The following is a 72089-nucleotide window of genomic DNA, read 5'->3' on the forward strand; positions in this document are numbered from 1 at the left end:
TCATATTGCTCTGGTCAAAAAACAGCTGAGCTGTGATTGGTTGCTATAGACTGTAATCTGTGATTGGTTGCTATAGACTGTGATCTGTGATTGGTTGCTATAGACTGTGATCCGTGATTGGTTGCTTTAGACTGTGATCTGTGATTGGTTGCTATAGACTGTGATCTGTGATTGGTTGCTATAGACTGTGATCTGTGATTGGTTGCTATAGACTGTGATCTGTGATTGGTTGCTATAGACTGTGATCTGTGTTTGGTTGCTATAGACTGTGATCTATGATTGGTTGCTATAGACTGTGATCTGTGATTGGTTGCTATAGACTGTGATCTGTGATTGGTTGCTATAGACTGTGATCTGTGATTGGTTGCTATAGACTGTGATTGGTTGCTATAGACTGTGATCTGTGATTGGTTGCTATAGACTGGGATCTGTGATTGGCTGCTATAGACTGGGATCTGTGATTGGTTGCTATAGACTGTGATCTGTGATTGGTTGCTATAGATTGTGATCTGTGATTGGTTGGTATAGACTGTGATCTGTGATTGGTTGCTATAGACTGTGATTGGTTGCTATAGACTGTGAGCTGTGATTGGTTGCTATAGACTGTGATCTGTGATTGGTTGCTATAGACTGTGATCTGTGATTGGTTGCTATAGACTGTGATTGGTTGCTATACACTGTGATCTGTGATTGGTTGCTATATACTGTGATTGGTTGCTATATACTGGGATCTGTGATTTGTTGCTATAGACTGTGATTGGTTGCTATAGACTGTGATCTGTGATTGGTTGCTACAGACTGTGATCTGTGATTGGTTACTATAGACTGTGATTGGTTGCTATAGACTGTGATCTGTGATTGGTTGCTATAGACTGTGATTGGTTGCTATAGACTGTGATCTGTGATTGGTTGCTATAGAGTGTGATCTGTGATTGGTTGCTATAGACTGTGATCTGTGATTGGTTGCTATAGACTGATCTGTGATTGATTGCTATAGACTGTGATTGGTTGCTATAGTCTGTGATTGGTTGCTATAGACTGTGATTGGTTGCTATAGACTGTGATCTGTGATTGGTTGCTATAGACTGTGATTGGTTGCTATAGACTGTGATTGGTTGCTATAGACTGTGATTGGTTGCTATAGACTGTGATCTGTGATTGGTTGCTATAGACTGTGATTGGTTGCTATAGACTGTGATTGGTTGCTATAGACTGTGATCTGTGATTGGTTGCTATAGACTGTGATTGGTTGCTATAGACTGTGATTGGTTGCTATGGACTGTGAGCTGTGATTGGTTGCTATAGACTGTGATTGGTTGCTATAAACTGTGATCTGTGATTGGTTGCTATAGACTGTGATCTGTGATTGGTTGCTATAGACCGTGATCTGTGATTGGTTGCTATAGACTGTGATTGCTTGCTATAGACTGTGATTGGTTGCTATACACTGTGATCTGTGATTGGTTGCTATAGACTGTGATCTGTGATTGGTTGCTATAGACTGTGATCTGTGATTGGTTGCTATAGACTGTGATCTGTGATTGGTTGCTATAGACCATGATCTGTGATTGGTTGCTATAGACTGTGATTGCTTGCTATAGACTGTGATTGGTTGCTATACACTGTGATCTGTGATTGGTTGCTATAGACTGAGCCGTTATTTTATTATCTTATCAGATCCTGTGACCCCCAACTCTGTTGTTGACAGGTAAGGGGACACCCTGGGTTTGTTAGCACTGCAACCAGCATTGAAGGAGTTAACTATTAACTCCATTTCTTCCAGAGACAACGCACAGCGATATCACCGAGGGTATTGCCCTGTAACAATCTCAGCTCTGCTTCATCTCATCATCTCTGAGCAGTCATGTGTTTGTGTTCCCTGATGTCTGGGGATTTGTGGCCCTCAGGGACCCATAGTGCTCACAGCCATATACACAGGGGACTCCATGTTCACAAGTCCATTGCTGAAGTGATCTACCGGAGGACTAAAGCCAATATGTCACCTGAACGTAGCAGAACCGCAGTCATAACCGCTCAGTCCACATCAGGATGTTCACACCGCAGAAATTTTGCAGAAATTCATGAATTCTTCCGCCGTATTAATTTGGACCGATTTCTGTATCTTTCAATCATTTGCGGAATCACAGAAAACCATTTTAGCCATTTCCAACTACAACCTATAGACCAGTGGTCTCCAACCTGCGGACCTCCAGATGTTGCAAAACTACAACTCCCAGCATGCCCGGACAGCCAACGGCTGTCCGGGCATGCTGGGAGTTGTAGTTTTGCAACATCTGGAGGTCTGCAGGTTGAAGACCACTGCTATAGACAAATGGTGTCCAGTTGCAAACTTACTGTTTGTCACGTTGCAAAACTGAACAGATGCTGCACCAAATACAGTAACATATGTATACAGCATCAAAACTGCAGTAAACTACATACTCGGGGCTGCAGTGATCCTGCAATGGAAAGCAAAAAACTAAACAACAACACAAAAAACACAACAACGGAGATAAAACTCTTTTAAGGGGTACTCTGGGGGAAAACTTTTTATTTAATTTATTTTTTTATTTTTTTATGAACTGATGCCAGAAAGGTAAACAGATTTGTAAATTACTTCTATTAAAAAAATCTTTACCCTTCCAGTACTTTTTAGCAGCTGTTTGCTACAGAGAAAATTATTTTCTTTTTGAATTTCTTTTTTGTCTTGTCCACAGTGCTCTCTGCTGACACCTGATGCCCATATCAGGAACTGTCCAGAGCAGCATAGGTTTGCTATGGGGATTTTCTCCTGCTCTGGACAGTTCCTGATACGGGCATTAAGTGTCAGCAGAGAGCACTGTGGACAAGACAAAAAAGAAATTCAAAAAGAAAATAATTTTCTCTGTAGCATACAGCTGCTAAAAAGTACTGGAAGGGTACACATTTTTTTATAGAAGTAATTTACAAATCTGTTGAACTTTCTGGCATGAGTTAATTTAAAAGTGTTTCATGATGGGGGTAGTAGTACAAACACTAATGTAGCCTCCCCAGTCACCGGCAGACTCCCGCAACCAGATAATTACTACTCCCATCATGGAAACAAGTCTGTTCCATGATGGGAGTAGTAGTAGTCCCTCAGCACTGCAGGAGTCAGTTCCATGATGGGAGTAGTAGTAGTCCCTCAGCACTGCAGGAGTCTGTTCCATGATGGGAGTAGTAGTAGTCCCTCAGCACTGCAGGTGTCTGTTCCATGATGGGAGTAGTAGTAGTCCCTCAGCACTGCAGGAGTCTGTTCCATGATGGGAGTAGTAGTAGTCCCTCAGCACTGCAGGAGTCTGTTCCATGATGGGAGTAGTAGTAGTCCCTCAGCACTGCAGGAGTCTGTTCCATGATGGGAGTAGTAGTAGTCCCTCAGCACTGCAGGAGTCTGTTCCACGATGGGAGTAGTAGTAGTCCCTCAGCACTGCAGGAGTCTGTTCCATGATGGGAGAAGTAGTAGTCCATCAGCACTGCAGGAGTCTGTTCCATGATGGGAGTAGTAGTAGTCCCTCAGCACTGCAGGAGTCAGTTCCATGATGGGAGTAGTAGTAGTCCCTCAGCACTGCAGGAGTCTGTTCCATGATGGGAGTAGTAGTATTCCCTCAGCACTGCAGGAGTCTGTTCCATGATGGGAGTAGTAGTAGTCCCTCAGCACTGCAGGAGTCTGTTCCATGATGGGAGAAGTAGTAGTCCATCAGCACTGCAGGAGTCTGTTCCACGATGGGAGTAGTAGTAGTCCCTCAGCACTGCAGGAGTCTGTTCCATGATGGGAGTAGTAGTAGTCCCTCAGCACTGCAGGAGTCAGTTCCATGATGGGAGTAGTAGTAGTCCCTCAGCACTGCAGGAGTCAGTTCCATGATGGGAGTAGTAGTAGTCCCTCAGCACTGCAGGAGTCGCTGATGTCACCTCTTCTGAGCTCAGAAGTAATAACGGATATTATAAACCAGACGGACGACATAAAGGCTCATCCATCACCCATAGACTTCAATGTTAAAAATAACGGCCGTTCATTTACCCGTTTCTTGTGACGGAAAAAAAATTAGTGCATGTTCCGTTATTTCTTCTGTCACAACTAACGTCCGTTATTCATGACCGGCTATAACGGGTCATAACGGGTAATCAAAAAATCCCATAGACTTTAATGGGATTTTGTAGCGGACGTTTATCATCCGTTTTTAAAGCTTTTCTAACAGATGTTTATAACGGATCTTTTAATGGGTGAATTTTATAGCGTGAAAGGGGCCTCAGTTGGATAAGAATTTTGCAGGATATTGAACGATACTGGACGACAGACTTGTGGTAACCGACATTCATGACAATACTGCAATGTAAACTTCAACAATGGCAAAATGGGAATAACATATAGCTGGAAAAAATGAAAACATAGTTGAACAAATAACAAAAAATAATAAAAATAAAGAAAAAAGCAGTAGGTGGATTAAACATTTTGGGAACATAGTCGAGTATGACGCCTCATGTTTGGGGAAAACGTTTTTGATTAAATAGGAGGCTGATCTAAATATGCCTTATATATTGCTGGACTTATCCTAAGGACATTTTAGGTGTCCTCCTTGATGGTGTACATTTGCAATAAAATCCAGACTTACGCAGTTGATAAATCGATGTACACTGCATAATCAGCTCTATCGTACACCGTGATTTAGAATTCCACATGTAAAATTCTATAAAAATGTATGCAAAAAAACCTATGCAAATAACGCAATTGCACAAAAAAAGATTGAGCAATATAGACAATGAAAACGGTTTATATATAATGATAAATGTCCCCATTGAATTATATATATATATATATATATATATATATATATATATATATATATACTAGCTGAGTACCCGGCGTTGCCCGGTTTTCCTTCCTAATCCTTGTTGTGGAGGAAAATCAACAGAGGAGGAAGGTTTTGACTTCATATCCCGTCCTCATATATTGTTGTCATATCCCAACCCAATATCCCGACCTCATATCCCGTCCTCATATCTCGACCTCCTCTTCCGACTTCCTATCCCGTCCTCCTATGTTGACCTCATATCCCGACCTCCTATCCCGTCCTCCTATCGCGTCCTCCTATCCCGACCTCCTATCCCGTCCTCCTATCGCGACCTCCTATCCCAACCTCCTATCCCGTCCTCCTGTCCCGTCCTCCTATCCCATCCTCCAATCACGACCTCCTATCCCGTCCTCCTATCCTGACCTCCTATCTTGACCTCCTATCCCGTCCTCCTATCCCATCCTCCTATGTTGACCTCATATCCTGACCTCATATCCTGACCTCATATCCTGACCTCATATCCCGTCCTCCTATCCCATCCTCCTATCACGACCTCCTATCCCGTCCTCCTATCCCGTCCTCCTATCCCGTCCTCCTATCCCGTCCTCCTATCCTGTCCTCCTATCCCGTCCTCCTATCCTGTCCTCCTATCTCGACCTCCTATAGATAGGTTTTTATGTGTGTGTGTCTATAGATGTGTGTTATTGCAGTGTTAGTCATGATATGGCGGTATTGATGTGTTCTGGTATGGAGGTGTTATTTAGGCATTGTATGGTGGTATTGTTCACAAACAAATAGGGGAACACAGTCTAAAGCCATATTTACAGATCAGTCAAAAATTATTATTTTAGACCAAATGCCAGACCCCCAAGGGCTGGGGGGGGGGGGGGGAGTTAGGGTTTGGGCGGCAAAATGAGGTTTTGACTAGGGGTGCAAAAATCCTTGCACCAGCTCTGCTCGCCAAGTTGTTATGTTATTGAACAATTTTGGCAGGGCCAACTCTGTCTGAAGGTAAATAGGTAGAAAGGGACCTGCAACAAACAAATAGTTAAAGAATAAAAGAACAAGACAGGCAGGAACACGTTTTAACATTAAACACTTACAAGTAGGGCAGTCGCCATGACACCTTCTGTACGGAGCACAGGCAACTCAGTCTGAGGGAAAACCAAAGTAAACTTACAATTTGGCAGCTCACGGCCATTAGTGAGGTGAAATAAAATGTGTGCAATATTTATTAACCGCTTAAGGACCGAGCGTTTTTCCGCTTTTGCACTTTCGTTTTTTCCTCCTCATCATAACCCTTACATTTTTGCACCTAAAAATCCATACGATGACTTATTTTTTGCGCCACCATTTCTACTTTTTAATGACATCAGTCAGTTTACCCCAAAATCGACGACGAAATGGGGAAAAAAAATAATTGTGCGACAAAATGGAAGAAAAAAAAACCCATTTTGTACATTTTGGGGGCTTCCGTTTCTACACAGTACATTTTTTGGTAAAAATTACACCTTATCTTTATTCTGTAGGTTCATACGATTAAAATGATCCCCTACTTATATAGGTTTGATTTTGTATTACTTCTGAAAAAAATCCTAATCACATGCAGGAAAATTTGTATGTTAAAAATTGTCCATGTACGGGGCGGTATGGGGCTCATTTTTTGCGCTGTGATCTGAAGTTTTTATCGGTACCATTTTAGTTTTGAACTGACTTTTTGATTGCTTTTTAATTAATTTTTTTAATGGTATAAAAAAAAGTGACCAAAAATTTGCTATTTTGTACTATTTTGGACTGGATTTGAATTAGAATGTTTTTGCGTGTACGCCATTGACCATGCGGTTTAATTAATTATATATTTTTATAGTTCAGACATTTATGCACGCGGCGATACCACATATGTTTATTTTTATTTACATAGTTTTTTTTTTGTTTTTTTAATGGGAAAAGGGGGATGATTCTTACTTTTATTAGGGAAGGGGTTAAATCATCTTTATTAACTTTTTTTTTCACTTTTTTTTGCAATGTTATAGCTCCCATAGGAGACTATAACATGCAGTAAATTGATTCAATACGGTGATCAATGCAATTGCAATGCATTGATCAGTGTTATAGGCGGTTATAGGTGGATTTCAGGCTAGGAGCAATCAATCGCCAATCGGACAGGCAGGAAGCAGATAAGGGACCCTGCTGATCCGTCCTAGCTGATCGGGAAAACGCGATTTTTACCGCGAGGGTCCTGATCAGCCCGACTGAGCTGCCGGGAAGCTTTCCCTTTCACTTTAGACGCGGCAATCAACTTTGATCGCCGCGTCTAATGATTTAATGCCGGAAATCTGCCTGAATGGCGATGTCCGGCATTAGCCACGGGTCCTGGCTGCTGATGTGCGGGTATGATGCGAGCTCAGCTCCTGAGCTCGCTTCATAACCTTCCCGTGCCACATCGCTGTTTAGAAATGACATTTTGCAGCAAGGGGTTAATGCCTGTGTGCCTTTTTGATCAATTCGGTGCAAGACAGCAAATAAGAGCGCAAAAAAATAAAAAATAAAACAGAAAAGGACTTTACACAGAAAAATTATGATAAATCTCCCCCATTGGCTATAAATTCATACAGAATTTTAATGCAAAATTCAGTGCAGAAATTCTGCTGTGTGAACCCGGCCTATAGGGGGAGACTGTGTCCTGTTTATGTTTCTGTAAGGGGTTTATTTTGTTCACAAAACTGCAAATCAAAATTATGGATCAGGATGTGAATAATAAATAAATGAATAATCAGATATAATCACAATAAACACAAGGGCTTCAAAATTGTTTATTATCAACAACAAAACTATAAAACTAGAAATGTCTACAAAAATTACCGTATATACTCGAGTATAAGCCGAGTTTTTCAGCACAGTTTTTCGTGCTGAAAACTCCCCCCTCGGCTTATACTCGAGTGAACTCTCCGCCTGTCAATCCCTTCATCAGTGGTCTTTAACCTGCGGACCTCCAGATGTTGCAAAACTATAACCCAAAAGCTGTCCGGGCATGCTGGGAGTTGTCATTTTGAAACCTCTGGAGGTCCGCAGGTTGAAGACCACTGCGGCCTTCGTCATCATCCATACCCCCCCTTTAGTTTTCTACTCACCTCCCCTCGGTGGGAAGGAAGGGTGAGCTGGTCCGGCCGTATGCTGCAGGAACCGTCCGGTGGGGAGGGTTAGTCGTTCCGGTGTCTGGATGATGATGAAGGCCGCAGTGGTCTTCAACCTGCGGACCTCCAGAGGTTTCAAAACTACAACTCCCAGCATGCCCGGACAGCCGATGGTTGTCCGGGCATGCTGGGAGTTGTAGTTTTGCAACATCTGGAGGTCCGCAGGCTGAAGACTACTGATGAAGGGATTGACATCCAGTGGTGATGAAGGGGGGGGGTGATGACGGGGGTCTGGATGATGACGGGGGTCTGCATGATGACATGGGGGATGATGTACTTCCCACCCTAGGCTTATAGTCGAGTCAATAACTTAATTTTTTTTTTTCTGGGTTTTTGGGGTGAAATTAGGGGCCTCGGCTTATATTTGGGTCAGATTATACTCGAGTATATACAGTGTATATATAATATATATATATATATATATATATATATATATATATATATATAATGTATCAGATGGATCAATCGATTATTTCCATAAAGAAAGAGATTTTATAAAATGGCTTCTTTGAACTTTGGTTATTGAAGTTCAAAGCGGCAGAAGTCTATGCAGCGCGTCCTTTTCATCCATAGACTCAGAATTCATCTCCATAATTATACAGGTTTATTAGGACGAGGCTCTAAGTCAAGGGGCAACCTGTGTCCATGATAACAAGTAGAAATAAGGAAAAAAAGAGAAAATCTGGGGATCTGGTCTTATCTGTAAAGAGAGAGACAAAATATTAGAGCAACTTTTAGAGATAATTCTATACTGTATTATGTGTCATGTGACTTATGATGTTATCAATCTGGGGTACTTAGCAGTTCTCCTCAGGGTACATGGGAAAATAATCTGTAATGGCGGTGTAATGAAGAAAACTGTGTCCCTGTAGCTGAATGTGACTTGTGCAATGATTGGCTGAGGCGTGCACACCCTCCCCATACCTTGGCTACGGGGACACAGCTCTCTTCTTCACAGCAGGAAACAGATTTCTCCATCCCGATCCCTCTCACTCCATAACCTTTCACCCACCCGCCCGCACATCTAACACCCGCCCATACATCGAACACCCACCCGCAGAGCACTTTTCTAGCTGCGCTCCACAGTCTGTCTAAGTGGCAGGGAGTTGTGTGAAGAATTTGTTTCCCCGTCCCAGTGAGAGAGCGAGCAGGTAGCAGGGATGTAGAGTGGGGGAAAGAGAAAATTGTGTCCCGCTGTAAAGAAGAGAACTGTGTCCCTGTAGCCGAGGGTGTGTGATGGGTGTTCGCGCCTCAGCCAATCATTGCAAGAGTCACATTCAGCTACAGGGGCACCGTTTTCTTCATTACAGTGACCAAAGCCACTGGTCACTGCTAAAGTGGCACCAGCCCATGCTGCCTAAACTTAAAGGGGTTCTCCGGTGCTTACACGTCTTATCCCCTATCCAAAGGATAGGGGATAAGATGCCTGATCGCGGGAGTCCCGCCGCTGGGGACCCCTGGGATCATGCACATGGCACCCCGTTTGTAATCAGTCCCCGGAACGTGTTCGCTCCGGGTCTGATTACCAACGACCACAATGCCGGCGGCGTGTGATGTCACGCCTCCGCCCCCGTGTGATGTCACGCTCCGCCCCTCAATGCAAGCCTACGGGAAGGGGCGTGACAGCAATCACGCCCCCTCCCATAGGCTTGGCAGAGGGTGCTACAGCCAAGTAAGCAGTGGCTGCTGGGAATAGCTGACATTGCTGCCCTGTGGAGCAGAGCAAAAGGACAGCAAAAACAAAGGAGAAGCACTTGGATGCTGTATAAGGTAATTACCATATCAGTTACTGCTAAAGGCCATAGCAGGGCAAAATGACGGACTACAACTATATGGGGCAGTATTGGAGCCTAAAACTATATGGGGGCAGTATTAGAGCCTAAAACTATATGGGGGCCTACAACTATATGAGGACAGTGTGGCTGCCTAAAACTATATGGGGAGGGGCAGTGTGGGGGCCTGTAACTATATGGGGGGGAATATGGGTGCCTACATCTATACGGGGGCAGTGTGGGGGCCTATAACTATATGGGAGCACAGAGGGGGGCTAACTACTATATGGAGGCATAAAGTGGGTACTATTACTGTGTGGGGCAATATGCATGGGAAGATTGTAAAGAGATGGGTATTGTGCTGGAGATAGAAGCATAAAATGTTTGCCTGGCAGGTTCTAGGGAGACGAGTCTTCGCCAGGAGGAATCTTAGTGGCGATCAAAGCTGAAAAAATAAAGAAAAGGATGAGAAGGAGGAGGAGGAGGAGGAGGATAGTGTTTTTAACAATGTATTTCAAAATCTGCAATTACATATTTTGCAGAGTTAACGCAGCCAAATTGACGACTACAGATTTATTGATTTTGACTTCCCCATTTCCCCATTTAAGTCAAAACAGAAATCCACATCAGATCGCCTATAATAATTGACAAGCTGCTAATCTAAAATCCACAACGCAGGTCAATTTCACTTCATATTCCCCACAGATTTTTTCACTTTTGCACAGACCCGTAAAAATAACCTTTTCAGCTGTCGAGGAAATGAAGATATATTAGTAAATTACGTTATTTTATTACCTTCCTGGGGTCTTTTAGGCTTTTATTCTAATACATATTGGCCCTCATTTACTATTCTAAACCTGACCTCTTTTGTCGGGTTTTTTTGTCGCATCTTTGTCTGCGCCATGTCGCAGACATCGTGCGCCAGTCTGCGACACGATGCAACATTTTTTCCCGACGGACCCGATGTGGATTCTCCCAAACCCGAAAAAGGGGCGTTACCCGACATTTCTGAGCTTTGCCACGTATTTATTAAGGTTTCCAACCCGAATTTGTTGAATTGTTGTGGATTTTCTCCCGACAGCTCAGAGGAGTTGGAAACCAAAACCAACAAAACCAACGTGCGACAAACAGGATGCGACATAATAATAAATACCAGGGGAAAAAAAGAATCGGGTAAGAAAGCAAGATAGACTTACAACCCGATTTTCCTAGTAAATGAGGGCCAATGTCTGCTCTGTTGTCTTTGAGTTTTCTGCTCATAGACATCTTATCCACTATCCAAAGGAGATAAGATGTCTGATCCCGGGGGGTCCCGCAATCAGAGCCCCTGCGATCTCCATGCAGCACCCGGGTATCTTTGACGGCTGCTGCTCCAGTCTCGGAAACCGTATGAAAGTCACTAGGGGGCGTGGTGTCTCCAGTGCCGAAAACCCAGTGGTTTCTGAGACTGAAGCAGCAGGCGACGCAGAATTCCGGGTGCTGCACGGAGATCGCGGGGGTTCTAGCGGCGGGGTCTCACGATCAGACATCTTATTCCCTATCATTTGGCAACAGGATAAGATGTCTATAAGTGGAATAACCCTTTAATTAACATAAATCCCTGTTTGGTCAGGACACTCTAGCTGTGAATTCACTCAACTCTATCTCCTTTCCATTACACCTTCTTGATTAGACCCCTCCCACGAAGTGGGAGGGAGATAGAGTTGGCTGAATTTCTGGCTAGAGTGTTCACAGGAACAAAAATTCTGTTACAGGATGAACAACAGAATGAAAGTTGGACTAATAAATATGACAGCATCAGAAGCAATAGGAAATGATGACAGACCACAAAACGGTACCAAAATAACTTTATTCCCCAATATATGTTCATTTATTAGACAATAGGAAAATAGGTTTTTATCACAGGACAATCCCTGTAGAGTCCTTTTAAACCTCATGAGCAGATACTGAAGAATCTCAAGAGGAACATCACCACAGATACTGCAGAACATCATGAGGCACACCACCACAGATACTGCAGAACATCAGGAGGCACACCACCACAGATACTGCAGAACATCAGGAGGCACACCACCACAGATACTGCAGAACATCAGGAGGCACACCACCACAGATACTGCAGAACATCATGAGGCACACCACCACAGATACTGCAGAACATCATGAGGCACACCACCACAGATACTGCAGAACCTCATGAGGCACACCACCACAGATACTGCAGAACATCATGAGGCACACCTCAACATATACTGCAGAACATCATGAGGCACACCACCACAGATACGGCAGAACCTCATGAGGCACACCACCACAGATACTGCAGAACATCAGGAGGCACACCACCACAGATACTGCAGAACATCATGAGGCACACCACCACAGATACTGCAGAACCTCATAAGGCACACCACCACAGATACTGCAGAACATCAGGAGGCACACCACCACAGATACTGCAGAACATCAGGAGGCACACCACCACAGATACTGCAGAACATCATGAGGCACACCACCACAGATACTGCAGAACCTCATAAGGCACACCACCACAGATACTGCAGAACATCAGGAGGCACACCTCAACATATACTGCAGAACATCATGAGGCACACCACCACAGATACGGCAGAACCTCATGAGGCACACCACCACAGATACTGCAGAACATCATGAGGCACACCTCAACATATACTGCAGAACATCATGAGGCACACCACCACAGATACGGCAGAACCTCGTGAGGCACACCACCACAGATACTGCAGAACATCAGGAGGCACACCACCACAGATACTGCAGAACATCAGGAGGCACACCACCACAGATACTAAAGAACATCATGAGGCACACCACCACAGATACTGCAGAACATCATGAGGCACACCATCACAGATACTGCAGAACATCATGAGGCACACCACCACAGATACTGCAGAACCTCATGAGGCACACCACCACAGATACTGCAGAACATCATGAGGCACACCTCAACATATACTGCAGAACATCATGAGGCACACCACCACAGATACGGCAGAACCTCATGAGGCACACCACCACAGATACTGCAGAACCTCATGAGGCACACCACCACAGATACTGCAGAACATCATGAGGCACACCTCAACATATACTGCAGAACATCATGAGGCACACCACCACAGATACGGCAGAACCTCATGAGGCACACCACCACAGATACTGCAGAACATCAGGAGGCACACCACCACAGATGCTGCAGAACATCATGAGGCACACCGCAACATATACTGCAGAACATCATGAGGCACACCACCACAGATACTGCAGAACATCATGAGGCACACCACCACAGATACTGCAGAACATCATGAGACACACCACCACAGATACTGCAGAACATCATGAGGCACACCACCACAGATACTGCAGAACATCAGGAGGCACACCACCACAGATACTGCAGAACATCAGGAGGCACACCACCACAGATACTGCAGAACATCAGGAGGCACACCACCACAGATACTGCAGAACATCATGAGGCACACCACCACAGATACTGCAGAACATCAGGAGGCACACCACCACAGATACTGCAGAACCTCATAAGGCACACCATCACAGATACTGCAGAACATTATGAGGCACACCACCACAGATACTGCAGAACATCATGAGGCACACCACCACAGATACTGCAAACATCATGAGGCACACCACCACAGATACTGCAGAACATCATGAGGCACACACTGCAGATACTGCAGAACATCATGAGGTACACCACCACAGATACTGCAGAACATCATGAGGCACACCACTGCAGATACTACAGAACATCAGGAGGCACACCACCACAGATACTGCAGAACATCAGGAGGCACACCATCACAGATACTGCAGAACATCATGAGGCACACCATCACAGATACTGCAGAACCTCATAAGGTACACTACCACAGATACTGCAGAACATCAGGAGGCACACCACCACAGATACTGCAGAACATCATGAGGCACACCACCACAGATACTGAAGAACCTCATAAGGCACACCACTGCAGATAATGCAGAACATCATGAGGCACACCACCACAGATACTGCAGAACATCAGGAGGCACACCATCACAGATACTGCAGAACATCAGGAGGCACACCATCACAGATAATGCAGAACATCATGAGGCACACCATCACAGATACTGCAGAACCTCATAAGGTACACTACCACAGATACTGCAGAACATCATGAGGCACACCACCACAGATACTGCAGAACATCATGAGGCACACACTGCAGATACTGCAGAACATCATGAGGCACACCACCACAGATACTGCAGAACATCATGAGGCACACCACCACAGATACTGCAGAACATCATGAGGCACACCATCACAGATACTGCAGAACATCATGAGGCACACCACCACAGATACTGCAGAACATCATGAGGCACACCACCACAGATACTGCAGAACATCATGAGGCACACCACCACAGATACTGCAGAACATCATGAGGCACACCACCACAGATACTGCAGAACATCATGAGGCACACACTGCAGATACTGCAGAACATCATGAGGCACACCACCACAGATACTGCAGAACATCATGAGGCACACTACCACAGATACTGCAGAACATCATGAGGCACACCACCACAGATACTGCAGAACATCATGAGGCACACTATCACAGATACTGCAGAACATCATGAGGCACACCACCACAGATACTGCAGAACATCAGGAGGCACACCTCAACATATACTGCAGAACATCATGAGGCACACCACCACAGATACTGCAGAACATCATGAGGCACACACTGCAGATACTGCAGAACATCATGAGGCACACCACCACAGATACTGCAGAACATCATGAGGCACACACTGCAGATACTGCAGAACATCATGAGGCACACCACCACAGATACTGCAGAACATCATGAGGCACACCACCACAGATACTGCAGAACATGATGAGGCACACCACCACAGATACTGCAGAACATCATGAGGCACACCTCAACATATACTGCAGAACATCATAATGCACACCACCACAGATACTGCAGAACCTCATAAGGTACACTACCACAGATACTGCAGAACATCATGAGGCACACCACCACAGATACTGCAGAACCTCATAAGGTACACCACAACATATACTGAAATACCTCAGGAGGCACATGACCACAGATGCTGCAGAACCTCATAAGGTACACCACAACATATACAAAAAAACCTCAAGAGGCACACCACCACAGATACTGCAGAACATCAGGAGGCACACCACCACAGATACTGCAGAACCTCATGAGGCACACCAACACAGATACTGCAGAACCTCATAAGGCACACCAACACAGATACTGCAGAACCTCATGAGGCACACCACCACAGATACTGCAGAACCTCATGAGGCAACCCACCACAGATACTGCAGAACCTCATGAGGCACACCACCACAGATACTGCAGAACCCCATGAGACACACCACTGCAGATACTGCAGAACCTCATGAGGCACACCACCACAGATACTGCAGAACATCATGAGGCACACCACTGCAGATACTGCAGAACATCATGAGGCACACCACTGCAGATACTGCAGAACCACATGAGGCACACCACTGCAGATACTGCAGAACATCATGAGGCACACCACTGCAGATACTGCAGAACCTCATGAGGCACACCACTGCAGATACTGCAGAACCCCATGAGACACACCACTGCAGATACTGCAGAACATCATGAGGCACACCACTGCAGATACTGCAGAACCTCATGAGGCACACCACTGCAGATACTGCAGAACCCCATGAAACACACCACCACAGATACTGCAGAACCTCATGAGGCACACCACTGCAGATACTGCAGAACCCCATGAGACACACCACCACAGATACTGCAGAACCTCTTAAAGGCACACCACCACACATGCTGCAGAACATCATGAGGCACACCACCACAGATACTGCAGAACCTCATGAGACACACCACTGCAGATACTGCAGAACATCATGAGGCACACCACTGCAGATACTGCAGAACCCCATGAGACACACCACTGCAGATACTGCAGAACATCATGAGGCACACCATCACAGATACTTCAGAACCTCCTATAGCTACACTCCCGCAAGCAACCATGGTACTTCCAGCTGTTGCAAAACTACAACTCCCAGCATGCGGGCATGCTAGGAGTTGTAGTTTTGCAACACCTGATGACACCCTGGCTGGGGAACACTGAATGTGGTGTGTAGTATCCTAAGGTGAAGTTGTGTCAGACCAAAGGAGATGTCACAGTCTGCAGAATTCATTTGTATCGTTTGTATCTTTTGTATTGTTTGTATTGTTTGTATCGTTTGTATCGTTTGTATAGTTTGTATCGTTTGTATTGTTTGTATTGTTTGTATCGTTTGTATCGTTTGCATTGTTTGTATCGTTTGTATAGTTTGTATTGTTTGTATAGTTTGTATTGTTTGTGTTGTTTGTATTGTTTGTATTGTTTGTATTGTTTGTATCGTTTGTATCGTTTGTATTGTTTGTATTGTGTTGTCGCTCTCTACATTGGATACATAAGGATCTTCCTACCAGTTATAACATCAGTCATGGCGTCTGTACAGAGGATTCTGGTACACGGTCAGGTAACATGGCACCAGATGTGACGGGCACAAGACGGGCGACACTTCAGCTCCTTCAGCTCAATTATTTATTTATTTTCCTTGTTACAAAATAAAAGTTTTGGGAAATTGAATTCTGCGGTAATGATGGCGGAGCCGGAACATTGCGCGGTGGATATTATCCAATCTATTAGTATAATTTCATACAAAGTAGTTTGGGGGCCGAGTAATCACAGCGATCCGAGCGCCGCTCCCGCCGAATAATCCCGCAGAATAATATTCCGCTCGACTCCTTATTGAGATCCTGCGATGAATCATTTTCACTAATAAATGCAAATTCAGACAAACTAATTTCTGAGCCTAAATAATATTAACCCACAAAACAATCAAATTAAACAAGAGATTAAAAAGACATTGGAATTAATTGAGAAGAGAGGGAGGGAAAAAAGGTAAAGTACAGCGAAAATAACATCGTGTTCGTGTCCTACCTCCGAGCTGGCGAATTACAGAACCACATCGGGGGAATTATTTTCACTATGCAATTTAAAGGGGTATTCCAGCTCCTAAAAACTTACCCTCTATCCACAGTGGCTTATTCAAGGGTATCTGACCTCTGGGGTCCCCATTGATCTCCAGAAAGTGGCGGAGAGACTCGCAAACCCTTTAGCACATATGTATATAAACATTTTTTTTCTTAATTTTTTTTCATTTCGGCACTTTTGTTTTTTCCTCTCCACTTCTAAAAATAATAACACTTTCAATTTTGCACCTACAGACAGACCCATATGGGGGGCTTGATTTTGTGCCACCAATTTTACTTTATAATGACGTCAGCCATTTCGCCACAAAATCTAATATATATATATATATATATATATATATATATATATATATATATATATATATATATATATATTTATTTATTATTATTATTATTATATTTTTTTTTTTGGGGGGGGGCAAAATAAAAAAAAATATTTAAAAAAAATACTATTTTGTAACTTTTAAGGGCTTCCGATTCTACGCAGTGCACTTTTCGGTAATATGACACCTTATCTTTATTCTGTGGGTCCATACGATTAAAAGTATATCCAGCTTTATTTTGTTTTACTTAGTTATATATTATTATTATTATTATTATTATTATTAATAATAATAATAATAATAATAATAATAATAATAATAATAATAATAATAATTGTATGAAAATTAGCATTTTCCGTATATGAGGCTGTTTGAGGGCTCAGTTTTTGCACCTTGATCTGTAGTTTTTATTGGAACCATTTTTGTTTTGATTTAAAGGGGTATTCCAGGCCAAAACTTTTTATATATATATATATATATATATATATATATATATATATATATATATATATATATATATATATATCAACTGGCTCTGGAAAGTTAAACAGATATGTAAATTACTTCGATTAAAAATCTTAATCCTTGCAATAGTTATTAGCTTCTGAAGTTGAGTTGCTGTTTTCTGTCTAACTGCTCTCTGATGACTCACGTCCCGGGAGCTGTGCAGTTCCTATGGGGATATTCTCCCATCATGCACAGCTCCCGGGACGTGACATCATCATTGAGCAGTTAGACAGAAAACTTCAGAAGCGAATAACTATTGGAAGGATTAAGATTTTTTAATAGAAGTAATTTACAAATCTGTTTAACTTTCCGGAGCCAGTTGATATTTAAAAAAAGTTTTTACCTGGAATACCCCTTTAACTTTTTGATCCCTTTCATACACTTTTTTAGGGTATATGAAGTGACCAAAAATATGTAGTTTTGGACTTTGGTATTTTTTTTTACGTGTAAGCCACTGACCGTGCGGTTTAATTAATGTTATCTTGTTATAGTTCGTACGCAGCAATACCACATATGTTTATGTTTAGTTTTGTTTACTATTTTTTTATTTCATTATGGGAACAGGGGGGTGATTCAAACTTTTATTAGGGAAGGGGTTTAATTAAATGTTTTCAGTAAAGAGAGGCAATAACACCGGCACGTACACCACTAGTAGTGTGCAATAAGGTCCCAGACTTAAAATGTGCAGTTCCACTTCTAGCACCTAACCTGATTATGATGGTGCACGTAGCCAATATACATATAAGAATACAATTGTCCAGAGAAAAGACAGGAGCTGGCACTCACCATTCAGGTGTCTTTATTGTGGATGTCGGTGCGGGCACATGCCTACAGCAGGCAGGGATGTCGGAACTGTCCAGGGCAGGAACAAATCCCTATACCAAACCTCTCCTCCTCCGGACAGTTCCTGACACAGACAGAGGTGTCAGCAGAGAGCATTGTGGTCCGACTGGAAAGAACTACACAACTTCCTGGGGAGCATACAGCAGCTGATAAGTACTGGGAGGATTAAGATTTATAAATACAAGTAATTTACAAATCTGTTTAACTTAATGGCATCTGCTGATTTGAAAAAAAAAAAAAAAAATATATATATATATATATATATATATATATATATTATATATATATATATATATATATATATATATATATATATATATATATATATATATATATATATATATATATATATATATTGTTTTCCGGAGTACCCCTTTAACTTGTGACAGAATTTTGGTGCATTTTTGGCATACAAAGACACATTAATACAATAGCTCCCCTTTGCCGAAGCCCGTTTCTACTGAGACCACACACCCTCTTTTCACGAGTAATGTGCCTAAAACGCAGAAATACTATGGCGCAATTTATATAAAACTCTTTTTGGTGCAAAACGGGGCCTGAATTCTGTCATATTTACAACAGGAAATCTGGTCCGTTGTCTTTGTCTATAACTGTAAACAATCGGAGAACATATTATTCATGATCAATGCAGAGATCCAGGGGATTCCAAGGGGTTCACTTACTTTTTCTTACAACTGCGGTTCAGTCAGTTGATTAGATACTTGATGCAGATTTGATACACAGGACCATTGTGTGACTGCCAATTAAAAGGGTTGTATACTGTATTTCCTGAAAAAAACATGATGGCTCTCTTCTTGAAACAGCGCCACCCCTGTCCACAGGTTGCGTGCGGTATTGCAGCTCAGTCACATTGACTTTAGTTTAACTAAGCAGCAATACTGTCCACAACCAATAGGTAAGGGTGGCGTTGTTTCTAGAAGAATGTAGCCATGTTTTTTTTTACAATCCTCGTAAACCCTTTTAAGCAGTGGACTCCAAACTGTGACCCTCTAGATCTTGCAAAACTACAATTCCCAGCATGCCCCGACAGCCGTTGGCTGTCGGGGCATGCTGGAAGTTGTAGTTTTGCAACATCTAGAGGGCCACAGTTATGAGACCACTGCTTTAAACCACAGATCCCCAAAGCAGCAGATACAAAGTATCTGTTTAAACCGAATAACAACAAAAAATAAACAAAACACGACTACACGACCGAGGCCTTAAATGGAGATCAGGCAATGTCACGCGGGCGGCACGTTCCGGCTGGGATCATAATAAAGGGCATTTATCATTTTGTGCCAAGGGCTCGGGAGAAAATTGAAAATCAATAAGGGTATAGGCCATACATGACTTGAAGGGTTAAAGAGCGAGCATGCGAAACATTGCGGCGTTCTATAAAGTTTGGATCGCCGATATTAATCAAGGTGCCGGCGTTCAAACTTTTGCCGAGCCATCCATCATCTCTTCTGCTCCCGAATGATCTAACCCAGGTGATCTGCAGATGTTCAGCGCTCGATTCACCATAACAACAGATACTCGGGACGGGGTACGGGCACCATATGAATGACTGCCAATGGGCGTATATATTGTTATATACACTGTAGGGCCACTTATTAGCCCCGGGCCTTCTCCTGATTGTAGACATTAGACCCGTGACCTCAAAGCACAGTATGAAATCCGAGAATCAGTGTGAATCCACATTAGATGGTAAAACCAAGTGACGTTTGGTCATCTGGGCTAGATTGGTCCGGGGCAGGGTCACACCACCACTGAAGAGGAGGATCATCCAGCAAAAGGGGATCTGTGGATGGAAACCACTGGATCAGAGGAGGATGCCGCAAATCGTTCTAAGGAACAGGCAGAGAACAGTCAGGACACACAATTCTAGTGGCCGACTAACTTCTCAGAACTCATTGTTTCTTGGTACAGTTGAACTATGACAGTGGGCAACCAGTTCCAATGCCAATAAGAGAAACGGAAACATGAGATACCAAAGGGCACTGAGCAGTGGAGAAACATGGCCTGGTCAGATGGATCCAGATCGCTGTGGAGAAACATGGCCTGGTCAGATGGATCCAGATCTCTGTGGAGAAACATGTCCTGGTCAGATGGATCCAGATCTCTATAGAGAAACATGGCCTGGTCAGATGGATCCAGATCTCTATAGAGAAACATGTCCTGGTCAGATGGATCCAGATCTCTATAGAGAAACATGGCCTAGTCAGATGGATCCAGATCTCTATAGAGAAACATGGCCTGGTCAGATGGATCCAGATCGCTGAGGAGAAACATGGCCTGGTCAGATGGACCCAGATCTCTGTGGAGAAACATGGCCTGGTCAGATGGACCCAGATCTCTGTGGAGAAACAAGGCCTGGTCAGATGGATCCAGATTTCTAAACAAAAACATGGCCTGGTCAGATGGATCCAGATCTCTGTAGAGAAACATGGCCTGGTCAGATGGATCCAGATCTCTGTGGAGAAACATGGCCTGGTCAGATGGATCCAGATCTCTGTGGAGAAACATGGCCTGGTCAGATGGATCCAGATCATTATAGAGAAACATGTCCTGGTCAGATGGATCCAGATCTCTATAGAGAAACATGGCCTGGTCAGATGGATCCAAATCTCTGTGGAGAAACATGACCTGGTCAGATGGATCCAGATCTCTGTGGAGAAACATGTCCTGGTCAGATGGATCCAGATCGCTGAGGAGAAACATGGCCTGGTAAGATGGACCCAGATCTCTGTGGAGAAACATGGCCTGGTCAGATGGATCCAGATTTCTAAACAAAAACATGGCCTGGTCAGATGGATCCAGATCTCTGTAGAGAAACATGGCCTGGTCAGATGGATCCAGATCTCTGTGGAGAAACATGGCCTGGTCAGATGGATCCAGATCTCTATAGGGAGACATGGCCTGGTCAGATGGATCCAGATCTCTATAGAGAAACATGGCCTGGTCAGATGGATCCAGATATCTGTGGAGAAACATGACCTGGTCAGATGGATTCAGATCTCTATAAGGAAACATGGCCTGGTCAGATGGATCCAGATCTCTGTGGAGAAACATGGCCTGGTCAGATGGATCCAGATCTCTATAGAGAAACATGTCCTGGTCAGATGGATCCAGATCTCTATAGAGAAACATGGCCTAGTCAGATGGATCCAGATCTCTATAGAGAAACATGGCCTGGTCAGATGGATCCAGATCGCTGAGGAGAAACATGGCCTGGTCAGATGGACCCAGATCTCTGTGGAGAAACATGGCCTGGTCAGATGGACCCAGATCTCTGTGGAGAAACAAGGCCTGGTCAGATGGATCCAGATTTCTAAACAAAAACATGGCCTGGTCAGATGGATCCAGATCTCTGTAGAGAAACATGGCCTGGTCAGATGGATCCAGATCTCTGTGGAGAAACATGGCCTGGTCAGATGGATCCAGATCTCTGTGGAGAAACATGGCCTGGTCAGATGGATCCAGATCATTATAGAGAAACATGTCCTGGTCAGATGGATCCAGATCTCTATAGAGAAACATGGCCTGGTCAGATGGATCCAAATCTCTGTGGAGAAACATGACCTGGTCAGATGGATCCAGATCTCTGTGGAGAAACATGTCCTGGTCAGATGGATCCAGATCGCTGAGGAGAAACATGGCCTGGTAAGATGGACCCAGATCTCTGTGGAGAAACATGGCCTGGTCAGATGGATCCAGATTTCTAAACAAAAACATGGCCTGGTCAGATGGATCCAGATCTCTGTAGAGAAACATGGCCTGGTCAGATGGATCCAGATCTCTGTGGAGAAACATGGCCTGGTCAGATGGATCCAGATCTCTATAGGGAGACATGGCCTGGTCAGATGGATCCAGATCTCTATAGAGAAACATGGCCTGGTCAGATGGATCCAGATATCTGTGGAGAAACATGACCTGGTCAGATGGATTCAGATCTCTATAAGGAAACATGGCCTGGTCAGATGGATCCAGATCTCTGTGGAGAAACATGGCCTGGTCAGATGGATCCAGATCTCTATAGAGAAACATGGCCTGGTCAGATGGATCCAGAGCTCTATAGAGAAACATGGCCTGGTCAGATGGATCCAGATCTCTGTGGAGAAACATGGCCTGGTCAGATGGATCCAGATCTCTGTAGAGAAACATGGTCTGGTCAGATGGATCCAGATCTCTATAGAGAAACATGGCATGGTCAGATGGATGCAGATCTCTATAGAGAAACATGGCCTGGTCAGATGGATCCAGATCTCTATAAGGAAACATGGCCTGGTCAGATGGATCCAGATCTCTATCAAGAAACATGGCCTGGTCAGATGGATCCAGATCTCTATAAAGAAACATGGCCTGGTCAGATGGATCCAGATCTCTGTGGAGAAACATGACCTGGTCAGATGGATCCAGATCTCTATAAGGAAACAAGGCCTGGTCAGATGGATCCAGATTTCTAAACAAAAACATGGCCTGGTCAGATGGATCCAGATCTCTGTAGAGAAACATGGCCTGGTCAGATGGATCCAGATCTCTGTGGAGAAACATGGCCTGGTCAGATGGATCCAGATCTCTGTGGAGAAACATGGCCTGGTCAGATGGATCCAGATCATTATAGAGAAACATGTCCTGGTCAGATGGATCCAGATCTCTATAGAGAAACATGGCCTGGTCAGATGGATCCAAATCTCTGTGGAGAAACATGACCTGGTCAGATGGATCCAGATCTCTGTGGAGAAACATGTCCTGGTCAGATGGATCCAGATCGCTGAGGAGAAACATGGCCTGGTAAGATGGACCCAGATCTCTGTGGAGAAACATGGCCTGGTCAGATGGATCCAGATTTCTAAACAAAAACATGGCCTGGTCAGATGGATCCAGATCTCTGTAGAGAAACATGGCCTGGTCAGATGGATCCAGATCTCTGTGGAGAAACATGGCCTGGTCAGATGGATCCAGATCTCTATAGGGAGACATGGCCTGGTCAGATGGATCCAGATCTCTATAGAGAAACATGGCCTGGTCAGATGGATCCAGATATCTGTGGAGAAACATGACCTGGTCAGATGGATTCAGATCTCTATAAGGAAACATGGCCTGGTCAGATGGATCCAGATCTCTGTGGAGAAACATGGCCTGGTCAGATGGATCCAGATCTCTATAGAGAAACATGGCCTGGTCAGATGGATCCAGAGCTCTATAGAGAAACATGGCCTGGTCAGATGGATCCAGATCTCTGTGGAGAAACATGGCCTGGTCAGATGGATGCAGATCTCTATAGAGAAACATGGCCTGGTCAGATGGATCCAGATCTCTATAAGGAAACATGGCCTGGTCAGATGGATCCAGATCTCTATCAAGAAACATGGCCTGGTCAGATGGATCCAGATCTCTATAAAGAAACATGGCCTGGTCAGATGGATCCAGATCTCTGTGGAGAAACATGACCTGGTCAGATGGATCCAGATCTCTATAAGGAAACATGGCCTGGTCAGATGGATCCAGATCTGTATAGAGAAACATGTCCTGGTCAGATGGATCCAGATCTCTATAGGGAAACATGGCCTGGTCAGATGGATCCACATCTCTATAGAGAAACATGGCCTGGTCAGATGGATCCAGATCTCTATAGAGAAACATGGCCTGGTCAGATGGATCCAGATCTCTATACAGATACATGGCCTGGTCAGATGGATCCTGATCTCTATAGAGAAACATGGCCTGGTCAGATGGATCCAGATCTCTATAGAGAAACATGGCCTGATCAGATGGATCCAGATTTCTGTTGGGAAACATGGCCTGGTCAGATAGATCCAGATCTCTTTATAGAAACATGACCTGGTCAGATTAATCCAGATCTGTATAGATAAACATGTCCTGGTCCGATGGATCCAGATCTCTATAGAGAAACATGGCCTGGTCAGATGGATCCAGATCTCTATAGAGAAACATGGCCTGGCCAGATGGATCCAGATCTCTGTTGAGAAACATGACCTGGTCAGATGGATCCAGATCTCTATAAGGAAACATGTCCTGGTCAGATGGATCCGGATCTCTATAGAGAAACATGGCCTGGTCAGATGGATCCAGATCTCTGTGGAGAAACATGACCTGGTCAGATGGATCCAGATCTCTATAGAGATACATGGCCTGGTCAGATGGACCCAGATCTCTATATAGAAACATAGCCTGGTCAGATAGATCCAGATCTCTATAGAGAAACATGGACTGGTCAGATGGATCCAAATCTCTATAGAGAAACATGACCTGGTCAGATGGATCCAGATCTCTATAGGGAGACATGGCCTGGTCAGATGGATCCAGATCTCTATAGAGAAACATGGCCTGGTCAGATGGATCCAGATCTCTATACAGATACATGGCCTGGTCAGATGGATCCCGATCTCTATAGAGAAGCATGGCCTGGTCAGATGGATCCAGATCTCTATAGAGAAACATGGCCTGGCCAGATGGATCCAGATATCTGTGGAGAAACATGTCCTGGTCAGATGGATCCAGATCTCTATAGAGAAACATGACCTGGTCAGATGGATCCAGATCTCTATAGAGAAACATGACCTGGTCAGATGGATCCAGATCTCTATAGAGAAACATGACCTGGTCAGATGGATCCAGATCTCTATAGAGAAACATGGCCTGGTAGGATGGATCCAGATCTCTATAGAGAAACATGGCCTGGTCAGATGGAACAAACACAACAAGAACGTGGTCTCAAATGTCAGGAAGTGCTCGAGCCCAAATGCTGGTGTGCATTTATAGGGAATAGCAAGTCCTGCACTTGTGGTCCGTTGCTATGGGCAATCCCCAGCAAAAAATGCATACAATGGAGGATGTCTGCAACCAACCACAAGGACCAACATATATCATCCGTACCCGATGAATGGGTGTGTGGATGTGAACATAGAGAAGTACAGAAACACAACATGACATAAATGCACTGGTGTGGTGGATGTAACAATGACATTAGCTAACCCTCAAAACTGATGTAAAATTGAGACATTAGCCAGTATATCCTTATATGAAGGACATACCTGAGCCCGCATACCACGCCAAGGCCATATAAGGATATACTGGCTAATGTCTCAATTTTACATCAGTTTTGAGGGTTAGCTAATGTCATTGTTACATCCACCACACCAGTGCATTTATGTTATGTTGTGTTTCTGGTCAGATGGATGCAGATCTCTATAGAGAAACATGACCTGGTCAGATGGATCCAGATCTCTATAGAGAAACATGACCTGGTCAGATGGATCCAGATCTCTATAGAGAAACATGACCTGGTCAGATGGATCCAGATCTCTATAGAGAAACATGTTCTGGTCAGATCGATCCAGATCTCTATAGAGAAACATGTCCTGGTCAGATGGATCCAGATCTCTATAGAGAAACATGGCCTGGTCAGATGGATCCAGATCTCTATAGAGAAACATGACCTGGTCAGATGGATCCAGATCTCTATAGAGAAACATGACCTGGTCAGAGGGATCCAGATCTCTAAAGAGAAACATGACCTGGTCAGATGGATCCAGATCTCTATAGAGAAACATGACCTGGTCAGATGGATCCAGATCTCTATAGAGAAACATGGCCTGGTCAGATGGATCCAGATCTCTATAGAGAAACATAACCTGGTCAGATGGATCCAGATCTCTATAGAGAAACATGGCCTGGCCAGATGGATCCAGATCTCTATAGAGAAACATGGCCTGGTCAGAGGGATCCAGATCTCTAAAGAGAAACATGACCTGGTCAGATGGATCCAGATCTCTATAGAGAAACATGACCTGGTCAGAGGGATCCAGATCTCTAAAGAGAAACATGACCTGGTCAGATGGATCCAGATCTCTATAGAGAAACATGACCTGGTCAGATGGATCCAGATCTCTATAGAGAAACATGGCCTGGCCAGATGGATCCAGATCTCTATAGAGAAACATGTTCTGGTCAGATAGATCCAGATCTCTATAGAGAAACATGTCCTGGTCAGATGGATCCAGATCTCTATAGAGAAACATGTCCTAGTCAGATGGATCCAGATCTCTATAGAGAAACATGGCCTGGTCAGAGGGATCCAGATCTCTGTGGCATTGTGCTCCTGTATGGGGTAGCTTACAGAGTATCGTGGTGGTAGATATGTTTTTTTGGCTCACCCTGTCCCCTCAGATACCTGTGGATGGACGTTTGGACAGTAGGGTTTATCTAAACATTGTGACAATAAACGTCATCTCTCCGTATTGGCTGTTTTCCTTAAGGCAGAAGGAGACAGGGTAATACACTGCCCACAAAGGCTGTAAAGTACTGACTTAACCTTACTTCCTCTTCCTCTACCTTTACAGACCCCAGTTCTTCATCCTATAGACATCTCTGAGACAAGGTAGAACGGCTGTGGGGAGCCTGTCAGGACCTCCAAGAACTGCAAGAAGCCATCCTGTCCTCATAGATTTCATCACCATGTATAATCTCAGCGATGGATCGTGAATTATTGATGGACGCTCTAATGAAGGGGGCATCCAGTGTATTTAGTGACTTCATGTGTAATGCTGCAGCAACAACCGATACTCCTCATCTGGTTCGGGAGCTGAGAGAAACTTCCTCAGATTTGGTTATTCGGTTTTAGGAGATTTATCTCAGATTGAAGGATTTCTTGTTGTATTTGTTTCTTGGATTCAGCAGATGTCAGGAAACCTGTTATTCTGTAATCCGTGTAAATACACAGCAGCAATTCTAACTTTACCACCATTGGAAAATATTTGTTCTTTTTTTCATCACGTGTAGATGTTTTGTTTAGCCGGGCTCCAATGTGTACAGGATTAGAGGAAATGTTTCCCCACAGAGCCAAATGTACTAAGGCCAGGAAAAAACTTATCAATGAGAGGTTAAAGGGGCACTCTGCTTTGAAGAATCTCTACCTATTAGAAAGGTCCAAGGAAACTAAGCTGCATAACCAAGTAAAAGAAAAAAAATGTCATGGTAATGCCCTGGCACTCACTGGGGCCAAGCCATCTCCTCTGCTCCACTTCTCCACTGTAGGCCCCAGCTTCCTCCTATGGACTCACTCTTGCTTCTTCTACCATTGTTGCAGTTCCTGATCTGCTCCCTAGGGGCAGCACACAAACACTGGCTGTAGCTTGAAGGATCAGCATGTGCTTCTCTAAAGGTTCCCTCACCAATCCCTGCCAGGCACCACATATATAAGGTTTCTCCTCTCATCTATTATATCTACTAGTGAAGGCCTGCTTCCTGCATGCACACCACATTTTTGCAATACAGTTCCCGTATCAGGTTTTTTAAGAAAAATGGATTCCTAAAAACCTGACTAAACTGTATCAAGACTTATGTACTAATTTCAACCCATATACGGTTTGAAAAATGATGTCCGGTTGCATCCGTTTTTTAAGAAAAAAAAAAGTATAAGTTTTTAACTTTTCACTCCATTTTGAATATAGTTTCACTTGTTTGATTGAAATTCCAAGTTAAAAAAATGTGCAAAGTCAAAAACCACATGGTGCAAACCGGATGGAACCGTAAGCACATAAGGTTCTGTACGATTCCCATTGACTGCCATGTTTAAAAACAAAACAAAACAAAAAAGAAAAACATATATGGTTTAATACAGTTTTTCACCCGGACCAAAATAAGAGGTAGTCTACGGTTTTGGGAACGGGTAAAAAAAACGGACAAAGCCTGTATAAGACACAAAACGGACTAAAGCGGATAATGCGTTTGACATACGGTTTACAATGTTAAGTCAATGCATACGGTTTGCTATACGGTTCCGTGCGGTTTTTAACTTGAACGCATAGCAAAAACATGGTGTGCGTGCACCCTATGCCTTATCTTGTCGTGCCTTGCTGCTTCTCTAGTGCATGACCCGGACATTCAACCACACCCCTGTTCTCATCAATTTGCACCAACTGGCTAGAGATGTCGCGAATTGTTAGCCGGCGAATAGTTCCCGGCGAACTTAGCATATTCGCGTTCGCATCGCCGGGCGAACATATGTGAAGTTCGATTCGCCCCCTATACTTTAACATTGTAGTAAACTTTGACCCTGTGAGTCAGAGTCAGCAGACACATTACAGCCAATCAGCAGCAGTCCCTCCCTTCCAGACCCTCCTACCTCCTGCACGGACGCCATTTTACCCTCATTCAGCATGCTGCAGGCTTAGGAAATGGAGGGTCAGAGAAGCTGCTCCTGCTGTATAGGGAAAGCGATAGCTAGGATGCTGCTAGGTGGTGTATTCAGGGTCCAGTTTACTCCTAAAGCACTAGTGTAACATCTGCTTTAAGGACAGCACCCAAAAAAGCCCTTTTTAGGGCTCAAATATCAGTCCATGTGTATTGCAACAGCTTCAGGCACCCTGGTTGGGAGGGAACTGCTGGTTAAAAGGGGTACTCCGGTGTAAAACTTAAGTTCCTTCAAGCAACTATCTACAGTATTAAAAGGGCTATAAGTTCAGTCCGTGTGTCTTGCAACAGCTGGAGGCACCCTGGTTGCGAGGGAACCACTGGTTAAAAGGGGTACTCCGGTGTATAACTTAATTTCCTTCAAGCAACTAACTACAGTATTAAAAGGGCTATAAGTTCAGTCCGTGTGTCTTGCAACTGCTGGAGGCACCCTGGTTGGGGACCTCTGCTTAAAAGGGGAACTCCGCTGGCAACCTTTTTTGCTCATTGTCACACTAGTGCAAATCACATTTGGTGTGACAGTTGTTCAAATAAAAAAAAAAAAAATACCTTTTATGGCTGTGAAATAAAACCAGTGCTGCCTAAAGGGGGCTCTAACTATGTGCTGCCTAACATGGGGGAATCTATGTGCTTCCTAAAGGAGGGCTCTATGTGCTGCCTAAAGGGGGGCTCTAACTATGTGCTGCCTAACATGGGGGAATCTATGTGCTGCCTAAAGGGGGGATCTTACTATGTGCTGCCTAATATGGGGGAATCTATGTGCTTCCTAAAGGGGGGCTCTATGTGCCGCCTAAAGGGGGGCTCTAACTATGTGCTGCCTAACATGGGGGAATCTATGTGCTGCCTAAAGGGGGGATCTTACTATGTGCTGCCTAATATGGGGTAATCTATGTGCTGCCTAAAGGGGGGATCTTACTATGTGCTGCCTAATATGGGGGAATCTATGTGCTTCCTAAAGGGGGGCTCTATGTGCTGCCTAAAGGGGGGATCTTACTATGTGCTGCCTAATATGGGGGAATCTATGTGCTGCCTAAAGGGGGGATATTACTATGTGCTGCCTAATATGGGGGAACCTATGTGCTGCCTAAAGGGGGATCTAAATATGTGCTGCCTAATATGGGGAAATCTATGTGCTGCCTAAAGGGGGGATATAAATATGTGCTGCCTAAAGGGGGCTCTATGTGCTGCTTAAAGGGAGGCTCTAACTATGTGCTGCCTAATAGGGAGGAATCTATGTGCTGCCTAAAGGGGGGTTCTAACTATGTGATGCCTAAAGGGGGGATCTAACTATGTGATGCCTAAAGGGGGCCCTATGTGCTGCCTAAAGGGAGGCTCTACCTATGTGCTGCCTAAAGGGAGGCTCTAACTATGTGCTGCCTAATAAGGGGGAATCTATGTGCTGCCTAAAGTGGGGATCTAACTATGTGATGCCTAAAGGGGGGGGGGCTCTATGTGCTGCCTAAAGGGGGGCTAAAGCACGTTATTCCAAATCATTTAGGAATGTTAGGTGATTTATGCCCTTTATGGATTAAAACCAGACTCTGCATCATCTATGTAATTTTCTATGGGAGTTTTGCCATGGATCCCCCTCCGGCACGCCACAGTCCAGGTATTAGTCCCCTTGAAACAACTTTTAAATCACTATTGTGGCCAGAAAGAGTACCTGTGGGTCACCGGTTGACAAACATTTGCGGAAGTTCACGTTCACGAACCGAAAATGTTATGTCCGCGACATCACTAAACCTGGCTGCATTTGAGCTTGTCAGCTCTGTTATTCTATCAACTCAACTTTGCTACTTAGTACTCGGTAGTAATGAGCAGCAGGGTCCATATTCGAATTCGCAATACTTCACGAATATATTGACGATTACTCGTCCAATGTTCAAGAAATTTGCATATTCGCTATGTTCATTCACTTTTGTAAATGCGAAAATTAGCATAAAAAATTTGCATAAAAATGTGCATGTGAAAAACAAACAAAACAAAAAAAATGAATAAATAGCACTATATTCTAAATATTTGCGACATGACGAAGTGCCGATATTCGCGAGGAAAATTAGCATTACGAATATTCGTGCTCAACTACAGCTTCAGCTTGCCCCTCATGCCTATATCCCTGGTGCTTGGCATCGGCACATTCTAGCCAGTCAAACCAGCTGGCCTCTAACTGGGACCACTCTTGCAGTAGCGATCGGGTATTTCCCCTACAGAAGCAGAAAACCAATTTCCACATCCTGGAGTTGGATAAAAGGTGAAAAACAGGTGAACACTTACCCCAAGTTTGGTTTGAAGTCAAACTGGTAGGTGGCACAGCGGGTCCACACCCATTGGGACATTATACTATCTCAAAGGGGTACTCCACTGCTCAGCATTTGGAACAAACTGTTCCATGTGCTGGAGCCGGGAGCTCGTGATGTCATAGCCCTGCCCCCTCATAATGTCATGCCCCGCCCCCTCAATGCAAGTCTATGGGAGGGGGCGTGACAGCTGTCACGCCCCCTCCCATAGACTTGCATTGAGGGGGCGGTGTGTGACATCATGAAGGGGTGGGGTTATGAAGTCATGAGCTCCCAGCTCCAGCGTTCGGAACAGTTTGTTCAAAACGCTGAGCAGCGGAGTACCCCTTTAAGCCAAGAGGTAAGATTAGGAAGCATACATCTATATGATACAATTCTTTCAACTTTCACCACAAAACTTCCATTGGGATCCAATTAAATTCAATACACCTGTCTTCACTAAGCTCTTGAGCTCCCCCGGTGGCCACTGCAGGAAAAGATAATCTTAGCATTTATGGTTGTGGGAAGAAAATCAGAGCATTTAGAGCTCTGTGATAGAAAAACAAAGCTCTGACCCCTATAAGGCTATATTTTAAATCTAAACAGCAGAGGATTATGGATCTATTTAGAAGCCAGGAATAAAGTTCTTTTATATTCCAGCACTATTCATAACTCTCCGGTAAAACAACGGCATAAATGTCCATATGGTTTCTCAGCCGACCTCGTACCGCGGAGCCATTCCAATATTATTCTTGCAATATAAGATACTATAATCTGCATCTACGTCTGGAGCCTGGCCCCCTCCATATTCATTTCATGGCACGGTACATCGCGAAGCCTCCTCCCTCCCATTACGTTGCGATACCTTGTCTTCAATAACTCTGATTACTCTTCCCTAATCTTACACCATGCTGAGGGATCTTAAGTTCACTCCATAAAACATATTGGACCTGATTTCCATTGCAAATTTCCCCTTCATCCAGCAGCGGGAGGTTCTCGTTGCGTTTTACAGCGATGACATCTCGTTTCGTTCCCATGTATTCTTTTTGCATTACGATGGATGGTGGAAGACAATAATACACATAAAACACTTAGCCCCGGCCGGGCGATTGTCTTGTAAATTAGTTATTGATTCCTCCGCAAAAGGTCAAACGTAATGAAGTCATTTTACAGTAAACACTGGAAGAGCCATTGGTAATTCTTCATAGGGCGCGTTGGACTGCAAAATAGGTGATCGCTAACAGGCGGACAAAAGGGAAGCGCTCGCACACGGAACGGGCTGGAACCGCCGCAGCCCCCGGACCATCTGTAGGACAATGAATGGGACATCGAACCTGAGGAGTGCAGAGGATAAAGCTCAAATTGCCCAGTTATCAGTTACAATGGTTCTAGAGCAGTGTATCCCAACCAGGGTGCCTCCAGCTATTGCAAAACTACAATTCCCGGCATGCCCGGACAGCCAACCCACTAGTGGGATGACACCCTGTCCCAGGTGCGTCCGACCATCCCTGTCACTAGCTGTTTTTGTGAGCTCAATCTGCAGTGCACAGCGAACGCTTACAAGTAACGGGGATGGTCAGACCCCTGGGGAGCAGAGAGATTCTATCTCATATCTATCTATCTATTTATCTATCTATCTATCTATCTATCTATCTATCTATCTATCTATCTATCTATCTATATATCTCCTATCTATCTATCTGTCTATCTATCTATCTCATATCTATCTATCTATCTCATATCTATCTATCTATCTATCTATCTATCTATCTATCTCATATCTATCTATCTATCTATCTATCTATCTATCTATCTATCTATCTATCTATATCATATCTATCTATCTATCTATCTATCTATCTATCTATCTCATATCTATCTATCATCTATTTATCTATCTATCTCATATCTATCTATCTATCTATCTATCTATCTCATAACTATCTATCTATATATCCATCTATCTATCTATCTATCTCATATCTATCTACCTCATATCTATCTACCTCATATCTATCTACCTTATATCTATCTATCTATCTATCTATCTATCTATATATATCTATCTATAGCACCCAAGTAGTGTGCCTCCAGCTGTTACAAAACTACAACTACCAGCATCCCCTAACCACAGCTTAAGGGGGCGCTCTCATTAAAACTAATTTTTGCTATTGCACTCCTTATGGTAAATGAAAAATATTTCTAATATACTTTGTTTAAAAAAATGAAGTTTTCTATGTTTTATTTGTGCTTAAAAAGCTCAAGAGCACATTTTCCCCCAACTCATACACAGACTTAGGACTGAAGTCCAAACACAGGAAGTGCAGCCTGGAGTGCTGAGGGGGGGGGGGGGTCCAGCCTCATCCAATCATAGCTCCTCTCACACATAACTGCCATTTGCTGTTGGCTGGACACCCCCCCCCCCTCAGCACTCCAGGCTGCACTTCCTGTGTTTGGACTTCGGTCCTAAGTTTGTGTATGAGATGGGGGAAAATGTGCTCTTGAGCTTTTTTAAGCACAAATAAAACATAGAAAACTTCATTTTTTTAAACAAAGTATATTAGAAATATTTTTCATTTACCATAAGGAATGCAATAGCAAAAATTAGTTTTAATGAGAGCGCCCATTTAAATCATACAGGGAGCTGTCAATCACATGTTAAAAACTTTTCCCTTATGTGGCAATTGGTATATTTGATTATAATACTGGAAATAATTTTCCGCGAGGGGGGGTGACACCATTTTCTACCACATCGGGTGACACCAACCCTAGCAACGCCAATGCCACTGCTGTTATCTCTATGGGATCAGTACATATAGTAGTTATATAACTCCCCTCCAGCTTTATCTGTATACTGCTGCTATCTGTAAAGGATCAGTATATATAGTAGTTATACACCTCCCCTCCAGCTCAATCTGTATACTGCTGTTATCTCTATGGGATCAGGATATATAGCAGTTATATCCCTCCCGTACAGCTCTATTGTCACGATGCCGGCTGGCAGGTAGTGGATCCTCTGTGCCAGAGAGGGATTGGCGTGGACCGTGCTAGTGGATCGGTTCTAAGTCACTACTGGTTTTCACCAGAGCCCGCCGCAAAGCGGGATGGTCTTGCTGCGGCGGTAGTGACCAGGTCGTATCCACTAGCAACGGCTCAACCTCTCTGGCTGCTGAAGAAAGGCGCGGTACAAGGGAGTAGACAGAAGCAAGGTCGGACGTAGCAGAAGGTCGGGGCAGGCAGCAAGGATCGTAGTCAGGGGCAACGGCAGGAGGTCTGGAACACAGGCTAGGAACACACAAGGAACGCTTTCACTGGCACTAAGGCAACAAGATCCGGCGAGGGAGTGAAGGGGAAGTGAGGTGATATAGGGAAGTGCACAGGTGTAAACACTAATTGGAACCACTGCGCCAATCAGCGGCGCAGTGGCCCTTTAAATCGCAAAGACCCGGCGCGCGCGCGCCCTAGGGAGCGGGGCCGCGCGCGCCGGGACAGAACTGACGGAGAGCGAGTCAGGTACGGGAGCCGGGGTGCGCATCGCGAGCGGGCGCTACCCGCATCGCGAATCACATCCCGGCTGGAAGCGGAATCGCAGCGCCCCGGGTCAGTGGATCTGACCGGAGCGCTGCAGCGGGGAGAGTGTAGCGAGCGCTCCGGGGAGGAGCGGGGACCCGGAGCGCTCGGCGTAACAGTACCCCCCCCCTTGGGTCTCCCCCTCTTCTTAGAGCCTGAGAACCTGAGGAGCAGACTTTTGTCTAGGATGTTGTCCTCAGGTTCCCAGGATCTCTCTTCAGGACCACAACCCTCCCAGTCCACTAAAAAAAAAGTCTTCCCTCTGACCTTTTTAGAGGCTAAGATTTCTTTGACAGAGAAGATGTCCGAGGAGCCGGAAACAGGAGTGGGAGGAACAGATTTGGGAGAAAAACGGTTGAGGATGAGTGGTTTAAGAAGAGAGACGTGAAAGGCATTAGGGATACGAAGAGAAGGAGGAAGAAGAAGTTTGTAAGAGACAGGATTAATTTGACACAAAACTTTGAAAGGACCAAGATAGCGTGGTCCCAACTTGTAGCTAGGGACACGGAAGCGGACATATTTAGCGGAGAGCCATACCTTGTCTCCAGGGGAAAAAACGGGAGGAGCTCTTCTTTTCTTATCTGCGAACTTCTTCATGCGTGATGAAGCCTGTAAGAGAGAATTTTGGGTCTCTCTCCATATGATGGAAAGGTCACGAGAAATTTCATCCACAGCGGGTAGACCAGAGGGCAAGGGGGTAGGGAGGGGGGGAAGAGGGTGACGGCCGTACACCACGAAAAATGGGGATTTGGAGGAAGATTCAGAGACTCTGAAGTTATACGAGAATTCGGCCCATGGAAGGAGATCTGCCCAGTCATCCTGGCGGGAGGAAACAAAATGTCGCAAATAATCACCCAAGACCTGGTTAATTCTTTCTACTTGTCCATTGGACTGGGGATGATATGCAGAAGAAAAATTTAATTTAATCTTGAGTTGTTTACAGAGAGCCCTCCAGAATTTAGACACGAATTGGACACCTCTATCCGAGACGATCTGCGTAGGCAAGCCGTGAAGACGAAAAATGTGTACAAAAAATTGTTTAGCCAACTGAGGTGCTGAAGGAAGGCCAGGAAGAGGGATGAAATGTGCCATTTTGGAGAATCGATCAACGACCACCCAAATAACAGAGTTGCCATGGGAAGGGGGTAAATCAGTAATAAAATCCATACCAATCAGAGACCAAGGCTGTTCGGGGACAGGCAGGGGATGAAGAAAACCAGCGGGCTTCTGGCGAGGAGTCTTATCCCGGGCACAGATAGTGCAGGCTCGGACAAAGTCCACAACATCCGTCTCCAGAGTTGGCCACCAATAGAAGCGGGAGATGAGTTGCAGAGATTTCTTGATGCCCACATGACCTGCGAGATGGGAGGAGTGACCCCATTTGAGGATTCCGAGGCGTTGGCGTGGAGAAACAAAGGTCTTTCCTGGAGGAGTTTGCCTGATGAAGGCAGGAGAAGTGGAGATCAGGCAGTCAGGTGGAATGATGTGTTGCGGAGAGAGTTCAACTTCTGAGGCATCCGAGGAACGAGAGAGAGCATCGGCCCTAATGTTCTTATCGGCAGGACGAAAGTGAATCTCAAAATTAAACCGGGCAAAGAACAGAGACCACCGGGCCTGGCGAGGATTCAGCCGTTGGGCAGACTGGAGGTAGGAGAGGTTCTTGTGGTCGGTGTAAATAATAACTGGAAATCTTGATCCCTCCAGCAGATGCCTCCATTCCTCAAGTGCTAATTTAATGGCTAGAAGCTCTCGATCCCCGATGGAGTAGTTCCTCTCCGCCGGAGAGAAGGTCCTAGAAAAAAAACCACAAGTGACGGCATGCCCGGAAGAATTTTTCTGTAGAAGAACAGCTCCAGCTCCCACTGAGGAGGCATCAACCTCCAGTAGGAAGGGTTTGGAAGGGTCAGGTCTGGAGAGCACGGGAGCCGAAGAAAAGGCAGACTTGAGTCGTTTAAAGGCGTCTTCCGCTTGAGGAGGCCAAGACTTGGGATCGGCATTTTTTTTGGTTAAAGCCACGATAGGGGCCACAAGGGTAGAAAAATGTGGAATAAATTGTCTGTAATAATTGGCGAAGCCCAAAAAGCGTTGGATAGCACGGAGTCCGGAGGGGCGTGGCCAATCTAAGACGGCAGAGAGTTTGTCTGGATCCATTTGTAGTCCCTGGCCAGAGACCAAATATCCTAGAAAAGGAAGAGATTGGCATTCAAACAGACATTTCTCAATTTTAGCATAGAGTTGATTGTCACGAAGTCTCTGAAGAACCATACGGACATGCTGGCGGTGTTCTTCTAGATTGGCCGAAAAAATTAGGATATCATCTAGATATACAACAACACAGGAGTATAACAGATCACGAAAAATTTCATTAACAAAGTCTTGGAAGACAGCAGGGGCGTTGCAAAGGCCAAAGGGCATGACCAGATACTCAAAGTGTCCATCTCTGGTGTTAAATGCTGTTTTCCACTCATCCCCCTCTCTGATGCGGATGAGGTTATAGGCGCCTCTTAAGTCCAATTTAGTAAAGATGTGGGCACCTTGGAGGCGATCAAAGAGTTCAGAGATGAGGGGTAAGGGGTAGCGGTTCTTAACCGTGATTTTATTAAGACCGCGGTAGTCAATGCAAGGGCGTAGGGAGCCATCTTTTTTGGACACAAAGAAAAATCCGGCTCCGGCAGGAGAGGAGGATTTACGGATAAAGCCCTTTTTTAGATTCTCCTGGACGTATTCAGACATGGCAAGAGTCTCTGGGGCAGAGAGAGGATAAATTCTGCCCCGGGGTGGAGTAGTGCCCGGGAGGAGGTCGATAGGACAATCATAAGGCCTGTGAGGAGGTAGAGTCTCCGCTTGTTTTTTGCAGAAAACATCCGCGAAGTCCATATAGGCCTTAGGGAGACCGGTTACTGGAGGAACCACAGAGTCACGGCAAGGGTTACTGGGAACCGGTTTTAGACAGTCCTTGGAACAAGAGGGCCCCCAACTCTTGATCTCCCCAGTGGACCAATCCAGGGTTGGGGAATGAAGTTGAAGCCAGGGAAGTCCAAGGAGAATTTCCGAGGAGCAATTGGGGAGGACCAAAAGTTCAATCCTCTCGTGATGAGATCCGATGCTCATTAGAAGGGGCTCCGTGCGGAAACGTATGGAACAGTCCAATCTTTCATTGTTTATACAATTGATGTAAAGGGGTCTGGCGAGACTGGTCACTGGGATGTTGAACCTGTTGACAAGAGAGGCCAAAATAAAATTTCCTGCAGATCCAGAGTCCAAGAAGGCCACAGAAGAGAAGGAGAAGGCAGAGGCAGACATCCGCACAGGCACAGTAAGACGTGGAGAAGCAGAGTAGACATCAAGGATTGTCTCACCTTTGTGCGGAGTCAGCGTACGTCTTTCCAGGCGGGGAGGGCGGATAGGACAATCCCTCAGGAAGTGTTCGGTACTAGCACAGTACAGGCAGAGGTTCTCCATGCGGCGTCGTGTCCTCTCTTGAGGTGTCAGGCGAGACCGGTCGACCTGCATAGCCTCCACGGCGGGAGGCACAGGAACAGAATGCAGGGAACCAGAGGAGAGAGGAGCCGAGGAGAAGAAACGCCTCGTGCGAACAGAGTCCATATCTTGGCGGAGCTCCTGACGCCTTTCGGAAAAACGCATGTCAATGCGAGTGGCTAGGTGAATAAGTTCATGAAGATTAGCAGGCATTTCTCGTGCGGCCAGAACATCTTTAATGTTGCTGGATAGGCCTTTTTTGAAGGTCGCGCAGAGGGCCTCATTGTTCCAGGATAATTCTGAAGCAAGAGTACGGAATTGTACGGCATACTCGCCAACGGAAGAATTACCCTGGACCAGGTTCAACAGGGCAGTCTCAGCAGAAGAGGCTCGGGCAGGTTCCTCAAAGACACTTCGGATTTCCGAGAAGAAGGAGTGTACGGAGGCAGTGACGGGGTCATTGCGGTCCCAGAGCGGTGTGGCCCAAGACAGGGCTTTTCCAGACAGAAGGCTGACTACGAAAGCCACCTTAGACCTTTCAGTGGGAAACAGGTCCGACATCATCTCCAGATGCAGAGAACATTGGGAAAGAAAGCCACGGCAAAACTTAGAGTCCCCATCAAATTTATCCGGCAAGGATAGGCGTAGACCAGGAGCGGCCACTCGCTGCAGAGGAGGTGCAGGAGCTGGCGGAGGAGATGACTGCTGAAGCTGTGGTAGTAACTGATGTAGCATAACGGTCAGTTGAGACAGCTGTTGGCCTTGTTGCGCTATCTGTTGTGACTGCTGGGCGATCACCGTGGTGAGGTCAGCGACAACTGGCAGAGGAACTTCAGCGGGATCCATGGCCGGATCTACTGTCACGATGCCGGCTGGCAGGTAGTGGATCCTCTGTGCCAGAGAGGGATTGGCGTGGACCGTGCTAGTGGATCGGTTCTAAGTCACTACTGGTTTTCACCAGAGCCCGCCGCAAAGCGGGATGGTCTTGCTGCGGCGGTAGTGACCAGGTCGTATCCACTAGCAACGGCTCAACCTCTCTGGCTGCTGAAGAAAGGCGCGGTACAAGGGAGTAGACAGAAGCAAGGTCGGACGTAGCAGAAGGTCGGGGCAGGCAGCAAGGATCGTAGTCAGGGGCAACGGCAGGAGGTCTGGAACACAGGCTAGGAACACACAAGGAACGCTTTCACTGGCACTAAGGCAACAAGATCCGGCGAGGGAGTGAAGGGGAAGTGAGGTGATATAGGGAAGTGCACAGGTGTAAACACTAATTGGAACCACTGCGCCAATCAGCGGCGCAGTGGCCCTTTAAATCGCAAAGACCCGGCGCGCGCGCGCCCTAGGGAGCGGGGCCGCGCGCGCCGGGACAGAACTGACGGAGAGCGAGTCAGGTACGGGAGCCGGGGTGCGCATCGCGAGCGGGCGCTACCCGCATCGCGAATCGCATCCCGGCTGGAAGCGGAATCGCAGCGCCCCGGGTCAGTGGATCTGACCGGAGCGCTGCAGCGGGGAGAGTGTAGCGAGCGCTCCGGGGAGGAGCGGGGACCCGGAGCGCTCGGCGTAACATCTATCTGTATACTGCTGCTCCTATCTCTATGGGATCAATACATATAGTAATTACACACCTCCCCTCCAGCTCTATCTGTATACTGCTGTTCTCTCTATGGGATCAGTACATATAGTAGTTACATCCCTCCCCTCCAGCTCTATCTGTATACTGCTGTTATCTCTATGGGATCAGTACATATAGTAGTTATATCCCACCCCTCCAGCTTTATCTGTATACTGCTGCTCCTATATCTATGGGATCAGTATATACAGTAGTTATACACCTCCCCTCCCCTATCTGTATACTGCTGCTATCTTTATAGGATCAGGATATAGAGTAGTTATACACTTCCCCTCCAGCTCTATCTGTATACTGCTGCTTCTATCTCTATGGGATCAATACATATAGTAATACACACCTCCCCTCCAGCTTTTTCTGTATACTGCTGATTTCACAAAAAGAATTGTCAGTCTTTCTGCAGATACTTAAATCTGAATTTCCGGGGGAAATGTTTCCACGGCGGAAATTCTGCCATGTGCACGGTGCTGCAGAATCCCATTGAAAACAACAGAAACAATGGGACTCTGCTGCAACGGAATTTCCAAGCAAATCTTTTCTGCTGGATTTAGCTTCAAAATTCCGCTGTGAACAAATAGCCCTAGGAGCAAATCAGTAAACCTTCTCACCCTCTTCTTCCTCCTTCTTTTTCTTCATCTCCTTTTTCTTTCTTTCTTTCTTTCTTTCTTTCTTTCTTTTTCCTTTCTTTCTTTCTTTTTTTCTTTCAGTTCCTTATTTTATTCCCTTTGATGATTGTCTTACTTTTACGCCTCGTGTTTTCCGTCGCCTTCTTCACATTATTTATCAATTATAAGATACAGGAATCTGGCGCTGATGGGGACGGCGGTGGATATCTGGGGAGATATTTACCGGCGGTGAATTTTATTAAGCAGCCGTCAATGAGACGGTTAAGGTTTCTTGTGCCTGTTTTGTAGCGCTGTCGTCCGGGTCCTTGAGGGGACATTTTGGATATATACAATTGTTAGCAGGAGAGTCATTTGGTGCCGGAGTGTTAGGAAATGTTCCTACGCAATACGCTCTGAAATAAAGTTTGCTTAGGGAGAAATTCTAGCTGTGAAATGGCCTATTAGATACTTGTAAGAATGTTCATTGTGCGGAGCAGGGGGAGGCGGAGGCTTCACTTATGTCATCTTATAAGGGAAATGTTTTCCGTGCCCCTATAAATGTTTGAGGGGCTGAGAATTCCTTGTAGGGTCTTATTATTGTTATATACAGAACAAGTACCGTATATACTCGGGTATAAGCCGACCCGAATATAAGCCGAGGCCCCTAATTTCACCCCAAAAACCCAGGAAAAGTTATTGACTCGACTATAAGCCTAGGGTGGGAAATACATCATCCCCCCCCCATGTCATTATCCAGACCCCGTCATCATCCAGACCTCCGTCATTATCACCCCCGTCATCTTATAAGGGAAATGTTTTCCGTGTCCCTATAAATGTTTGAGGGGCTGAGAGTTCCTTATAGGGTCTTATTATTGTTATATACAGAACAAATGGTAAGGCCTGCGCAGCTGGCCTGTAATTGTGGGAGGAGCGGGATGACCATAAGAACCCACGGCTCTCCCCCTTCAATGACGCCGTGGGTTCTTCAGTTAAGGGTTTGTCACATGGTGTCGGCAGGAGGTGGAGTCACGTTCCCATCGGTCAGCTGACTGCACGAGTCAGCTGACTGGAAGGTCTCTCCAGCCGGCATGGTGGTGGTAAGTGGCCGTGGCTGACCGGGGGTAACGCTGGCTGTTCCCGGACTCCGGAGGTAAGCCGGAGTTCAGGGAAACCCTTGGTCAGCCCGGCCCCAGGTTATTGTATTACATATCGGCATTCGGCTTCTTGCACATGCATATCATTACCGCACTATGTGAACGGCTTGCTGCGCATATATATGATTACCGCACTGTGTGAACAGTCTCCTGCACATGCATATCATTACCGCACTATGTGAACAGCCTCCTGCACATGCATATCATTACTGCACTATGTGAACGGCTTGCTGCACATGTATATCATTACCGCACTATGTGAACAGCCTCCTGCACATGCATATCATTACTGCACTATGTGAACGGCTTGCTGCGCATGTATATGATTACTGCACTATGTGATCAGTCTCCTGCACATGTATATCATTACCGTACTATGTGAACAGCCTCCTGCACATGTATATGATTACTTTATTATGTGAACAGCCTCCTGCACATGCATATCATTACCACACTATGTGTTAGGCTTCTTGCACATGCATATCATTACCGCACTATGTGTTAGGCTTCTTGCACATGCATATCATTACCGCACTATGTGTTAGGCTTCTTGCACATGTATATGATTACTTTATTATGTGAACAGCCTCCTGCACATGCATATCATTACCACACTATGTGTTAGGCTTCTTGCACATGCATATCATTACCGCACTATGTGTTAGGCTTCTTGCACATGTATATGATTACTTTATTATGTGAACAGCCTCCTGCACATGCATATCATTACCACACTATGTGTTAGGCTTCTTGCACATGTATATCATTACCGCACTATGTGTTAGGCTTCTTGCACATGCATATCATTACCGCACTATGTGAACAGTCTCCTGCACATGCATATCATTACCGCACTATGTGTTAGGCTTTTTGCACATGTATATTACTGCACTATGTGAACAGTCTCCTGCACATGCATATCATTACCGCACTATGTGTTAGGCTTTTTTGCACATGTATATTACTGCACTATGTGAACAGTCTCCTGCACATGCATATCATTACCGCACTATGTGTTAGGCTTTTTGCACATGTATATTACTGCACTATGTGAACAGTCTCCTGCACATGCATATCATTACCGCACTATGTGATAGGCTTCTTGCACATGTATATGATTACTGCATTATGTGAACAGTCTCCTGCATATTTTATCATTTCCGCACCACGTGAACAGTCTCCTGCACATGTATATGATTACCGCACTATGTGAACAGTCTCCTGCACATGTATATCATTACCGCACTATGTGATCAGTCTCCTGCACATGCATATCATTACCGCACTATGTGAACAGTCTCCTGCACATGCATATCATTACCGCACTATGTGAACAGTCTCCTGCACATGTATATCATTACCGCACTATGTGATCAGTCTCCTGCACATGCATATCATTACCGCACTATGTGAACAGTCTCCTGCACATGTATATCATTACCGCACTATGTGAACAGTCTCCTGCACATGTATAACATTACCGCACTATGTGAACAGTCTCCTGCACATGTATAACATTACCGCTCTATGTGAACAGCCTCCTGCACATATATATCATTATCACATTTTGTAGTTCTGTGCCGCTGGGAGGATCTATATGTGTCTCCGGTATCGCACACCTTTACACTCAATCGGGCTCACCGCTCCGCCCCACCCTGTGGGCTTATGCTTCACCCCCACAGCTGCCAATCTGGTCAGTCTAGGGCACGCTACACCAACAGCTACGCTCACCTCCAACCTTTGTCTCTTAACTAACTTCCTCACAGTTTTCTTTTCATTTATTTTATATTTATACTTCTGTGTTTCCGGGTGGTGTGCCTCCAGCTGTTGTGGAGCTACGATTCTCACTTATAGGAATCATGCCGTAGGGTTCATGCTGTACACATCCTGGTGCCCATGCACGTTGGTAGGATTCACGCCGGTAACATTTATACGCCACACATGCTTATAGGGTTCATTCGTTCTCTACGCGCTTGTAGTTTTATACCGTACACACGCTTTAGGGTCATACTGTACACCCCCTTTGTAAGGTTTATACTGCACACACGCTTGTATGATTCATACAGTACACACTTGTAGAGTTTATGCCGTTTACTTGCCTACAGGTTTCATACTGTACACTCGCTTGTAGGATTATATTGTACATTCGCCCTTAGGATTCATGCTGTACGCTTGCTTGTAGCATTCATACCGCACTCACGCTTGAGCATATTTGTGGGGTGCATGCTTGTAGCATTTACTCTATACACACGCTTGTACATACTTGTAGCATTATGCTGTGTACATACTTATAAGATTCATGCCGTACACAGTACACACTGGTAGGATATCCTGTACACACGCTTGTTGGATTCTTACTTTACACGCGTTAGGATTATGCAGTACATTCGCGGTAGCTTTTATACGGTACACTCGCTCGCATAATTCATAAAGTTCATGCGGTGCATACCAATGTAGCATCCATACTGTACACTTGCTCGTAGGTTTACGTGGTATACACGCTTGTACTCGCTTGCAGGGTTCATACTACACACGCTCTTGTAGGAGTCATGTTGTACACACTCATAGGAATCATACTATGTACACGCTCATACGAGTCACACTGTACGCACGTTTATAGTATTACATGGCCCCCATGCTCGTGGGATTACTACTGAATATGCACTCATAAGGATTGTGCTGCACACCCGCTCGCAGGACTTGTATCACGCATGTTTGTAGGGTTATATTACTCGGGTGCACGCGGGAATCAGGCTGCGTGTGCACTCGTGGCATGTGTTCTGTACATGCGCTTGCGCTATTTGTGAAGTTCGTACGCCCGCAGTTTTGTGCAGCGCACATGCTCATACAGCACATGGGGTGTGGCCCCGTACGCAGATATGTGGTCATAATAGTTACTACTTGCCGGCATATTCTCTGCCATCGGTCGTGGTTAGCTTCAGGCGTTCGCTGGTGGTCTATACGCGTATATGGTTGGCCCGAGTTTAGGTTCATCAAGTTGGTGGTACAGCCATGCATAGCGGTTCACGACAGTTTCACACGTAGTCGTTCTGCACGCATCCTTATATAGGCAGGGTGATACATAGCAGTTATCGCTGCTGACACATATTCAGAACGACAATTACACGACGCACAGGCGGGGCTTACCCAGTAAACCGTTGCAGACGGGGTATGTTTCATTATCGTTGGTACTGACATGCCTTCTGAACGACACTGACATTACGCATAGGTGGTGTTTACCTGTTAAGCCTGTCATGTTGCAGAAAGGGTACGTCGCATAATTGTTATTACTGACATGCCTTCAGAACAGCAATAACACCACACATAGGTGATGTATACCCATCATGCCTGCCACGCCTGCAGGGGGTATGTTGCACGGTTGTTACTGACACGCCGTCAGAACAGCAATAACGCCACACATAGGTGATGTATACCCATCATGCCTGCCACGCCTGCAGGGGGTACGTTGCACAGTTGTTACTGACACGCCTTCAGAACAGCAATAACGCCACACATAGGTGATAAGATTTGTTTTATTATCCAAGTAATCACCTCATGAACCTGACACGTCTTCAGGTTGTGTTCACTTGTGTTGTCGGTGCACCTCTTTTACGATATAGTCACGTTCTCAAAAAACGGAATTCACGATGTTTTGGGTTGTCATGGTACTCGTATAAACTTTCGCACTTACCACTGGGCACACACTTATCTAGACTCAGTTACGCATACAATTCTCGTCCAACACGTCTTCGGATACTTTCCCTCTGTCCTGGTTTAAAGAGTTGTTTATTGTTGTCCAAGTAATCACCTCATGAACCTGACACGCTTTCAGGTTGTGATTGCTTGCGTTGTCGATGCGCTCCTTTCTCTGTGTAGTCATGTCCCAAAAATGTACTTCATGGTGTTCTAGGTTGATATGGTACTCGTATAACGCTTCGCACTTGTCACCGGGCGCATACTCGTCTAGGCCCGGTTACGCATACGATTCTCGTCCGACACGTCTTCGGATACTTTCCCTCTGTTCTGGTTTAAAGTGTCGTACTTTGTTCTCCAAGTAATCACCTCATGAACCTGACACGTTTTCAGGTTGTGATTGCTTGCGTTGTCGGTGCACTCCTTTCTCTGTGTAGTCTCATTCCTAAAGATGCTCTTCAGGGTGTTCTAGGTTGTTAAGGTACTTGTATAACGTTTCGCACTTGTCACCGGGCACATACTTGTCTAGGTCCAGTCACGTATACAATTCTCATCCGACACGTCTTCGGATACTCTCTCTCTGTCCTGGTGTTAGATGGTCAGCTATGTTATAGATAAATGAGCTTGGCTAGACGGTTAGTTTGGCTGTCCCTACAACATACATTTACTTTCACATGTGCTCACATTGAAGGAGTCCAGAATATTGCAGCAGATGCCTTATCTAGGAACAACCTGTCACATTTCTTTCAGGTGATGCCAGAAGCCGATTCCATAGGGGCGCAAGTTCCCCCATTCCATTCACTAGTCATGAACTGAACCAGCACCTTCGGATAGCCAAACGTTTGGTCAGTGATTCCTTGTCCGCAAATACACAAAAAAATTATGGTACGGCGTGGAACTCATTCTCCAAATTCAGATCCAAGCACGCCGAGGGCGACAAGATTTCAGTTCCCTTCCTATTAGCATATGTCGGGTTTTGCCATACCACACTGCATTTATCCCACAATACTATTAAGAGTTATCTAGCTGGTATCCAACACCATTTATCCTTGACCAATACCCTTAGTTACTCTATACTCTCTTCTCGCTTGGTGAAGTCCGCTCTGAAGGGCATCCTTAAGAAGGAAGTCCCTCACAGCCCAGTCAGACAACCAATCACAGGCAACATGTTCAGGCAGTTGTCCGACTTGTTAGACTCCGCACCATTGGGTATTCGTGATAGCCTCACATTAAAAGCGGCCATGTACCTTGCCTATTATGGGTTTCTCAGACCGGGTGAGTGTACTGCTCGGACCGTTAACGCGCCCTTTCCTAAGGTCAGTCAGCTGTCACATGTCTCTGATCATTTCGAGCTGTCCCTCAGTCAGACCAAGACCTCGTCTCCGGGTCAAACTGTGATTGTCCGGTTTTCCCCACCGTGCACAAATGGTGTCCTGTCACAGTCCTCCGTGAATTGTTGAATGCCTGTGTTAACCTATCAGCTGACGACCCTTTACTCCGTTTCAGATCCAACCCGCTAACTACTTCTCAATTCATAAAACATTTACGCATTTTGGTCAGGTCGCTGGGAGGAGACCCGACTTCATTATCCGGTCACTCCTTCCGTATTGGCGCAGCTACAGCCGCTTCTAAGCACGGGGTCCCAGCCTACGTAATCATGAAATTAGGACGTTGGAAATCTGGATGCTACATGCAGTATATCCCTAACCCTCGCAAAGAAATGGCTAGCGCATTCCAGTCTCTTGTGTTGTAATCTGCAATAAACAAATGTTTGTTTAAATCCGGGTTTTGCCCTCTTTTCCAGGCATATTCTTTACGCTGCAGTTATGGCACACTTCAGACTGCTTGGTTGAGGTTGATAGGTTATTGGTTACAGTTGGTTGTTAGGTTAGTATTAGGGTTTTACGCATATCAGTCATGTAGCAACGACCACAAATGGAAAGGCCTGCGCAGCTGGCCTGTAATTGTGGGAGGAGCGGGATGACCATAAGAACCCACGGCTCTCCCCCTTCAATGACGCCATGGGTTCTTCGCTCCCACCCGCCCCCCCTTCTTTTCATTTCATCACACTTACCACAGGGTATGCCCTCTTTTCCAGGCATATTCTTTACGCCGCAGTTATGGCACACTTCAGACTGCTTAGTTGAGGTTGATAGGTTATTGGTTACAGTTGGTTGTTAGGTTAGTACTAGGGTTTTACGCATATCAGTCATGTAGCAACGACCACAAGTACTGTATATACTCGGGTATAACCCGACCCGAATATAAGCCGAGGCCCCTAATTTCACCCCAAAAACCCAGGAAAAGTTATTGACTCGACTATAAGCCTAGGGTGGGAAATACATCATCCCCCCCCCCCATGTCATCATCCAGACCTCCGTCATTATCACCCCCGTCATCATCCAGACCCCCGTCATCATCACCCCCGTCATCATCCCCCCTTCATCATCACCACCTGTCAATCCCTTCATCAGTGGTCTTCAACCAGCAGACCTCCAGATGTTGCAAAACTACAACTACCAGCATGCCCGGACAGCCATCGGCCATCAGACCATTAGACCACTGCGGCCTTCATCATCATCCAGACCCCCCTTTAGTTTTCTACTCACCTCCCCTCGGTGGGAAGGAAGGGTGAGCTGGTCCGGGCCATCTATGCTGCAGGGACCGTCTGGTGGGGAGGGTTAGTCGTTTCGGGCTGTCCATCTTCACCAGGAGGCTCTTTTCTCCGGGCCGGCCCCGGACTAGTGACGTTGCCTTGATGACGACGCACAGGGACGTTCATGCGCAGGGACGTCTGCTGCGCACGGACGTCCCTGTGCGTCGTCATCAAGGCAACGTCAATAGGCCGGGGCCGGCTCGGAGCAGAGAAGAGGGGCCCCCCGGTGAAGATGGACAGCCCGGAACGACTAACCCTCCCCACCAGACGGTCCCTGCAGCATAGATGGCCTGGACCAGCTCACCCTTCCTTCCCACCGAGGGGAGGTGAGTAGAAAACTAAAGGGGGTCTGGATGATGACGAAGGCCGCAGTGGTCTTCAACCTGCAGACCTCCAGATGTTTCAAAACTACAATTCCCAGCATGCCCGGACAGCCGATGGCTGTCCGGGCATGCTGGGAGTTGTAGTATTGCAACATCTGGAGGTCCGCAGGTAGAAGACCACTGACTGAAGGGATTGACAGGCGGAGAGTTCACTCGAGTATAAGCCGAGGGGGGCATTTTCTGCACGAAAAATTGTACTGAAAAACGCGGCTTATACTCGAGTATATACGGTAAGTTTCCCATGATATTCTGGGATTATAGTCCTCATCCATACATATCTAATGGATCCTCACACCGTATCCCATATGTGTCGGCGCTATCACATAGATCAGCCCTGGGGCTTAGTATACATTGTATCTCCCGCTTTGTATCCCGAGGAGGTGTCACATGCTTATATACATCTGTTCTCTGCAGAGATGGCTGCTGGGAAACATTCATGCCTTGTATATCAATTCATTCCCCGTGGATACATTGTCCTCTAGTTACAATATATCTCTTCCCAACCCAAGTGTTGGCGCCATTACAACTCCCATGGGGTTTATCATCCAACTTTCCCAGACAACTGAATGGAAAATCTGTCTATAGAAATGGTGATATATCCTCTGCTGGTAACCTGGGAGCTTGAATGAACAATTTCACACGAGTTATTTCAGAAGGCTTAGGGGCGACCTAATAACTATGTATAAATATATCAGGGGACCGTACAGAGATCTCTCAATGATCTATTTATACCCAGGACTGTATATATAACAAGGGGACATCCTCTATGTCTACAGGAAAGAAGGTTTCTACACCAGCACAGACGGGGGTTCTTTACTGTAAGAGCAGTGAGACTGTGGAATTCTCTGCCAGAGGAGGTGGTCATGGTGAGTTTAAAGGGGCACTCCGCTGCTCAGCCTTTAGAACAAACTGTTCCGGGAGCTTGTGATGTCATAGCCCCGCCTCCTCATGACATCACGGCCTGCCCCCTCAATGCAAGTCTATGGGAGGGGGCGTGACGGGTGTCACGCCCCCTCCCGTAGACTTGCATTGAGGGGGCGGGGCATGCTGTCATGATGAAGCGGGGCTATGACTTCACGAGCTCCCGGTGCCGACTCCAGCGTTCAGAACAGTTTGTTCCAAACGCCAAGCAGTGGAGTACCCCTTTAACCCCTTCCCGCTATAGGACGTATGCATACGTCCAATCATCTGACACGTTCGCGCAATTGGACGTATGCATACGTCATAGTGATCTCCGGCACTGCCGCGGGCAGTGCAGGAGATCGGCGACAGGAACCAGCTGTCAATCACAGCCGGAGTCCCGCTGAAGCTGCCGGAGCCGCGATCGCGCCGGTCCCGGCAGCATTAACCCCATAGATGCCGTGATCAATCCTGATCACGGCATCTATGGTGTCGACAGGGGGAGCGCTCTCCCCCTGTTCTCCAACGGCGGTGCCGCGATACAATCGCGGGTCGCTGTTGGTTGCTATGGCAGCAAGAGGTCAGATCATGACCTCCTGTATGCCTGCAACGGAAGCCTGTGAGATCCAGCCAGAGGCTGTAGTGTCTGCAGCTCGTTAGGTTATACTGTGCTGCAGTACAAATGTATTCATAGTATAACCTGTAAAAAGTGCAAAAAAAATAAAAATAAATGCCCCTTTCCCAATATAAGCCCTGTATTATCACCAAAAAAGATCAAAAACACAAATCCTATACATAATAGGTATTGCCACATCCGTAATAACGTGTACTACAAAACTATAATGTAAATTATCCCGCACGGTGAACACCGTAAAAAAAAAAAAAAAAAAAAAAAAAAAAAAACATAATTTTTTTTTTAAATTTGCCAATTTTGGTACAAATAGGGGAATAAAAAAACATAAGGTAGCACAGAAATGATACCAATAAAAAGAACAGCTCATCCCACAAAAAATAAGCCCTTACTCAAAGGCATCGGACAAAAATAAAAAAGTTACGGCTGTTGGAAAATTTATGGCAGAAAAATAATTTTGCTTGGAAAAGGAACATTGAATGGTATATAAAATGGGTACTGCCATAATTGTACTGACCCACAGAAAAAATATAATATCACTTTTACTGCACAGTGTACACCATAAAAAAATTGAATAAAAAAATGCCAGAAATTTTCCAGTTTTTCACAAAAAATGCTTCATGTGTCAACAAAAATGCACCAGTTATATAAAGTACAATATGTCACAAAAAAACTATCACAGAATTGCTCTGCTCAGAAAGTGTTCTAAAGTTATGGTAAAAAATGGGTCGGTCCTTAAGGGGTTAATAGGAGGAGGGGTCTGGATGCATTTTTGGAGAATAATAACATTACAGGTTATGGATACTAGATTTATAGGGACAGAACGTTGATCCAGGGATTTATTCTGATGCCATATTTGGAGTCGGGAAGGAATTTTTACCTCTAGTATGAGGATTTTTGCCTCCTCTGGATCCTCTCAGTAGGGACTCATTAGGGTTATAGGTTGAACTTGATGGACTTTGGACTTTTTTCACCTTTATGAACTATGTAAGATTACACCGGTTGGATGTCTCCAGATACTTTCACGTAGGTTGAAAAAGCTGCTGATTCCCCCTAGGGCCTGGGCCTCCAAACTATGGACCTTCAGTTGTTGTAAAACTACAACCACATGATGTTGTGATGTATAAAAGAGTAAAAAACTAGCGTGTATGGTGCTCTGAGGTGCTGGATCTTTATGGGTGGATGGATGTATTATATCACATATAATCGGCGGTGCTCACCTTGGTTTCTTTGCTGGCAGGCAAGTTTGACTGTGTGCTGTGAGCCCAATTCCGTATGGGGGAGGAGGCTTCTGCCGCCGATCCCGATCCAGTGCTGCAGCGGTGCATGCAGTAGAAGAAAGAAGATCTCGGGATTGTCCTGGCACGGAGTCATTAAGTAAAAGACCGGCGTGTGGCTTGTAGTGCTCAACCTAATCATTTATATGGTATATAGATCCTGTGTACAGCTGATATCTACCACCAAATGGTCCTGTATATCACTTATATAGTATACAGATCCTTTATGGTATACTGGTCTGTGTATAGTGGTTTTATTCAGTACAGTATGGCGGTTTTATTCAGTTATTGCGTGGTGGTATATATTTACCCATTGCATACTGGTATTAATGGTCATGGGAAACTATTTTACCTACGTTAAAGTGTTTCTTATATATACATTTTAGTTTATTTTTTATGTAGAGGTGTTGTGGGGTGATTTGAGTGGAATAGGGTCATGGCAGAAGTGTGACCAGAGGCAGAGCATCGTAGGGGGCCCTTGCTATTTTTGGTCCGGGGGCCCGGAGTGTTGTCAGTCCACCCCTGTAGGTACAGCATACAGTAAAGGACAACACGTTTTGAAAGGAGAAGCCCTTTTTTCGTCAGGTCCATCCTTAACCTGATGAAGAATGGACTGCTCCTTTCGAAACGCGTTGTCATTAACTGTATGCAGTACCTGAAATAAAGCCAAGTTATGGATACTAGATTTTTATAGATAGAAGTTGATCCAGGGATTTATTCTGATCGCCATATAGGGGTCGGGAAGGATTTTTTTTCTCTGTCATGGGGCAATTGGCTTCAGCCTCAAGGGGGTTTTCTGCCTTGCTCTGGATCAACACGGTAGGGTTCTAGGTTGAAATCGATGGACTCTTGTCCTTTTTCAACCTTGCAAACTACGTTCAGTTAAAATAATTCTATGGGTCAACATTTAGATGTACATTTACACTCCCAGTCTGATGTAGACCTAAAAAAGTGGTCTGAATGCTTCCTGATGTCAATACTGTGTAAACCTAGAACAGACAGTCTAAATAGAACCCAGAGTCACTGCACAGGCTCAGACTGTTTAATAAATATGGTGAATCTTTGCACTGTCTAAGATTACTCAAAATTTTACCCCAACAATTTTGGTGCAATTTTCGGTGCGCAAAGTCGCATGCCTCCTTCCCCACTAAGCCATTAGCCCTTTGTAGCAAGTCATATAAGACAGTTTTTTTGTGCAAACTGCATTGGAATTAAAGGGGTACTCCGCCCGTAGACATCCCCTATCCAAAGGATAGGAGATAAGATGCCTGATCGCTGGGGTCCCGCCGCTGGGACCTTCCATGATGTCTACTGCGGCACCCAGGACATCCAGTGCATGGAGCGAACTTCGCATTTTGCCAGGTGACTAGCGATGCTGTGCCGGAGGCTCGCAATGTCACATCCACGCCCCCCCCCCCCCCCCTCGTGACGGTGGCCACCCCCTCCCATACACTTGCATTGAAGGGGCGTAGTGTGACGTCACACAGGGCTAGTTGTGATGTCACGAACCTCCGGTGACACAGCTGGCATTCTAAATGAATGCCGGGTGCAGCAAGGAGATCGCGGGGGTCCTCATCGGCGGGACCCCTGCGATCAGACATCTTATGCTTTGGATAGGGGATAAGATCTCTAGGGGTGCAATTGTAAATTAGTCCCAATATGGCTTGCAATATGGCATCTTGAAAAACACAATTCCAGAGTAAACTCGCCCTCATATTGCTATATCAATGGGAAAATAAATAATATATGGCTTTTTTGAAGTATGAAAATGAAATGAAAGTATGAAATGAGATGAAAAAAATACCAAGGTTGGCTACATCCTCAAGGGGTTAAAAGGGCCTGTGATTGCATTTTGATGTATAGCTGGGATTGCATGCATTATGCAGGTATCTATAGGGTGGAACTCGCTCCATATGCATCATTAAACAAAGAGAAACTTTAATAACAATGCAGGTAAGTTCTGGAATAAACTATATTAACTGTTCGGCTCAACCCCGTAATGCGAGAGACCTGAAAAACTCACTGGAGATGGAAAACAATTGATGGATAAAGTTCTCCGGATGGCTGCGGCACAAGGTATGAAAATGCCCATTATCCCCGGCCGGCCCGCCGCTCCCCAGTCATACATTTTTAAATGTCTCACTTTCAATGCATGATATTCCTCTTAGACAAATTGTGGCACATAAATCTATTCAGGAGCATGATTTCTATGGGAGTCTCATGACAGTTGTTATAAATTATTCCAGCCAAATCTGTAAATTCAGGAAACAGGTTAGATACACGACATTCTTATCTTGTAACAAGTAATGGAACAGAAGTTAACACCGAACCATTTACATAATGGCTTTTCCTTTATTGGGAACTTATCGGCCAAAGACATTTAAAGGGGGAAGGACGGGGGGGGTGGGGGGAATGGGGGGGCGGAATGAATGTTGAAAAGATCATATTAATTTTTTACAGCTGTATTTACACAATGGCCGATGATATCATTGGGGATGATGTAAATTTGCCATTTAGTGTCACCTGCTAAATACAGAAAGAAGAGCAGTGCAGTAGGTCTTGGGCTATTCATACCCCCCCCCCCCCTCCCCCAATCCTATTGCCCATACATTTGTGTTTTTCAGCTGTTGCAAAACTACAATTCTCATCTAACCTTGTTGGACCCCAGTTGTCAAGGCATGATGAGAGTTGTAGTCTGTGGAGAGCCACAGTTTGGGGAACACTGTCCAACCATCAGTGCCAAAATGTAGGATTGTGTACAAAATCTGCAGACTGTACAATTTAGCAACCGGTGACTGCCAAAGCAAAGATGATTTCAGTGCCCTCACTGTTGTTATTGAACTCCTGAGTCTCCTCCAAGGTGCAGTTACAGTGACCCCCCGACCTACGATGGCCCCGACATACGATCATTTCAGCATACGATCACTCTCAGAGGCCATCGCATGGTGAAGGCAGCATCAACATACGAGGCTTTTGTATGTCGGGGCCATCGCATAAACGGCTATCCGGCAGCGCAGACTGCTTCAGCTGCCACCGGATAGCCGTTTACGGTGCCCCGTGTGGTCCGCTGACGATCACTTACCTGTCCTCAGGGCTCCGGCGCATCCTCTTCGGGATCCCCTCCATCGCCGACGCTCTCCATCGTCGTCATCATGTTGCTGCACACGCCGTCCCGTCATCCAATAGGAGCAGTGTGCGTAACGACGTGATGGCAGCGATGGAGAGCAAAGATGCAGAGGCCTTGCCGAAGCGTGGGGACACCTCGGGGACGCTGCGATAGCGATGGAGGGCGACATCCAGGGCAGCGGTGACGATCGGTGACGGTCCGTTGCGGCGGGGACACGGGAGTATAACTTCCTATACCAGTGGTCTTCAACCTGCGGACCTCCAGATGTTGCAAATCTACAACTCACAGCATGCCCGGACAGCCGTTGGATGTCCGGGCATGCTGGGTGTTGCAGTTTTGCAACATCTGGAGGTCCGCAGGTTGTAGACCACTGTCCTATACTTTACATTGCACGGATCCCTTAACATACGATGGTTTCAACAAATGATGGTCCACTTGGAACAGATTACCATTGTATGTTGAGGGATCACTGTATTTCTCATTCTCTTCATTTCAGGTGCAACAAGAGTTGAGTTGTTTGGCAGAAGCACACACATAGTTACTTTCTCCTAAACTTCTTCTGCCAATCACAGCACGACACATCACATACTCCTTTTTTGCTATACTATGACATACAGCTACAGCTACAGCCATGACATACAACTATGCTATACTATGACAAAAGTTTGGGCGCCCCAGGTAAAAATTTTTATTAATGTGCATAAAGAAGCCAAGGAAAGATGGAAAAATCTCCAAAAGGCATCAAATCACAGATTAGACATTCTTATAATATGTCACCAAATGTTACATTTTATTTCCATCATTTACACTTTCAAAATAACAGAAAACAAAAAAATGGCGTCTGCAAAAGTTTGGGCACCCTGACAAGTTAATATCTTGTACTGCCCCCTTTGGCAAGTATCACAGCTTGTAAACGCTTTTTGTAGCCAGCCAAGAGTCTTTCAATTCTTGTCTGAGGTATCTTTGCCCATTCTTCCTTACAAAAGTCTTCCAGTTCTTTGAGATTTCTGGGCTGTCTGTCACGCACTGCTCTTTTAAGGTCTATCCATAGATTTTCAATTATGTTGAGGTCAGGAGATTGTGAAGGCCATGACAAAACCTTCAGTTTATGCCTCTTGATGTAATTAACCAAGGGATTTCGAGGTGTGTTTAGGATCATTATCCATTTGTAGAAGCCATCCTCTCTTTAACTTCATATTTTTCACAGATGGCATCAAGTTAGCATCCAAAATTTGCTAAAATTTTATTGAATCCATTTTTCCTTCTACTCGTGAGATGTTCCCTGTGCCACTGGCTGCAATACAACCCCAAAGCATGATTGATCCACCCCCATGCTTAACAGTTGGACAGAGGTTCTTTTCATTAAATTCTGTTCCCCTTCTTCTCCAAACGTACCTTTGCTCATTCCGGACAAAAAGTTCAATTTTAACCTCATCGGTCCACAGAACTTGTTTCCAAAATGCATCAGGCTTGTCTATATGTTCATTTGCAAAGTTCAAACACAGATTTTTGTGGTGAGGACATAGAAGAGGTTTTCATCTGATGACTCTTCCATGAAGACCATATTTGTACAAGTATCTCTTTATAGTGGAATAGTGTACCACAACTCCAGTGTCTGCCAGATCTTTCTGGAGGGATTGTGCAGTCAAACGTGGGTTTTGAATGGTTTTTCTCACAATCATGCGAGCTGTTCTGTCTGATATTTTTCTTGGTCTTCCAGATCTTGCTTTAACTTCCACTGTACCTGATGACTGCCATTACTTAATTACACTCCGAACAGAGGATATTGACATGTGAAAATGTTTTGCTATATTCTTATAGCCTTCTCCAGCTTTGTGAGCATCAACTATTTCAGATTTCTAGATAACTGCTTAGAAGAACCCATGGTGCTGATTGTTGGGGCAAGGTCAGATGAGTCTGGGCATTTAAAACCTTTGAGACTGACATCACCTGGTCTTCCCAGATGAAGACACTGGCAGGTCTCAGCTTTGCAAAGGGGGCAGTGCATGCTATAAATTCTGCAGGGTGCCCCAACTTTTGCAGATGCCATTTTTTTTTCTGTCATTTTAAAAGTGTAAATGATGGAAATAAAATCTAACTTTTGTTGACATATTATAATCTGTAATTTGATTTTTCCATCTTTCCTTGGCTTCTTTATGCACATTAATACAATGTTTTACCTGGGGTGCCCAAACCTTTGATCCCCACTGTAGTTGGTGGTAAAAGGGCATTAAACAGGCCGGCACTGTGCTGAGCTGATAGTTTACATGCATGTGGGGGAAAGTGGTTATGAATGCACTGGGTTTTTGCAAGATGATATGTGAGCAGACATGAAAGAAACAGCAGGACAGCAAGGAAAGAGTTACACTAACCACTGAACAGGCTGCACTGTGCTGAGGGGTGATTTATATAGTACAATACTAAATATGGAAAATGTGGGGAGGAAGGGTTACTGATGCATTGACTTTTACATTAAAGTGGTCTAAGGTAATACAAGGTGCTCAACACCAAGTGCAGTTGTGCACCTATGGATCACAATATGGTTTCACTACCGGGGTAAATGTAAACAATGACATTATCTAACCCTCAAAACTGATGTAAAATTGAGACATTAGCCAGTATATCCATAGATGAAGGACACACTTGAGCCCGCACACCACGCCAATATCTCTCAAATGGTGCATTGACTTTTTAAGATATTATGAGAGGAAAGGAAAGAAGCAGCATAACAGCATGAAGGGTTACACTAAGCACTGAACTGATTCTAAGAATAAAGACTTGATTTACCTTGAATGGACATTGCAGAGCATCTTAACACTCACAGATGCAGGTACACTGTCTTTCTCTTTCCACTCTCCAGAACTGTCACGATTCGGCAGGCTGGAGGTGGATCCTCTGTGCCAGAGAGGGATTGGCGTGGACCGTGCTAGTGGACCGGTTCTAAGCTGCTGCTGGTTTTCACCAGAGCCCGCCGCAAAGCGGGATGGTCTTGCAGCGGCGGTAGCAACCAGGTCGTATCCACTAGCAACGGCTCGACCTCTCTGACTGCTGAAGATAGGCGCGGTACAAGGGAGTAGACAGAAGCAAGGTCGGACGTAGCAGAAGGTCGGGGCAGGCAGCAAGAATCGTAGTCAATATGGCAATAGCAGGAGGTCAAGTACACAGTATGGACAAACACAGTAAACGCTTTCTCTAGGCACTAAGGCAACAAGATCCGGCAGGGGAGTGCAGGGGCAGAGATCAGATATAGTCTGGGAGCAGGTGGAAGCCAATTAAGCTAATTGGGCCAGGCACCAATCATTGGTGCACTGGCCCTTTAAGTCTCAGGAAGCTGGCGCGCGCGCGCCCTAGAGAGCAGAGCCGCGCGCGCCAGCACATGACAGCGGGGGACCGGACGGGTAAGTGACCTGGGATGCGATTCGCGAGCGGGCGCGTCCCGCTGTGCGAATCGCATCCCCGACGGCCAAGACAGTGCAGCGCTCCCGGTCAACGGGACCGACCGGGGCGCTGCGGAGAGAGAGACGCCGTAAGCGCTCCGGGGAGGAGCGGGGACCCGGAGCGCTAGGCGTAACAGTACCCCCCCCCCCCCCCCTTAGGTCTCCCCTTCTCTTTGTCCGGTAACTGCCTCCCCTGGGAAGAGGACACCGGGAAAGAATGGAGGGTTTCCTCAACGGCAGGCAGTACAGCAGGAGTGGGAATGGGGAGGGAGGGCAGAGGGCGAGGCCTGGCACGGGGCAGTGTGACACCAGGACGAGGGCCATGAGGAGGCACCGAGGCTTGCCTGACTGGACTGGGAGGGGGGGAGGGGCACTTCTTATGGCAGGCAGAGTCCATAAAGACCTTAGGGAGACCGGTTACAGGGGGAACCACAGGGTCACGGCAGGGAGTACTGGGAACCCCAGCTCTTGATCTCCCCTGTGGACCAATCCAGGGTAGGAGAATGGTGTTGAAGCCAGGGTAGTCCAAGGAGAATTTCGGAAGTGCAATTGGAGAGGACCAAAAACTCAATTTTTTCGTGATGAGGTCCGATGCACATTAGGAGGGGCTCCGTGCGGTAACGCACGGTGCAATCCAACCTGACTCCGTTGACCGCGGAAATGTAGAGTGGCTTGACGAGACGGGTCACCGGGATGCGGAATTTATTCACCAAGGAATCCCGAATAAAATTCCCAGAGGCACCAGAGTCCAAGCAGGCCACGGCTGAGAGGGAGGAGTTGGCTGAAGGAGAAATCCGCACGGGCACCGTGAGACGTGGAGAAGCCGACTTTGAATCAAGAGACGCCACACCCACGAGAGCTGGGTGCGAGCGTGCGTTTCCCAGACGTGGAGGACGGATAGGGCAATCCACCAAGAAATGTTCGGTACTGGCACAGTACAGACAAAGATTTTCTTCTATACGGCGATTCCTCTCCTCCTGGGTCAGGCGAGACCGATCCACTTGCATGGCCTCCTCGGCGGGAGGCCTAGGCGTAGATTGCAACAGAGACTGTGGGAGAGGTGCCCAGAGTTCTAAGTCTTTTTCCTGGCGGAGCTCTTGATGTCTCTCAGAAAAACGCATGTCAATGCGAGTGGCTAGATGAATGAGTTCATGTAGGTTAGCAGGAATTTCTCGTGCGGCCAGAACATCTTTAATGTTGCTGGATAGGCCTTTTTTAAAGGTCGCGCAGAGGGCCTCATTATTCCAGGATAGTTCAGAAGCAAGAGTACGGAATTGTATGGCGTACTCGCCAACGGAAGAATTACCCTGGACCAGGTTCAGCAGGGCAGTCTCAGCAGAAGAGGCTCGGGCAGGTTCCTCAAAGACACTTCGAATTTCCGAGAAGAAGGAGTGTACAGAGGCAGTGACGGGGTCATCGCGGTCCCAGAGCGGTGTGGCCCATGACAGAGCTTTCCCAGACAGAAGACTGACTACGAATGCCACCTTAGACCTTTCAGTAGGAAACTGGTCCGACATCATCTCCAAGTGCAGGGAACATTGTGAAAGAAAGCCACGGCAAAACTTAGAGTCCCCATCAAATTTGTCCGGCAGGGACAAGCGGAGGCGAGGAGTGGCCACTCGCTGCGGAAGAGGTGCAGGAGCTGGCGGAGGAGATGGTTGCTGCTGTAGCAGAGGCAGAAGTTGCGACTGAAGTTGCTGCACCATGGTGGACACTTCCGACAGCTGGTGAGTTAGATGGGCGATCTGTCGGGATTGCTGGGCGACCACCGTGGTGAGGTCAGAGATAGCTGGCAGGGGAACCTCAGCGGGATCCATGGCCGGATCTACTGTCACGATTCGGCAGGCTGGAGGTGGATCCTCTGTGCCAGAGAGGGATTGGCGTGGACCGTGCTTGTGGACCGGTTCTAAGCTGCTACTGGTTTTCACCAGAGCCCGCCGCAAAGCGGGATGGTCTTGCAGCGGCGGTAGCAACCAGGTCGTATCCACTAGCAACGGCTCAACCTCTCTGACTGCTGAAGATAGGCGCGGTACAAGGGAGTAGACAGAAGCAAGGTCGGACGTAGCAGAAGGTCGGGGCAGGCAGCAAGAATCGTAGTCAATATGGCAATAGCAGGAGGTCAAGTACACAGTATGGACAAACACAGTAAACGCTTTCTCTAGGCACTAAGGCAACAAGATCCGGCAGGGGGGTGCAGGGGCAGAGATCAGATATAGTCTGGGAGCAGGTGGAAGCCAATTAAGCTAATTGGGCCAGGCACCAATCATTGGTGCACTGGCCCTTTAAGTCTCAGGAAGCTGGCGCGCGCGCGCCCTAGAGAGCGGAGCCGCGCGCGCCAGCACATGACAGCGGGGGACCGGGACGGGTAAGTGACCTGGGATGCGATTCGCGAGCGGGCGCGTCCCGCTGTGCGAATCGCATCCCCGACGGCCAAGACAGTGCAGCGCTCCCGGTCAGCGGGACCGACCGGGGCGCTGCGGAGAGAGAGATGCCGTAAGCGCTCCGGGGAGGAGCGGGGACCCGGAGCGCTAGGCGTAACAAGAACATAGCACATGCTAAGCCCCGTCCCCACTTCTTATAAATTCTTCTGCTCTGTCTCTGTTACTAGAGACAGATTTCCGCTAACAACGTGCAGTGGACAGACAGTGGGACACCTAGTGTCAAAGACTTGGTAAATGTATTGATTTACAAAAATGTTAGGAATCCCACAGGCTATTACATGAAGGGACATTGTTTAAAATAGTAGTGCCATTTCATTTTTGCTGACCCCAGACCACATTCCTGTTTCAGTCTAGACCCAAGTTCAAACCCTTAATTTCAGAATCCAGAAAAGACAAGAAAATAAATATTTAAACTCCAGACCAGGCTATGACACTGACCTACCTCTCAGTCAGGATGTTGTACTGACCAATGTACGCTACTTCCTGAAGTTATATGGCATGAGGACACAGTGCTGTAGTGCCTGGGCCTAAAGAGGATACTGACAGTAAGTAAGGTAAGAATTACCAACTGTTATCTATTGAATTGGCTACTCTAAAAAAATTAAAAAAAAAGGTAAGAGGAAAATGCCACTTTAAATGGGTACTCCGCCCCTAGACATCTTATCCCCTATTCAAAGGATAGGGGATAAGATGTTAGATCGCGGGGTCCCGCCACTGGGGACCCCCACAATCTCTGCTGCAGCACCCCAGACATCTGGTGCACAGAGCAAACTTCACTCTATGCGGGATGACTGGTGATGTGGGGTGGAGGCTTGTGACGCAACGGCCACGTCACGCTCACGCCCCTTCAATGCAAGTCTATGGGAGGGGGCGTGACGGCAGTCATGAGCTGGTCATGGCCATGACGTCAAAAGCCGCCGATGCTGCACCCGATGCTATTCAGGAGTGAAGGATTCTTATGAGAATTTTTAGTTATTTCACAGATTAAAGCGTTATCCAGGAAACCTTTTTTTTTTTTTTTATATCAACTGGCTCTAGAAAGTTAAACAGATTTGTAAATTACTTCTATTAAAACATCTTAATATTTTCAATAATTATCAGCTGCTGAAGTTGAGTTATTTACTGTCTGGCAACAGTGCACTCTGCTGACATCTCTGCTTGTCTTGGGAACTGCACAGAGTAGAAGAGGTTTGCTATGGGGATTTTCTTCTAAACTGGGCAGTTCCTGAGACACGTGTCATCAGAGAGCAGAAAAGAACAACTCAACTTCAGCAGCTCATTAATACTGAAAGGATTAGGATTTTTTAATAGAAGTCATTTACAAATCTGTTTCACTTTCTGGAGCCAGTTGATATGAATAACACCACAGTTATTTCTATATAGAATACAGGGGGTACATATTGCTCAATATCTTGTCCATCCACAGGTGATATCTGTATAATCTCATGCAGTAACCAGTAGTGTTAGGCGCGAATATTCCCATTTCAAATTTTTATTGCGAATATCGCAAATTTGCGAATATTCCGAATATATTCGCTATATATTCAAAATGTCAAATATTCACTTTTTTCCGCACATGCGCATATTCCTTCTTTTCACTTGTGGGCCAATTAGAATGATGCAAATACACTTGTTAGAGGTTATCAACAACATCCCGAGCAACCAATAGTAAAGTTGCCCTCCTCCCCTCACTGTTTTCTTCCTCGAATACGCGAATATTCCCATATGCGAATATAACGAATATGCAAAATTCGCGAATATAGGACGAATATTCGTCTATATATTTGTGAAATATCGCAAAATCGAATATGGGCAATGCCGCTCATCACTAATAGATGTCACCATCCACAGCAGACAGCATACAACATAAAGAATGTTGTTAAAAGCCACAAATAGCGCAGTAGAAAAGCTGCAGACCAACTTTAGCAGAACTTAGCATGTTCGCGTTTGCATCGCCGGGCGAACATATGTGAAGTTCGATTCGCCCCCTATACTTTAACATTGCGGTAAACTTTGACCCTGTGAGTCAGAGTCAGCAGACATATTACAGCCAATCAGCATCGGTCCCTCCCTTCCAGACCCACCTACCTCTTGCACGGATGCCATTTTACCCTCATTCAGCATGCTGCAGGCTTAGGAAGTGGAGGGTTAGAGAAGCTGCTCCTGCTGTATAGGGAAAGAGATAGGTAGGTTGCTGCTAGGTGGTGTATTCAGGGTCCAGTCTACTCCTAAAGCACTAGTGTAACATCTGATTTAAGGACAGCACCCAAAAAAGCCCTTTTTAGGGCTCAAATATCAGTCCGTGTGTCTTGCAACAGCTGGGGGCACCCTGGTTGGGAGGGAATCGCTGGTTAAAAGGGGTACTCCGGTGTAAAACTTAAGTTCCTTCAAGCAACTAACTACATTATTAAAAGGGCTATAAATTCAGTTCGTGTGTCTTGCAACTGCTGGAGGCACCCTGGTTGGGGACCTCTGCTTAAAAGGCTAACTCCGCTGGCAACCTTTGTTGCTCATTGTCACACTAGTGCAAATCACATTTGGTGTGACAGTTGTGCAAATAAAAAATTAAAATATACCTTTTTTGGCTGTGAAATAAAACCAGTGCTACCTAAAGGGGGGCTGCCTAATATGGGGGAATCTATGTGCTGCCTAAAGGGGGCTCTATGTGCTGCCTAAAGGGGGCTCTAACTATGTGCTGCCTAACATGGGGGAATCTATGTGCTGCCTATAGGGGGGATCTAACTATGTGATGGCTAAAGGGGGGATCTAACTATATGATGCCTAAAGGGAGGCTCTAACTATGTGCTTCCTAATATGGCGGAATCTATGTGTAGCCTAAAGGGGGGAGCTAACTATGTGCTGCCTAAAGGGGACTAAAGCATGTCATTCCAAACCATTTAGGAATAATAGGTGATTTATGCCCTTTATGGATTAAAACCAGACTCTGCATCAACTATGTAATTTTCCATGGGAGTTTTGCCATGGATCCCCCTCCGGCACGCCACAGTCCAGGTGTTAGCCCCCTTGAAACAACTTTTAAATCACTATTGTGGCCAGAAAGAGTCCCTGTGGGTTTTAAAATTCGCCTGCCCATTGAAGTCAATGGCGGTTCGCCCGGTTCGCAAACATTTGCAGAAGTTTGCCGTTCGCAAACCGAAAATTTTATGTTCGCGACATCACTACTTACTAAACACATGGTGCATTTATGTGATCTGCTTTCATTTGTCTGCAGCTTTGCTTCTGTGTTGTGCTGTATGACATGCAATGTTTGCCAGTTTGTGTTTTGTGTGTATGCTTTCTGTACACACGCTGCATTTATGTGACTTGCCGGCTATTTGAACATAGGCTGCACTACTGTGCTCTGCTATAGTTGGTCCGCAGCTTTTCTACTGCGCTATTTGTGACTTTTAACCACATTCTATACGTTGTGTGCTGTCTGCTGTGGATGGTGACATCTATATCTGTAGACACAACTCAGCGGACGATTTATCTTGTAAACTTCTTTGTCAGATGGAAGGCAATATTACATCTTGAGCTTTATATATCTTTAACACCTGAGTGCCCTATTGGTGCATCCATTCACTGCACGTGTGCTAACCCGGACTTTACTACCTGTTACGCCGAGCGCTCCGAGTCCCCGCTCCTCCCCGGAGCGCTCGCTACACTCTCGCTCCCGCAGCGCCCCGGTCAGATCCACTGACCGGGTGCGCTGCGATTCCGCCTCCAGCCGGGATGCGATTCGCGATGCGGGTGGCGCCCGCTCGCGATGCGCACCCCGGCTCCCGTACCTGACTCGCTCTCCGTCGGTCCTGTCCCGGCGCGCGCGGCCCCGCTCCCTAGGGCGCGCGCGCGCCGGGTCTCTGCGATTTAAAGGGCCACTGTGCCGCTGATTGGCGCAGTGGTTCTAATTAGTGTGTTCACCTGTGCACTCCCTATGTATACCTCACTTCCCCTGCACTCCCTCGCCGGATCTTGTTGCCATTGTGCCAGTGAAAGCGTTCCCTTGTGTGTTCCTAGCCTGTGTTCCAGACCTCCTGCCGTTGCCCCTGACTACGATCCTTGCTGCCTGCCCCGACCTTCTGCTACGTCCGACCTTGCTTCTGTCTACTCCCTTGTACCGCGCCTATCTTCAGCAGTCAGAGAGGTTGAGCCGTTGCTAGTGGATACGACCTGGTCACTACCGCCGCAGCAAGACCATCCCGCTTTGCGGCGGGCTCTGGTGAATACCAGTAGTGACTTAGAACCGGTCCACTAGCACGGTCCACGCCAATCCCTCTCTGGCACAGAGGATCCACCTCCTGCCATCCGGCATCGTGACAGTAGATCCGGCCATGGATCCCGCTGAAGTTCCTCTGCCAGTTGTCGCCGACCTCACCACGGTGGTCGCCCAGCAGTCACAACAGATAGCGCAACAAGGCCACCAGCTGTCTCAACTGACCGTGGTGCTACAGCAGCTACTACCACAGCTTCAGCAATCATCTCCTCCGCCAGCTCCTGCACCTCCTCCGCAGCGAGTGGCCGCCTCTGGCCTACGACTATCCTTGCCGGATAAATTTGATGGGGACTCTAAGTTTTGCCGTGGCTTTCTTTCACAATGTTCCCTGCACTTGGAGATGATGTCGGACCAGTTTCCTACTGAAAGGTCTAAGGTGGCTTTCGTAGTCAGCCTTCTGTCTGGAAAAGCTCTGTCATGGGCCACACCGCTCTGGGACCGCAATGACCCCGTCACTGCCTCTGTACACTCCTTCTTCTCGGAAATTCGAAGTGTCTTTGAGGAACCTGCCCGAGCCTCTTCTGCTGAGACTGCCCTGCTGAACCTGGTCCAGGGTAATTCTTCCGTTGGCGAGTACGCCGTGCAATTCCGTACTCTTGCTTCAGAACTTTCCTGGAATAATGAGGCCCTCTGCGCGACCTTTAAAAAAGGCCTATCCAGCAACATTAAAGATGTTCTGGCCGCACGAGAAATTCCTGCTAACCTACATGAACTCATTCATCTAGCCACTCGCATTGACATGCGTTTTTCCGAAAGGCGTCAGGAGCTCCGCCAGGATATGGACTTTGTTCGCACGAGGCGTTTTTTCTCCCCGGCTCCTCTCTCCTCTGGTCCTCTGCAATCCGTTCCTGTGCCTCCCGCCGTGGAGGCTATGCAAGTTGACCGGTCTCGCCTGACACCTCAAGAGAGGACACGACGCCGCATGGAGAATCTCTGCCTGTACTGTGCCGGTACCGAACACTTCCTGAAGGATTGTCCTATCCGTCCTCCCCGCCTGGAAAGATGTATGCTGACTCCGCACAAAGGTGAAACAGTCCTTGATGTCAACTCTGCTTCTCCACGTCTTACTGTGCCTGTGCGGATATCTGCCTCTACCTTCTCCTTCTCCACTAAGGCCTTCTTGGACTCCGGATCTAAAGGAAACTTTATTTTGGCCTCTCTCATCAACAGGTTCAACATCCCAGTGACCAGTCTCGCCAGACCTCTCTACATCAATTGCGTTAACAATGAAAGATTGGACTGTGCCGTGCGTTACCGCACGGAACCCCTCCTAATGTGCATCGGACCTCACCACGAAAAAATTTAGTTTTTGGTCCTCTCCAATTGCACTTCCGAAATTCTCCTTGGACTACCCTGGCTTCAACACCATTCCCCAACCCTGGATTGGTCCACAGGGGAGATCAAGAGTTGGGGTCCCTCTTGTTTCAAGGACTGCCTTAAACCGGTTACCAGTACTCCTTGCCGTGACCCTGTGGTTCCCCCTGTAACCGGTCTCCCTAAGGCCTATATGGACTTTGCGGATGTTTTTTGCAAAAAACAAGCTGAGACTCTACCTCCTCACAGGCCTTATGACTGTCCTATTGACCTCCTCCCGGGCACTACTCCACCCCGGGGCAGAATTTATCCTCTCTCTGCCCCAGAGACTCTTGCTATGTCTGAGTACATCCAGGAAAATTTAAAAAAGGGCTTTATCCGCAAATCCTCCTCTCCTGCCGGAGCCGGATTTTTCTTTGTGTCCAAAAAAGATGGCTCCCTACGTCCTTGCATTGACTACCGCGGTCTTAATAAAATCACGGTAAAGAACCGCTACCCTCTACCTCTCATCTCTGAACTCTTTGATCGCCTCCAAGGTGCCCACATCTTTACCAAACTGGACTTAAGAGGTGCTTATAATCTCATCCGCATCAGAGAGGGGGATGAATGGAAAACGGCATTTAACACTAGAGATGGACACTTTGAGTATCTGGTCATGCCCTTTGGCCTGTGCAACGCCCCTGCCGTCTTCCAAGACTTTGTTAATGAAATTTTTCGTGATCTCTTATATTCCTGTGTTGTTGTGTATCTGGACGATATCCTGATTTTTTCTGCCAACCTAGAAGAACACCGCCAGCATGTCCGCATGGTTCTTCAGAGACTTCGTGACAATCAACTTTATGCCAAAATGGAGAAATGTCTGTTTGAATGTCAATCTCTTCCTTTCCTAGGATACTTGGTCTCTGGCCAGGGACTACAAATGGATCCAGACAAACTCTCTGCCGTCTTAGATTGGCCACGCCCCTCCGGACTCCATGCTATCCAACGTTTTTTGGGGTTCGCCAATTATTACAGACAATTTATTCCACATTTTTCCACCATTGTGGCTCCTATCGTGGCTTTAACCAAAAAGAATGCCAATCCTAAGTCATGGCCTCCTCAAGCGGAAGACGCCTTTAAACAGCTCAAGTCTGCCTTTTCTTCAGCTCCCGTGCTCTCCAGACCTGACCCATCTAAACCCTTCCTATTGGAGGTTGATGCCTCCTCAGTAGGAGCTGGAGCGGTCCTTCTACAAAAAAATTCTTCCGGGCATGCTGTTACTTGTGGTTTTTTTTCTAAGACCTTCTCTCCGGCGGAGAGGAACTACTCCATTGGGGATCGAGAGCTACTAGCCATTAAATTAGCACTTGAGGAATGGAGGCATCTGCTGGAGGGATCAAGATTTCCAGTTATTATTTACACCGATCACAAGAACCTCTCCTATCTCCAGTCTGCCCAACGGCTGAATCCTCGCCAGGCCAGGTGGTCTCTGTTCTTTGCCCGATTTAATTTTGAAATTCACTTTCGGCCTGCCGATAAGAACATTAGGGCCGATGCTCTCTCTCGTTCCTCGGATGCCTCGGAAGTAGAGCTCTCTCCGCAACACATCATTCCTCCTGACTGCCTGATCTCCACTTCTCCAGCCTCCATCAGGCAAACTCCTCCAGGGAAGACCTTCGTCTCTCCACGCCAACGCCTCGGAATCCTCAAATGGGGTCACTCCTCCCATCTCGCAGGTCATGCGGGCATCAAGAAATCCGTGCAACTCATCTCTCGTTTCTATTGGTGGCCGACTCTGGAGACGGATGTTGTGGATTTTGTGCGAGCCTGCACTGTCTGTGCCCGGGATAAGACTCCTCGCCAGAAGCCCGCTGGTCTTCTTCATCCTCTGCCTGTTCCCGAACAGCCTTGGTCTTTGATTGGTATGGACTTTATTACAGACTTACCCTCATCCCGTGGCAACACTGTTGTTTGGGTGGTCGTTGATCGATTCTCCAAGATGGCACATTTCATCCCTCTTCCTGGTCTTCCTTCTGCGCCTCAGTTGGCAAAACAATTTTTTGTACACATTTTTCGTCTTCACGGGTTGCCCACGCAGATCGTCTCGGATAGAGGCGTCCAATTCGTGTCTAAATTCTGGAGGGCTCTCTGTAAACAACTCAATATTAAATTAAACTTTTCTTCTGCTTATCATCCTCAATCCAATGGGCAAGTAGAAAGAATTAACCAGGTCCTGGGTGATTATTTACGGCATTTTGTTTCCTCCCGCCAGGATGACTGGGCAGATCTTCTACCATGGGCCGAATTCTCGTATAACTTCAGAGTTTCTGAATCTTCTTCCAAATCCCCATTTTTCGTGGTGTACGGCCGTCACCCTCTTCCCCCCCTCCCTACTCCCTTGCCCTCTGGTGTACCCGCTGTGGATGAAATAACTCGTGATCTTTCCACCATATGGAAAGAGACCCAAAATTCTCTCTTACAGGCTTCATCACGCATGAAGAAGTTTGCTGATAAGAAAAGAAGAGCTCCCCCCATTTTTTCTCCCTGAGACAAGGTATGGCTCTCCGCTAAATATGTCCGCTTCCGTGTTCCCAGCTACAAATTGGGACCACGCTATCTTGGTCCTTTCAAAATTTTGTGCCAGATTAATCCTGTCTCTTATAAACTTCTTCTCCCTCCTTCTCTTCGTATTCCTAATGCCTTTCACGTTTCTCTTCTTAAACCACTCATCATCAACCGTTTCTCTCCTAAACTTATCTCTCCCACTCCTGTCTCCGGTTCTTCAGATATCTTTCCTGTAAAGGAGATACTGGCCTCCAAAAAGGTCAGAGGAAAAACCTTCTTTTTGGTTGACTGGGAGGGCTGTGGTCCTGAAGAGAGATCCTGGGAACCTGAGGACAATATCCTAGATAAAAATCTGGTCCTCAGGTTCTCAGGCTCCAAGAAGAGGGGGAGACCCAAGGGGGGGGGTACTGTTATGCCGAGCGCTCCGGGTCCCCGCTCCTCCCCGGAGCGCTCGCTACACTCTCGCTCCCGCAGCGCCCCGGTCAGATCCACTGACCGGGTGCGCTGCGATTCCGCCTCCAGCCGGGATGCGATTCGCGATGCGGGTGGCGCCCGCTCGCGATGCGCACCCCGGCTCCCGTACCTGACTCGCTGTCCTTCGGTCCTGTCCCGGCACGCGCGGCCCCGCTCCCTAGGGCGCGCGCGCGCCGGGTCTCTGCGATTTAAAGGGCCACTGCGCCGCTGATTGGCGCAGTGGTTCTAATTAGTGTGTTCACCTGTGCACTCCCTATTTATACCTCACTTCCCCTGCACTCCCTCGCCGGATCTTGTTGCCATTATTGCCAGTGAAAGCGTTCCCTTGTGTGTTCCTAGCCTGTGTTCCAGACCTCCTGCCGTTGCCCCTGACTACGATCCTTGCTGCCTGCCCCGACCTTCTGCTACGTCCGACCTTGCTTCTGTCTACTCCCTTGTACCGCGCCTATCTTCAGCAGTCAGAGAGGTTGAGCCGTTGCTAGTGGATACGACCTGGTCACTACCGCCGCAGCAAGACCATCCCGCTTTGCGGCGGGCTCTGGTGAATACCAGTAGTGACTTAGAACCGGTCCACTAGCACGGTCCATGCCAATCCCTCTCTGGCACAGAGGATCCACCTCCTGCCAGCCGGCATCGTGACACTACCATTACCCTCCATACTGATTGAGGTGTATAGTGCATTACACACATAACAAACCATCCATCTATTCTACTGAGTGCAAGAAATATAAATATTTGGGTAAACATACATCTTAATATTCAAGTATATCCAATTTAGTAATGTATACCATCTTTGCACTCTTCTGTCCAGATCCTATTATTATCTATATATACTGTACATAGATGTGGTATTTGCTGGTTACTAGTAATGAGCGGCATTGCCCATATTCGAATTTGCGATATTTTGCGAATATATAGACAAATATTCGTCCTATATTTGCAAATTTTGCATATTCGTTATATTTGCATATTCACATATGTGAATATTCGCATATACGAGGAAGAAAACAGTGATGGGGGGGGCAACTTTACTATTGGTTGCTCGGGATGTTGTTTATAACCTCTGACAAGTGTATTTGCATCATTCTCATTGGCCCACAAGAGAAAAGAAGGAATATGCGCATATGCGGGAAAAATTTTATATTCACAATTTCGAATATATAGCAAATATATTCACAATGTTCGCAAATTTGTGATATTCGCGATAAAAATTTTAAATGCGAATATTCGCGTCCAACACTACTGATTACTGCATGGGATGATACAGATATCACCTGTGGATGGACAAGATATTGAGCGATATGTACCCCCTGTATTCTATATAGAAATAACTGTATCAAGCAGTACTCACCCAGGGGAATTTACAGAAAACTCAGTGGTCTCTTGGTCTACCATATTTAGACTGCTTCTATCTTGACGAACATCTTGCCGTAGGGATTGGCCCGGTTAGTTAGTCAGTAGTACTCTTAGTAAGTAGTGTAGGGTGAGTACAGTGAGTGACATCTAGGTTCCGGAGCACGACCGTCCTTTTTAGTAGACTTGTGCACGACCAAAATTTTCGTTTCATTTTGGGGTTTTTTTCGTGTAAAATTTTTTTTGGTTCTGTTAAACCTTCCCGATACAGTAATTCATTTTATGGTTTTCGGATACATTCGTATATTTTTTTCAGTTCTATTCGGAAACTGTTCGGCTGTTGGATGCATTTGTTATTTCGGATCTATTCGTTATATATATCATCCCTTTCCCTTTAGTTTTCGGATGATTTTGTAATTTGTTTTAATGCTTATTTCTAACGCTTATTTCTAACGCAGGCCTTGCTGATCCTGATAGCCGGTGTTACCTCAGCTTGTTTTGCAGTTGTCTCGAGTTTTCCATTTCTGCAAATCCAGTGACTCCAGTAACACCAGACAAACTCTCACAGGACGACCTCACAACTAAATAAACAGCCTCATTGTCTGTGATACAGTGGGGATCGACTGGAATAAGCTAATTGGCTAAAAGGTATCATGTGACAATGAACTCCGATCATGTGACTTCCCAAGGACCAGTTGAAAAAATCAAATTAATTATTTACTTTCATTTTACGGTTAACGAATGCATTTGTTATTTTACTAATGTTTTTGTTAATCTGATGTTCGTATTATCGTGGTTATTCGGAAATGTTCCAAATATGTTTTTGTGCGTTCAGATCAATCCCAACGCCCGAAAATGGTAGCATTCCAATTGTACATGAATTGCACCTAGGAATAGGGCAAAGAGCAGTATTAGCTGCAGGGAGTGACAGGCTCCTGGCCCCGACCCCCAGTTGTCCCACCCACATCCCTTCCTGAGCCACCCGGGGTTATGGTATAATAGATATACATCAGGTTAAGTTATACTATATTATTATCTGGTAATTCTTTTTGATTTATCTTGTGACGTTATCTTTATTTAATTATCTATAGTCATATTTAGTTTGGTGTGGACCAGTGGCATACTAAGGGGGGGGGGGGGGGGCGGCCTGGGTGCCACTCACAAGTGGGGTGCCAGGGGCGTACTGACCCGCCGCTGCAACTACTGAGGATCTGGGACACTTGTCCCAGATCCCCAGCAGACAGCGCTACATTCTCCTGTATGCGTGATACACTCACATACAGGAGAAGGCGTCCCCTCTGTGTGAGCCGCATCTGCAGCTACACAGAGGAGACGTGACCTCCACCCCCACGCAGCACGCAGTACAGGCGCCGGTGACGTCACTCATCAGCGCCTGTACTGTGGAGGGGAGAAGACGCGGGCCCTGCTGCTGAGGAGATCGCTGCGTGGGATATCAGGTGAGCATTCTTTTTATTTATTTTTTAACCCTGTCTAGGGAAGGGGGGGTGCTCTGTATATACCTATGGGGGAGAGGGGTGCTCTGTATATACCTATGGGGAAGGGAGGGAGGGGGGGTGCTCTGCATATACCTATGGGAAAGGGCGGGAGACGGTCAGGTGGAGGGTCTTGCGGGGTCAGTGAAGCAGATGAGTTACGTCCTCTGCCGGCTTCTCTGTGCAGCATCACTGATGTCACTTTTCATTTCCTGTAGTTGCCGCCGAAAAGTGACATCCCTGATGCCGCACAGAGGAGCCGGGAGAGGACTTAACTCATCTGCTTCACTGACCCCGCAAGACAGCCGAAGCGCAGACAAGTAAGGAAAGGGGAAGAGTGGTCTTCAACCTGCGGACCTCCAGATGTTGCAAAACTGCAACTCCCAGCCTGCCTGGAGAGCAGTTGGCTGTCCGGGCATGCTGGGAGTTGTAGTTTTGCAACATCTGGAGGTCCGCAGGTTGAAGACCACTGGATGCCATTGGAGGAATATGAAGGGGGGATTATCTGACGAGGAAATTATGTGGGGGGGGGAATAATGGGG

General features: G+C 46.2%; 1 long non-coding RNA gene across 1 annotated transcript; it reads left to right on the forward strand.

The window, feature by feature from the left end:
- The first annotated feature begins 1637 nt into the window (after window positions 1-1637).
- LOC130291711 (uncharacterized) lies at window positions 1638-27382 on the forward strand. Its single transcript, XR_008848010.1, has 3 exons — window positions 1638-1708; window positions 11529-11608; window positions 26991-27382. It is a non-coding gene; the product is annotated as an uncharacterized LOC130291711 (long non-coding RNA).
- Window positions 27383-72089: the final 44707 nt, after the last annotated feature.

Source organism: Hyla sarda, chromosome 9 (genome assembly GCF_029499605.1).
Source record: "Hyla sarda isolate aHylSar1 chromosome 9, aHylSar1.hap1, whole genome shotgun sequence".
NCBI classification, from domain to species: domain Eukaryota; kingdom Metazoa; phylum Chordata; class Amphibia; order Anura; family Hylidae; genus Hyla; species Hyla sarda.